Below are 56,729 nucleotides of genomic sequence, written 5' to 3'. Positions count from 1 at the left end.
ACCTACATCACTTGCATCAATTTACAACTTAAATGCTTTCTCCAAATTTGGTGCCATGCAATATGGCTGAATTCATGAATGTGGCTTTGACATTTTCAAATGCAGTCTGACAAGCCCCCAAAGGTTGGTAAATGGTGGGACAGCATCTGAGGAATTTTGACAAAATATTCTATAATAGCCTGCCATATCCAAGTATCTCAAGAGTTCTCTCTTATACTGAGGTGCTGGAAAATGTGCAATTGCTCTAACCTTAGCATGAACTGGCTGTACCTGGCAGTGTCCTACAACATGCCCTAAAAATTCACACTTGGCTAGATTCACAATTTTGCGTCAAGAGTATTTCAAAGAAAGCATGATGTCTTTTCAGATGGACTTCCCACTCCATGTTGTAATTAATGACTTCATCCATGTAAGCTTCAACACAGTCAAGGCCAGACATTGTTGACGAGTCTCTGGAACGTCGCTGTTGCGGTCTTCAGACCAAACGGCATCACCTTGTATTGATACAGTCCGTCTGGTGAAGTGAATGCCGATATTTGGTCTGCAAGTCAGCATGGTCTGCGAGTGGAATCTGCCAGAAGCCCGTCAGTAAGTCAAACTTACTTATATATCGAGCTTGACCAATGCAATCAATGCAGTTGTCCACTCTCGGCACTGTCTCTTCAGCACAAGAACACATGGTGAACTCATATAGACTGTCACTGGATTCAATAATGTCATTGTCCAGCATGTATTTCACCTCTTTACCTCCACACTTCACTGGACTCATCTGAAATGGGTGTTGTTTTACAGGCACAGCATCACCTACATCTATATCATGGCTAACAACATCAGTTCGACCAGGCACATCAGGAAATATGCGAGAGAACTCATGAATGAAATCTGACATCTGAACTTTCTGCTCAGGGATAAATGTGATAGTTTGTCATCAAGGGGAGCAAACACATCAGAATGTCTTAACTTTGGTGAAGCATTATCACTAACGTCATCAAACTTGACATTGCTAACACCATCATCAATGTTGTCAATATATTTACTATTGTCTTTAGTACAATCAGTGACTGGGGAGAGTGTGGTAATTCAGTTGACCCGTTTGGTTTCTAACTTGTCATTAAATATTCTTAATCATGTTTGCATGACATAACCTCTTTGATTACAATGGCCAGGTGTCAGGACGACATAGTCTGTGTTGCTAACAATTTGGTCAACAACATATGGACCTTGATATCTTGCTCTCTGTGGTTGAACAGGAATGGGAAGTAAAACTAACACTTTTTCACCACACGTGAAATTTCTGTCTTTTGACTTTCTGTCATAGATTTGTTTCATTTTTGCTTGTGAGACTTTCACGTTTTGTTTGGCCTTCTTCTTCACTTCAACATCCTCACCCTGCACACTAATAAATTGCTCTCTAGAAAAAATGTGATACCCACCTGATGAAATATCAGACTTATCCAAAAGAGCTACTACTCTTTGAAGATAAGTCATCAGTCTCTACCCCACACAAAGAATTATCCATGAAAGTATGATCTTGGAAGAAATGCTCTTTGACATTGAACGAGTCACTGCATGAGAACGAAAAATACCCAGAAATTCATCCTCCAACTTGTCTGTTCCAACTGAACTCTCTGGAGTCACAATCGGATCATGACCTACTTTGGCCCCCATAAGATCATTACTGATCAAGAAGTCAAGAGTCAAGAACACCAACTTTCACATCACCTGAAATCAGATCTGAAGTCAAATTCACAAAATGGAGAGGAGCAGAAGACTTGCCACCTATACCCTGAGGCCAAACATCTGAGTTAGCTGAAGACTCATCAGAAAAAGGCAAAATATCCTACAAAATCAGAGAGTGAAGAGCTCCAGTATTCCTCAAGATAATAACAGGCCACGGAGTAGAAATATCTCCCATAAGCGACACAGAACCCTTAGAAACAATGGGCAAAAACTCATTCCGAACTACAGAATTGGGGGACTTACTATCACATATAAAACTCTCCGCAGAACCACCTGGAAAGAAAGGCTTAGGTGCGATGGACAAAAAAAGTATTTGGGGAACCTGCACCCTGACCTGGCTTCTTACAATATGCACAAACAGGATCGGAACCACTAGTAGCATTAAGCTTAGACTGAAAGATGTTGCTGAACCTGTTCTAACACCACTGTAACCTGCATGCCCTAGAGTCTTACCCGGAGACCTAAAAGAACTATTGTGAGTCAAACAATAATCATCTGACAACAATACTGCCTCATGTAAGTCCTACACCTTTTGTCCATCCAAATAAATCTTCCATCAAAACTGCCTCAAACAAGAATTATTTAGATCCACACCATCTATCAAACAATGTTTCCTTTTTCCATAGCAAACTCTACAAAGGTCTCACTGTCCCTTTGTGAGCATTTCTGAACTTCTGACGGTAAGCCTCAGGAACTAACCCATAAGCCTTCAAAGTGTTCTCATGACAAGATCTTACTCAGAACTTTGAACAGTTTGCAGTAGCATAGTCCATGAATCACTAAGTTACTTGAGATTTTCAGCAACTTTTTCAAACTGTAGATGATATTTGTCTATGTCTTTCTCATTGAAAGAGGGTACCAGCCTTGCAATATCAAAAGACAAGGAAATTAAGCGTAGAGAAGGGTTTTCGAGCTTTTCAGTGAAATTTCTGTCAGCTTCCAATTTTCTGAATTCATAAGTTCTATTTCCTTTCTATCTGTCCCTTTCCATTTCCTTTTCTATTTCTTTCCCTCTCAAACTTTTTCATTTCCATTTCTTTTTCTGTTTCCATCATTTTCAGTTCTCTTCTTTTTGAACTTGTAACTGGATTTAAAGTTTCTTAAATTCTAATTGATCTGAACATTCCTCTTGAACCATTTCTAAAACGTTATGTTCGAAAACTCCGTAATCAATGTAGTGATTCAACACAAGTTTCAAAATCTGAAATTTCCTCATTGCAGGTTTGGCATCAAGATGTGAAGAAATTTGCAAAAATCTGATTTGTGCAGTTGACAGAGTGTCTTAGGGTCAGGGGACAATACAAACTTCTCAAGTTCAAACACTGTTTTGCTGGTTCCACAATTAACTTGTTGCAAAATTGCAAAAAAAACTGAAATAAATTTCAGAATTGGTCTCAAATGTCAAATGAATTCAATCCCGGACGAGCCCCCAATTTTGTTATAGTTAATAATTTACCCTGACAAAATTATAAGAAATTCCCTCAGAACCAGCAAACTGTAACACTGACAAGTCTAAATTATTCGATATTACGATATTTCGATATTGACCAAAGAGCGAGATACAATGACTCACAATACAGATTTCTAGTGTAACACTTTGCCACCACATCGGCATTAACTTTCTCGTTCGGACTCGTGTTTACCAACAGTCAAGAACACATACACAGGTGCAGGAGAACGCCTAAAGGGAGGGAACTCTAAGGCGCTACATTAAAATAGTATTACCGCGAGTAACTATCACACAAAACATTGTGAGTCAATAATAATAACTATCACTTAATAGTAGTATATACAATGGGGGTTTTAAAACACTTTCAAGAAAAGTCTCTACAAAGCCTTATTTACTAAATAAGGCTTTGGTTGGGCCCTTAGCTCTTGCTATTATTACCCCTACTACTTAACGTGTGTTGGAGGTAACACTGTGCCTATGTCACGTTTATATCAATGAAACAGTTTAACGTGAACCGCCTATGATCACTTTGGTGTTCATAATAAAGGCTTGCTGGGCTTTCTGTATCCCCTGTTCTATGTACTTTTTTTTCTCGTCCTCACTGATAGCAGACTTACGAGATTTGGACCGAATATCTTGTTTCAGATTGTTTCTTGAATCTTGAGTTCAGAGAGGATTGAACGAAACTCCTCTTCTGAGATCTTACTATCAGAGAGTGCCGTGGAAATACGCCCACTTACTGTGTTGAGCTTTGCTTCGGCCAGAACCCTGATCTCGTCGTGTTTCAATGCCTTACGATGCAGTCTGCGTGATACTAACTTAAGCGCCAACCCTAACACCCCTGCCACCCCAGCTGTTATTTCAATACCTAGCACTATAGGTGCAGCCACGATGGTAGCCAACAACCCAACACCTGCCGCCCCTAGTCCCATGCTGGTTGCCATAAGGGTAGTGTCAGCCCCGTCCACGATATTAAAAGCTCTATGGTACTTTTTACATAGTGCTTTCCGCGTGTCACGGTCTTGTTCTAGTTGGCGTTTCACATCACATAACTGCCTCAAGCGGAACCCATCTACGGTTTCCAGCGTCTTCGCTACTTCCTCTACGACTGGGTACAGACCCATCCTATAATATATATTATGAAAGATATTTTAATTGGGTTTCAGTTAAAAGTCTATTAATGAATTTGAAGTCTACAAGATCTAGACTTCTACTCAGGGTAATAGGTGAGAGGCTAATAGAATTTCCTGTTGTAATAAAAACCCCACTGAGGCTTATTAAGCGGTTTATAGGACCCGTGGGGGTATCCTGTTGTATAACAATACGACAATATTTGCGTAAGTGTTCGGTTTGCCAGTGTATTGACACCCCGGGTAAAATTTGGTGTCCTCTTGGGGTGTTTTCCTTGTCTAAATAAAAGAAGACTTCTATGATGAGTGTGAAAGGGGAGAATATTCTATCAAGATATATACTATAATCATTATTGCTAAATGTTAATTTATTTTTTGCTCTAGACTTTAACCTATTTTTTTCGATATTCATAATTATCATGTATAATTCCTTCTCCGGAATGAAATCCCCGGCCCAGATACCGTTGTTCCTAATCTTAGAGACCAACTCCTCTTTTAATGTGATATAAGGTGAGGTGGGTGTTAAGTTGATCAGCCATTTGGGCTCTTTAAAATCTGATAACGACACCCGTCTGTACACGTTGTCTTTGAAGTGCAGGATATATAAGGCGTCTTCCTCACCAGGCTGATCGAATCCCTCCGTATCTCCTAGGTCGTTAAGCGTAGTGTTGGGATGACTGGTCATTATTATACTATTACGATATAATTTCCAACTGGTTTTTTGATAATAATTCAGGGGTGAACTTCATACCCATGAAGTGTATGTTGTCAGGCAGGAAGATCTTGGTTAGTGATATCTTGTTTTCCACGATCACGTTGACCCCCTCCAGACTGGTGTCGGCTCCAACACCCACCCGCACGTAAACGTTGCAAACTTGATACTGGTGGCGTTTCACCCACCCGAGTTTGATCCCCCGATGGTTCCCCTAGGTAGACTTTGATGATCAGTGTTGAGTTTGCCGGTAGACTCTCTAGTATCTTGACCACGCCTTCGAATTCAGACACCAACTGCAATGTCACGTTTTGTATGGTCAGTTTACTCGATAGCATGTGGGCTGCCATAGTGTTGAGTGGGCTGACGACTACGCTACGTCTCTGAGTTGGGACATAAGCCACGAGCAGGGTTCCATTGTTCACGACTTTGTTTAGGTGGTTGTCTTTGTTATCAGTAAACACGTAAGGGGAGCCGAGCCTAATATTGAGAAACCAGTCGTTATCGGGTAACAACACCCACTTGTCATCTTCGGTGAAGACGAGCATATATGGGGCGACGGTAGTGCTCTCAACATCGTCTAAGTCGAACAGTTTACCCCCGAACGATGGGTATATTATCCAGTTATCACCGGTGTTGACAAGGGCGTACTTAGTGTTGACTGTTGCTCTTGTGGTATCTACTATATCACTTAGGGTTCCACCGGAGACTTCAACGCGTTTGTAAATGTTGTTTTTCAGTTGCAAGGCGTACGATTTACCATCTACTCCGGGAGAGTCGAAACCGCGCGTGTCTCCGAGGTCGGAGATCCCGATATTGACGCATTTTTTCACTCCGGGCCCTTGTGCGCTGGTCATTTTACATGAAGCGTTAAGCTGAGGTATCCTATATTTACAGGATTATGATTTATATCTAACACCGATATTATCAGCTCAGGTATGTTGCCCTGGGTTAATCTCTTATACTGCCGTGGTGAAAACGACTCGGTTCTACCGTCGTTGTATTTCTCAGTTTTCACTGGCACTGCTCTCAGTATAGTGGAAGGGTGACCTCCTTGAATGTTGTACGTTGTGCTCACCTGACCGAGATGAATGTACAGCTCTCGGTATGGTACTAGGTCGGGTAACTTCGTGCCTGTGACGGTTGTTGTTGGTTTTATCTCGTCAGGAGACATACCGAGTATCCTCGCTAATGGTCGGCCGAGTCTCAAGGAGGTTCTTCCGTTGTTGATTAACACCACTGTGCCGTTTGAGTCGTTCATCTTGAGTTCGGCTCCCAGGGGTTTGAAGACCTCGTCGTTTAGAGAGCACAAGCTATAGTAGCCGTCAGTTATCTGACTGCGAGTTCCACTGATGAACAGCTTATTGTTGCTGGCGTTGATGTTAGTCCATTGCGGTAGGTAGGTGATATCGCAGAGTGCGACTTCGCGTTGACCTGACGTGTTATCGATCGCGTGCGTCAGCTGAACGGCCTCACCGCTCGTTATTCCTGGAAGTGTTATGTACATATTATAATATATAAATTATATATTATAATATGGATTTAGCACATTTGAAAATCGTGGTGGCAGGTAGTACGGGGTTTAAAACAACCTTTATTAATATCTTTGAAAACTATATCGTGTCCGTTAATAACGCGCAGGCGGTGGTAAACTTGAATCAAAACCCAATGCAGTTTTGGCAGAACCAACTCAACTTTGCTGTGTGGTGTGCGACGACAGGGTCGGGTGTGACACCAGACTACGGTATAGACGAACTGAGTAAGGCGGTTATTTTGTTTCATATTTATTATCAAACGAGACGAATATTGAAGGAAATAAGTGCTCCTCTTCCCCAAGATAAAGCGTGGAGTATGACGAATAACCCCTATGATAAACGCGCTTATGAACGTGTTTGTGGGGAGTTTGAGATTCCAACGAATAAAGACTTTTGACTTCCTGGTGTGAACCATGGTCTTGGTATAGTTCTCGTGTACTTCTACAGGTCCGGAACATATCAGGCCGGTTCTAAAGATGGTTCATACAACCCAAACCGTCATACATTTACAATGAAAAGATCCATGTCAGCTGTATAAAGCAAACCAATCCTGATGCAGCCACAGCCTGGACTAAAATGATCTCAAAAACATCGAAAGAATTCACTCGTGCTGGTACAATACGCTTGAACGACTCGATTAGAACGTACGTGTGGGCGCTGTTGGGTGCGCAGTCGATGACGCGTTCCAACATCCTCGGTAAGGGAACTGCTTACGACGCTCAGAAACAGTTCGTTTCCAACGTTGAGGATGCTATCAATTCTCCAGTTGATCTCCCGCGGGCCATCGACCGTTACCAAAACGTGTTAGAATACGCCAGATCGAAAGTCAACTACGTGTTTGGCGTGGGGCTGTACATGGCTCCGAGTGATATGCAACTGAGAGTAAAAAAAGTGGTGGGTTATAACAACAAAATAGTCATAGCCACGGCGGATCAAAAGTTGGGTATCAACCCCGATATTAACACCCCCTATATCCCACACATCCCACCACGTGAAACGGGTATAGTGGCGCCACCCCCGGAGTCTAAAGTTCATGTGGAGGTACCCCCCACACACCCCCATATTCAGGCCACCAATCACATCGATAATAAAACGGCCCTGGTGGTTGGGGGGTAGCTTTGGGACTTATTTGGTTAAAAATTTCTTAGCCGCTACGTACACCAGACCCGCCACGGCGACGATAGCTGCCCACATGTTTTGACTGAGCCACATGGCAGTTTTAGCCAGAGCGCCCAACAACCACGAGACGATGCTACCCAGGATGCCGGGAAGGGCTTCGGCGGCTTTACCAGCCAGTTTAGCTAGGCCTTCCCCGAGTTTTTTTATCCAGTCTTTAACACCGCCGCCAGGTGTGGGAGTTCCCCCGCCGCCGGCAGGCCCCACAGGGGTACCCCCAGTCAGTGACACCACCAGGGTTGATATGATGAAACCCAATGCAGTCAGAATGCTGGCGATGGTGATCCCTTGCTCCCGGAACAATATCCGAATCCTGTTGGCTAAAGTTGTATCCTCGTTCAGTATTCTATCGATTGTTTCCCGAATGCGACTGATCTGGGATCGAAGCTGTTCACGATTCGAGGAAGCGGATTCCAATCGTGTACGTCTCTCGTCTTCTAAGTCGAGTAGTCGTGCCTTGATACGACGCTTCATATCATCGTTTTCAGTTTCGTTGAGTTTGGTTTTTTCCCTAGCGATGTGCTCGTCGATTTCGTTCAGTTTCCCCATGTTGTTCACGAGTTCTCCACGCACGCGTTTCAAGGCTTCGTTTAAGCCGTGCAGTTCCCTTACCGGAAAGTCAAACCCCGGTAACGGTTTGTCCCAGTAGGTGCTCAACAGTTTTTCTATGCTGTCTGAGGCTTCTGTAGCACGCTGTGGTGTCATTTCATCTCTAGTGGTGAGGTGGGATCTGGTAGCTTGCAGATCTTCAACAACGGCCTTAGGTTTTGCACCACCGTAATCATGCATGTTTAGATTTTCACGGATAAATTCGACACTATGGCGGCTGGCTAGAGTTGACAAGGCCAGTGGTTTTTTAGTGCGCTTGTCAAAGAGGTAAACCTCTGGTTTAGACTTAAGGCGTAGAACACCCTTTTTATCCATAAAAAAATTATTATGGTATCGACCCTGTGGTTCAACGTAGTTTTTATCTCTTCTTAAACTTTCGTAATAATCATCTACCGTTGTTTCCAAAAGTTCTTGGTCCAATGGTGAACTAGTAAATGAGGTCTCCTGCTCATCAGATGCCTGGGCACTATCGCCCCGCATATCATCCATAGGTATGTCTTCATCCATTATTTAGTATTAAAATATATTTTATTTATATATAACAATGTAAGGCAGAAAATTAGATCCTTTCAGAAGATTGAGAGAGCCATTAGGAGCCAGAGCCGTGCGCCAGTCGGTGACCATCACCAACAATCCCAGCAAGATAGACCAGAATCAAACTCTGCTGGTTAGATTTCCAAACCTTGGTGAGAATGACCTCATTGTACCAGGCACTGTTCGACTGGCGTTCAATATCACGTTGACCTCCGACAACGACAAACGCGAGCTAGTGCGTAACGTGGGTCGAGCTATCATCAAGAAAACGACCGTCAAGATCAGCGGTAACGAGGTGCTGAGCATCGACGACAGCGACGTGTTTCACTGCTACGGGGATCTCTGGAAAAGCGAGGGAGAACGAGTCAATGATGTGTACCAGGGCATCAGCAAATCAACCCGGTCGCGCATAGGGTATGCCTTCACGCCAGACCAGCTAGACAAGCTATCGGACGGTGAAAAGGCCATCGCTCGAGCATACGGGAATCGATTCTGCGTGCCGCTCGACTTCGAGTTACTCACGGGACACGCGCCGTTTTACCAGGCCGCGCTGGGTGATAGGCTCGAATACGACCTCACGTTTAACGACTATAGCAAAGTAGTGCGTACGCCGAACGGTGATGAGGCCAGTTATACCATAGACAACATCTCTCTGGAGTTCGACATGGTCACTAGCCCGGAGCTGGCCAGGCAGGTTCGAAGCCAGTACTCTGGGAAGATGGCTATCCTGTACGATCGCGTACTGAGGCATAGATCAGTCGTGCGAGATAAGAGCGACACTGTGTGGAATATCAACCTGAACGTGCCGGCGCGATCGATGAAAGGTATCCTGGTCGTCCCCGTGGAGGATTACGAACCATTCCGGAGGGACAGCGAGAAGTTTTTCAACCCCGAGATTGAAAAGGTGGAAGTGACCATCGAGGGCGTGCCCAACCAGTTGTTCAGTCATGGTATGAGACCACACCAGCAGTGGGATGAGATAAAAAAGCTACCAGTGGGGGATTATATAACAAAGGACCTGGACCTAGGCTCCGTGCAGATCGGTGAATACCTGACCACCAAGTACGCCCTATGGTTGGACATGCGATCCACGGATGATGATAAACTGCACGGTAGCGGGCGCCGTATAGATAACGGCAGCGAAGGGATAACCATCCAGATTACTAAGAAGGCTCAACCCGCTGGTAAGTTGAAATTATATCTGTACGTTATTATGGACGCGCAACTTAATATAGACAATGGGAGATTCGTGCAAGCCATCTACTAGTGGGGGAGACCCCCACACCCCCCCAGGGTACCCACAACTACCCACTGACCCACACTGCGCCATAGTGTGCGGGCAGACTGGCTGTGGGAAGACCGTTTTCGTCTTGGATATGTTGGAGGGTTACTACAAGGATGTGTTCGATAACATCGTTATCATGTGCCCTACTCTGAGCATGAATAAAACGTACGCGCGACCTTGGGTGATGACAGACCCGGACGTACACAAAATCGACCCTGGAACACGCCTGCAGGACTGGTTGAAAGCTCTTCACGAGAAATTTAAAGGAGAACCGACGCTGTTTATACTGGACGACTGCAGCGCTAATCGCGAGATAACAAAAAAGAGAGACATGCTATCGTACCTGGCCTTCTCCGGCCGGCATGCAAATCACAGCGTCTGGGTGCTAACGCAGAAGTTCAACTCGGTGTTGAAAGACCTCAGGGAGCAGACGCGATGGGTGGCCTTATTTCACTGCAAGGACAGGGATTCGTTCGAGGAGTGTTTGAGAGAGAACGATGTGATGAGCAAATTAGAACGGGAACGGGTGAAGAAACAGCTCGCTGAAACTAAACACGCTAAGCTCGTGCTCAAGACCGACCAACCAGTAGCATATAGAGTGTGCTAAAGCTAAGCAAAGCTAAGCAAAGCTAAGCAAAGCTAAGCTATAGCTATGATATTTGAAGTGTTTGTCGTGTGCAACTTAACCTTCATTTCTCTGTGTTTTTTCTGCATCGGGTATTATATAGTTAAAACTAAATCTTACTTGTTATATTATAAGATGGAGTGTGAGGAATTGCTAGAACAATTGTCTGTGTCCCCCACTGATGATAAGCGAGAGAAATTGGTGGCGTTGGCTGTTGGCGGCAAAGCCAAACATTACTTTGGGGAGTACACTCCGGATAAAATTCACAAAATGTCAGCCGAAGAAATCGATAAGCTGTACGCTAGATACGAGTCCCAGCTCGGAGCAGAAATGACAAAGACAATAGGATCGGCTATGACCCAGATATACACTGGTATTGTATCATACTTCCTTCCCATTCCACCAGAGCGCCGACTTTACCTGTGGGAGGACCTCGAGAAAGACCCTTTTATCGAACACGCCGTGAGTTCTATCAGCTGCGGGCTGTACCACAAATATGGTATGTTGTTGGCTCCAGTGACGGCGGCGATTATCACGGCAAAGCATTGTCAATTTGAGAGAAAAAATAATTGTAATAGTATAGATGGATGCCAGGGAGGAGGGTACCCCCAACAGTGAGGGAAGTGACCCCCTCACAGGAGACCAGGGAACCAGTGGGGGAAGTGACCAGACAGAAGAATCCTAAGAGAGTAGCTGCCGGTAAAAAACGGTGGTGTAACCAACATAAAATTATTACAGTGACCAACCCCCGACTGTTGTTGGCTGTAGGCGTAACTGCTGCCTTGGCTATCTCGTGGTTATATACACGTGAGGGAAACCCTCACCGTGAGGTGGTACCTGAGGTGGTACCTCCCACTGTCGACCCGCATATCATGTTATAATTTAAAATATTTTTATATATACATAATGTCTGAGGGGAAAACGTTCGTCAACGACGCATACCACGCCACAGTGGTCGCCAGTCTAGCAGTAGGGTACGCTCGGTTGACTAAAATGGTGCTTAAACAACCAACTATCAAGCTAGATTTCAACCTGCAGGATATGGGTATGCTCATAATGAGCCTTGGTATGGCGATGGCCACAAAAGACATCCTAGTAAAACAAGGGATAATACCTGATAATATAATGAAATAAATATAGGGATGGCCACGATAGCTATGATGGTCGGTGGGGTGTTAGTGAATGCCCTGGCATTTTCCGGGAGTAATTTCCTCTTCTCGAAGCTACGAGATGATCACGCGGCTGAAATACAGGAAGAAAGGAAGCGGCACGATCTCGCTACTGAGAAATTACAAAAGGCACAGGCCGAGTACGCTAAAAAACGCCTCCAGAGGATCGATTTTATTAACGAACAACTCCAGCGTGAAAACCATGCCGTTCAAACATTCAATGATGTCGATGAAGCAATGAAAGAATACTACCTACTAACTGGTAAACGATTGGAACCGCTCAATAAACCCACACTCGCTCAGTACTACACACCATCCAAGGGACAAATGAATCGTGAACTGGGCTTCATAGTGTTGGGTATAGCAGATACTGCGTTGGTTGCGAAGCAATTAAATTAAATACCTATATAAGTAAACATGAGACCCGCTCCATACCGATGTGAATACATACTTATGGGGAAGACCGAGGCCTGTGGTAGGAAATGCAGGAATCAGGGGTTCTGTTGTTTCCATATGGGAAGTCCTAACTACACGTGTTCTGTGTGTGGTATCGGGGTTAAAGGACACTACTGTCTATGTAAAGCTCACGGAGCGAACGTAGTCAGACATCAACTCATCTACGAGAATAAAAAGGACTACATAAAAGAACGTAGGCGACTGCTCAAGATAGACTCCAAATAAATGTTCTCCCTTTACTGTGACCCAATTAGACATTGGTTATGTTAGGTGTAAACACGATGACTACTGTGCGTGAGCTTAAGCGGGTCGCAAAACAGAGAGGTGTGATCGGGTATTCTAGAATGCGGAAGTCAGCATTGTTGAGATTACTAGGTTTAGAAGCCCCTCCTACGGTAAAACAATTAAAAGCTCAAGCAAAACAGCTTGGATACACGGGTTATTCAAACCTGGGGAGAGCCGGGTTAGTCGCATTGTTATCACATACCCCAGTGGTGGTGCCTACAGTAAAACAACTGAAAGCCGAGGCACACGATTTGGGTTTAGGTGGGTATTCCCGTATGAGGAAACCACAGCTTGTAGAATTATTACGACAGAATAGAGCTATTGACCTACAGTTCGTGCGCACTGAGCGCGCTGTAGGCAACTATTTGAGAGGTTGGCGCATGCACGTTGATAGAAACATAGACATTACAGATATCAAGCCTCTGATAGCTGATAAGGTCAACCAGGAACTAAATAACCTAGGAAGTATCAAGTTTCAGATCACAGTGAAAATGTCGCTCGATAAACAGGTTGGGGGCCCCACAGGGGCCACTGAGTATGTTCAGCCTTACTTCCGAGGTAAACAAGAGGTTGTCACACATACAGAGACCATTGACGCATCAATCGATACCAGTTTTCAGCAGATACGAGAATACCTAGAACGCTACACACACTTGGGGTCCGGGTGGGCTGTAGATAAAATCGATAATGTCTATCTAGACATAGCTAACTACGTGCCGTTCAGAGGCGGATCATACCTAGCCTTGCCACCCTACTATAGGAACAAACATGCCATAGTAAACGTTAAGAATAGAGGAAACGATTGCCTGAGGTTAGCTATCAGGTCAGCCTTATTTCCAGCTGACACTAATCCGAACAGGCCTTCTAATTATCCTCAGGATGATGGGCTCAACTGGGATGGTATAGATGAACCCACCCCCATATCCCAGATCACTAAAGTAGAAAAACAGAATAATCTGGCTATAAATGTCTTTGGGCACGAAGGTAACACAACAATAGTACACAGGGTCAGCCCGGTGAAGGATCGCCAAGTTATCAATATATTCATGATCCAGCGAGGTGACAAGTATCACTACACATGGATAAAACACTTTAGCAGGCTGTTGTATGACCAATCGGCACACAGAGAAAAGACCCACTTCTGTGAACGATGCCTACATGGCTTCACACGAGCTGATTTATTAGAATCCCACCGGGATGATTGTCAAGGTGTGGGGCAGACGGCCATACGAGTCGACATGCCTAAGGAAGGTGATAATATCCTAAAATTCGGTAACCACAAGAACCAAATGTCTGTACCTTATATCATATACGCCGACTTCGAAGCCTTAGTTGTGGGGGATACCCCCAGTGGTGCCGCCGGTAGCTTTACCCACAAAACACACGAGCATAAAGCCTGTGGGTTTGGATACATTGTTGTCCGTTGTGACGGGGAAACGAAAGCTCCGGTAGTGTATAGGGGCCCTGACGCGGCTGAAAGGTTTCTAAAATGTTTGCAGGAGGAAGAAAAAATTATTAGGAATGCATTGTATAGAATCGCTCCCATGCGTATGACCCGAGTCGACAGGCTAGCTCACGCTAGTAGCACTAACTGTCACGTGTGTGATTCACCACTTAACGGTGATTCGGTGAAAGATCACTGCCACATAACTGGTAAGTATAGAGGCGCCGCTCACAGCGCGTGCAACCTCAAGCTTAAAATCAACCCTAAGACAATAAACATCCCCGTTGTCTTTCACAACTTGAGAGGGTACGACTCACACTTGATCATGCAGGCCATCGCGAAAATCGATGGTAATATAACGTGCATCCCCAACAACATGGAGAGATACATCTCCTTCAGCTTAAACGGACTTAGGTTCATTGACTCGTTTCAGTTCCTCCTGTCGTCACTCGACAGTCTGGTCAAGGCCAACAATACCTTCCCTATCACCGATCGATACACAGACGCCGAGACTAGACCCCTGCTTATGAGGAAGGGTGTGTACCCCTATGAGTACATGGATAGTTGGGTCAAGTTCACCGAGACCAGACTACCCCCTATTGACTGCTTTTATAGTAAGCTGAATGAGGCGTCCGTCTCACGAGATGATTACTCGCACGCGACTAACGTATGGAATAAACTGGGTTGTAAGAACCTGGGTGATTATCACGACCTGTACTTGAGGACAGATGTACTGCTGTTAGCCGACGTGTTTGAGACGTTTAGGCGGACGTGTTTCAAGCAGTATAAACTCGACCCCGCATGGTATTACACCAGCCCAGGTCTGTCGTGGGACGCCTTGCTTAAAAAGACCGGAGTTAATTTGGAATTGCTCACAGATTACGACATGCACCTATTCATTGAGAACGGCTTGCGAGTTGGGATTTCCATGGCATCCAAACGATACGCGAAAGCAAATAATCAATACGTGAAAGGTTACGATCCTAACAAGCCAACCAATCACATTCTCTACCTCGACGCAAACAACCTGTACGGCTGGGCCATGAGCCAGTATCTACCTACAGGGGGATTCGAATGGGTACCCCACGTTGATGTTATGGGGGTTGCACCAGATTCGAACAAAGGGTATATCCTCGAGGTTGACTTAGAGTATACCAAGGAATTACACACATCACACAACAGCTACCCCCTGGCCCCCGAACGTATGAGGGTTAACCCAGACTGGATGTCTGAGTACCAACATAACTTGTTAGGTGGGCGTGTGACAGACGTTGAAAAACTCGTTCCTAACTTAATGAATAAGACCAAGTACATCGTTCACTATCGCAACCTACAGCTGTACCTGTCGTTGGGTATGATTCTGACCAAAATACACAGGGTGCTCATGTTCGACCAGAGCCCATGGATGGAGCCCTACATCAGAATGAACACAGACCTACGAAAAAAAGCCACCAGTGATTTTGAGAAAAATCTCTACAAGCTCATGAACAACTCGGTGTTTGGTAAGACTATGGTGAACCTGAGGAAACGCGTGACCGTGAAGCTGGTTCGGTCGAGTGAGGAAGACAAGCTCAGGAGATTGATAGCCAGTCCGGCATTCAACCGTAGTAAGATATTCACAGACAACCTGGTTGCCCTACACATGAAGAAAAGCCACATAAAATTCAACCGGCCTGTTTACGTGGGGATGAGCATCCTCGATTTATCCAAACACCTGATGTACGACTTTTACTACAACGAGCTCAAGAAACAGTACGGTGACAGGTGTGAAGTGCTGTACACTGACACGGATTCCCTGCTGATGGAGATTCGAACCGAGGACGTGTACGAGGACATGAAAAAACACCTCGATTTACACGACACCAGCGACTACCCTAAGACCCATGCCATACACAGTACGGTAAATAAAAAGGTCCTAGGTAAGATGAAGGACGAGTGTGCTGGCACGCCCATAGCCGAGTACATAGGTTTGAGACCTAAGATGTACTCCATACTGAAAGCCGACAATAGTGAGATCCGGAAGGCTAAGGGGGTTAAGAAGTATGTGGTGAAACAACACATCAAACACGCCAGATTCAAGGAAGCCCTGCTCAAGACCCGTACCTTTAGGCATAAAATGAACACACTTAGAAGTGATGGGCATAAGATATACGGACTGACTATAAACAAGACGTCCCTGTCGCCTATGGACACGAAACGTTGGATAGCTATTGATGGGATAAACACATACGCGTATGGACATGAAAAAATTTGAGGCTATTTACTACAGCCCGCGTGGGTACTGGAAAGGAGCTAGCGCAGTAGATAAGCTAGCTAAAATAGCGCGAGTACCCCCGGAGGAAGCCAAAGCGTGGCTTGAAAAACAAGCCCTGTGGCAGATCTATTTGCCGGCACCACGCTACGTGCCTAGAAGGAGGTTCGGTATTAACATACCTAATAGCGTTCACCAGGCAGACCTACTGTTCCTACCCCACGACAAGAGGTACAAGTATGCCTTAACCGTAGTGGACGTAGCCAGTCGTTACAAGGAAGCCGAACCCTTGACCACGAAAGATTCGGCCCAGGTAGCCAGAGGATTCGAACGCATATACAAACGCAGTCCGCTGACGTGGCCAACAGAGCTGCAAGTTGACCCCGGACGGGAGTTCATGGGTGCCGTGTCACAACTGCTAGCCAAACACGATACAAAGGTCAGGGGTGGCACGGCCGGAGCCCATCGCAGCCAAGCCATAGTTGAGAGATTTAATAGGACTTTGGCTGAGCGCTTGTTCGGCCATCAGTATGCTAGGGAGATGGCCACCCCTGGAAAACGATCGACTGAATGGGTCACGAGGTTACCCAAGGTGGTGTCGGCAATCAACCATGAAGTCACCCGTCTCACCGGTAAGAAACCGGCAGACGCTATCAAACTAAAATCAATAGTTGCAGAGTCGGCCGCTCCATTGCGTGGGAAGGAGAAACAGATACCAGATAGGGCCCTAGTGAGGTATCTATACCAGCCGGGGGAACACGAGGGTGATAGCCGTAAGCGGGCCACCGATCCTATATGGTCAGTCAAAACTTACAACATAGATAAAGTGGATATGAAAGCCGACGAACCTAACTTATACTACTTGAGGGATGGGCCGGGTAGGGGGTTTGTAAGAGAAGAATTATTGATCGTACCGTACGGCACAGTGTTACCTCCAACACACGTTAAGTAGTAGGGGTAATAGTAGCAAGAGCTAAGGACCCAACCAAAGCCTTATTTACTAAATAAGGCTTTGTAGAGACTTTTCTTGAAAGTGTTTTAAAACCCCCATTGTATATACTACTCTTAATCGATAACAATACAAATTACAGAAAACACACTCTCGTAACAGTGTAGTGACTGATCCAGTTTCTGTGTTTATAACCATGACATGCACAAATATGATGTATACATGCACGTAGGAAGCCATTTGTTTCGTCAGATAGCTTACAAAGTTTTCCATATAGATAGTATTGAGGGTAGGCCCAAGTTTCATTTTTTTCCACATCTAAGCCCCCGGTCTATTATCTATGGTAATAAAAACACACATTTGATTTATTTGAATCCGTAAATTAATAACAACGACTTTGCCATTGGTATAAATATCTGAAAATTTTCTCTGGTAAAAAAAATATTACAGTGTAGATCTATACCTATTTAGCAAAGTACACATCAAGTGCCTGTATGTATTTCTTATGTAAAAACGAAGTTCCGTTGGTATCGTCAAAACAGTTTCGGCCCATAAGCATGATAAGTGTTTTCAGGCTGCATTCAATACAGCGGTTACTTCTCACTTGCTGTAACCTGCGTTAGGTGGCATGAACGTACACGTTATTTGTGATTATTCACTTGATGGTCAGATAGTGAATTTATAACAGGTATAATTAGGGGTAACACCACTCAGATTACTCAAAAATGATTCCCATTTGGCATTTCTACTGTCTGGAGTGAATACTCAACATTATAAATTCAAGTTTGACGTGGCAAATGTATTACATGTTACGTAATATGCGCATGTCAGTGATGCAAGAGTTTTATCAGCTGAGTTGCAAAAGCAAACATCGATCAAACGATTAACCATAAACACACTGATTGATTAATTACTATTTTCTTCCAAAGTGGATTTGTCAAAACGCAGTGTTTATGTGGGTAGATTTACTAAGCTATACCGACTACACCGTGTTCGTAGAAGAGGAAAGAGGAAGAAAAATATTCTATCTATAGTGTCACACAATTCATAAATGTGTCCGGTCAACATTGGACTATGAGAAACGTAATACACATAGCACATGATGTATATAAAGGTGATATATTAAGAGGTTAATACCGTAAAATATCACAAAAGAGTAAGATGCATAAAATACAGCCAGGCCCAGTGAGGTCAATTCATTTTGCTCATATGTGGGTGTTCCTAAAGGAAAGCATGGAAAAAACCATTGTGGCTATGGATTTTATGTGGCACTCGTTAGAAATGTAAATGAATTTATCGACTGAAGATGAGGCATTCAAGAATCTATCATTTACTGCTAGTTTACTAAAGAGCTCATTTCTGATACAGGGAACGGTATTGAAATACTTTCCTATTCTTTACGTTGATTTGTAATCGCCATCTTGTGTACCAGTATTCTACACGGCCAGTCATATGTTGGAGAGGATCCTCGTTTGAAGGTACATTAGCAATGTCATCTGCGTATATTTGAAGGCTAAACATGTTATTATCACTTCAAATACCACAGTCCAAGTTGTTAACTTCCGTCATTAACATAGATGGAAAATAAAGACGGAGACAAAACACAGCCCTGTCGTACACCTGATGATACTGGAATGACACGGACATTTGACCACGCGTTGACATGCATTGCTTGTACAACCCTTAAGAATTTGCCTCGTATATCGAGCTGTTGAAGTGTCGTAAAGTGCAAGTGTGAAAACAAAGTCCTCCCTTCAAAGAAGTAACCGCCAATACGTTGATTGATTGATTAATTGCTCATTTTTGGCTAACTAAATTACTTGGATACTTAGATATCATACAGTTAGTTGCCAGGTGTACTAGTTTGGGTGACCAAATGTGAAAAACCTGAAACGATGTTTCACTTTTTCACATATTAGACTGTTGAAAGACAAATTACATTGAGCAATATTATTTACCAATTGCAACGGCATTTCGTTCTTTTTCATGTGGATATTGATGGATACATTCCTGAACAAGGTAATAGCCTGACATTGTTGCTATAACTTTAGTCTGTTTTAAATTTAATATTTGCATTTCGTTTTAATTTGTTTGTTTATTTATTGTATTCAGGAAAATATGAATTACAGACAACATTCACTCCGTCGCGCATAGGGTGTAAGAAATATGATTCACGTTGGTAGTCTATACAATGTTTAGATATTAAATTCATGTTATAAATTCACTGTAAGTATGCTTTTCTATGAACTTTCAAAATGCATGCAAATATGGTGATAAAGTAATTAGGATTATAAGACAAAATATAAAGACGTACATTGACTTCTTTATTTTTCAGTCCTAACCGTTTTTTCACCACTGGCAGATGATTAAGCTTCAACTGTTTTCATAATAATGAGGTAAAAATGACGTCACCTTACTCTATACTTAAAGTATCAATTGCGCATCACGTACCAGTCACGAAATCTGGAATGTCATCCGATACTCACGGGAGAAAAACAATAACAAAGGGAACAACCAATCCACAGAAATTGCTCTGCACTGGTGCCCCTTTAAATTCAATGTCTGTTTTATTGACGCATATGTGTCTGTCTGTCTGCTAATGACACAACTTTAATCATTGACCACATGCAATTTGAACTTAACACCTATCAGGCTATACACCATAAACAAAATACAATGATTTATGCCTCATGCACCTGGGTTTTGTCTCTATCACATTATGTAATGACACAGACAAACAGGGGAGATACACGCATACTTGTACACATGGCACGACGTGTTATTATGTCTGGATTCATTTTTCTCGGATGACTGGATCGGACGGAAACCGGTGCAAACTCAGATTGTCAGTTTCAAGTTCTGCTTTGTACATGGAAGAACGATAGTTTCCTGCCACGCAGTAGTTCACCATCTCGTCATTTGTTTACTGGACCGAACGCAAATGCAGACAGTATGTATTCACAATAGCCAACATCTCTACACTATTTATGATGAACATCTTCTATTGTATATGGTGCGACGTTTACGTGTGGATTCTTACACTGTTATCACTCTAGCATGACAACGGTATATGACTCCATAGCATAAAAGAAGTTGTTTAATTAAAAAAAACTCACTTTCTTATAATTCACCATATTTCTAAAATGCCAATAAAACAGAGCCTTCAATGTATCTGACAAATGAACCAGCCCATGAAAAGTCTTCGTTACATCTGAGTGCACACTCACTCGCTCTGACCGGGTTCGGTTTTCTGGATTACTTCCATAAGCCCAAGTACAAAATATTGCACTTTTGATTCGCGATTGTATGCTTGTAATGTTGTTTATTTGCTTTTTCACATTCAGCAATGTATATTACATGTCATGAATAAGTGACAATTGTGTTTTAATTATGTTTGTTTTTGTGGGTGAATGTGACCTTTAAACATGGATGCTTGGGTCTGGATGACCAGCGCTTTGTCTCTGAATATATACAGTTGCACGTGCCCTGATAGCAGCCGGTTTGAGATTTCTTGATGGTCAACGTAGAGAAGCATTTGGAAAGTGAAGACTCAGAATAGTGTGTGAGTGAACAAGCAAACGATGTGTGATACATGGAGACGCCCCTCTCAGTGTAATAAAGAAGCTGTTATCCCTCCTTTCTGATGGTTGATACTGCTGAATCCCAGGCTACAAAAGATAGTGAAAAATTCCACCACTGAAACACAGAGGATTAGTTTGACAATCACATGGCGACACAGTGGATGAAACATGTAGCAGCACTGATACTGTATGGGTCCCCCGACTTTTCCTTTAATCCAATTCAGCCTCTGTCAGAAGGAGAGTCCACGATATCGAGTGTGTTACATCTGTGAGTGACTATTCAAAAGTGATACTTATAAGCTGTGTGGTAAAGTTGAGCACATCTGACAAACCCGTCAAAACCACATTCCAAGACAAGTCAATTAATCAGACAATAAGCAAAAAGGTCCACAACTAAACCTTTTGAATGTCGGTCCGAGTTGATATTTTATCATATAAAACATAGAGCTTATATATCTTATACCACCTGGCGCTTGCATACCATATATCATACACAACTTGTGTATCATGCTTATATACCACGTATCACATACAGCTAATATACCATATATCATAAACAACTTGTTTATCATGCTTATATACCACGTATCACATACAGCTAATATACCATATATCATACACAACTTGTGTATCATGCTTATATACCACGTATCACATACCACTAATATACCATATATCATACACAACTTGTGTATCATGCTTATATACCACATATCACATACAGCTAATATACCATATACCATACACAACTTGTTTATCGTGCTTATACACCACACATCACATACAGCTAATATACCATATATCATAAAGAACTTGTGTATCATATTCCATAAAGAGCTTATATACCACATATGAATGAAAATCATGAATGGAATGACTGATGAAAGTAGTACAGTAATGTCAAAGTTCACGTATAAGCCAATCAAATCACTCGAAGGTGTTATGACACATATGTGTCATAACACTTTGTTATGAAACACCTGTACGAAGTACCATATGGGTAATAAATACCACATACCACATACAGCTAATATACCATATATCATACACAACTTGTGTATCATATTCCATAAAGAGCTTACATACCACATATCACATACAAGTAATATACCATATATCATACACAACTTGTGTATCATGCTGATATACCACATATCACATACAGCTAATATACCATATATCATACAGAACTTGTGTATCATAATCCATAAAGTCAGGCACCTGATCGTGGAAGTCGCGGTGGCTGAGCGGGCTGGGTGGCTGACTTTGTGTGCGATTAGGTGCCTGACTCTGAGGTTGCGGGTTCAAATCCCGGATGGTAGTAGTATGGGCTGGTAGTATGAGCAAAGGTCAAGGTCGAATGTCGTCACTCTCACAGACGTCATCTGTGTTGTCCTATGACGTGACTATATTTGTAAAATGTGTGTCAGAGACCTCCGTCGTTTTGTTGTTGGCAGTAAATGCTGCTAAACCGATGCCGCTGTTTTTATTCTTATTTTATTAAAAATTCTTTTCTTTTTAGCTATAATAACGGTACCGCTGTTTTTCAGGGCATTATCATTTGCAGAAGCCCAAGGTCTTTTCAACTGCCCGACGAAGGAGGGCAGTTAATGAAAGAAATCAGGCTTCTGCAAATGATAATGCCCTGGAAAATAGCGTTACCCTTATAACGGTGGCCCGCTCAATTACTGACGTGTGGTCGTTTTAATGATAATTCTATCCATTTTAGCTATAAGACGCAACAATCGTTACGTTTCGAAAATATCAACTGCGTATTCATCAGAAATGCTTTATAGATAATGTCCTCCTCTGAATTCACATACCTTCCGTTCACACGTGTCTATTTACAATGTATACGTTGCTTTGTTCACTGAGTTTATAAGACTTTTTGAGCGTGTTTAACAACAGGTGCTTAGCTGCACCTCCCTTAAACATTGTTCCATCTGTTACAACGTATACGTGTGTAGGTCACTGACTGTATAAGACTGAGCTGTACCTCTCCTGAAGTGGTCTGGGAGTTAGATAAGATCAGTTATAATAAACTGACGAGCAAACTTTATCTTGTCACTTGAGCATTCGCAGACCACCAACTCTTGGGCTAAGAACAATGTTCTCTCTGAAAGTGCTTGTTATCATGTGTTCGATGTTCGGGACCGCCGTCGGAGAATGTCCATCTGGCTATTTACGGCATGAAGAATCATGTTATGCACTTATTTACATCAAGGCCAGCTGGGCAGAGGCTGCCGTGTATTGCCAAGCTGTAGGCGCTCACCTGGCGTATGTGGAAACTGCTTCAGAACAGAACTTCTTGGAGGGCCTACTAGGCAGATCATCCTCCAGTCTCAGCACTGGGTACGTGTGGCTGGGGGCCATCGAATATCTCGTGAGAGGGGAGTGGCAGTGGGGATTCAAGGGAGGCAAGGTTGTTCAAACGTGGTGGAATCCTGGGTCACCAGAGTACATCAGCAAAAATGGCGAACGACAGGCATGTCTGACCTTGACCCGAAGTCTCGGCTTCAAGTGGAACGACGAATTCTGTGATGTGCGTCACAATTTCATCTGTGAGACAGATGCGGCTGAACCTGGAAGTCTTGTCGGATAACTGTCCGCCACAGGTGATGCTCTATGTCGTGCCATTTATGGACTTATTGACTCGAGATTATATTAGATTAAAATGATTTAGCGATGTCTAGTTGATGACTTTTGGTATGTGTTTAATAAATCAAGAGATTCACATATAGCATATTGATCTCCTGACACTTTGTGATGGTAGGCTGGTAAACCGGGTGGGTGGCTTGGGTGGGTCTACTGCGTGGTACCCTCTGTGATACCCTGTGATACCCTGTGACATGTGAGAGATCCTAAGGATTAAAGAAGTTGATACACAGTTGGCATTAATTGTTAAACTAATCCATGACCCCATGGGCTGCCGAAAGATAACATAATCAGGAACAGCAGACAGCCACACAGATACCCCCAGAGTTACACGTTGTCAGGTCCAGGGGACGCTGTGACTGTCGTATCTGTGTGATGTATATCAGTGACCTGGTATCACAGTGGACAGTGGACGCCAACAATCTCCATCTTAGATAACATATTACACGTGACACGATCAACATGGCGTTGCTGGTTTGGGGAGCAACGCTTCTGCTTCTGTCGTCCTCTCTCGCTGTGTTCGAGCCTGGATGCAGCTTCATGAACAACCAATGTGTGTACAACGTCAAACTGGGACACGAGGGTCAGTGTGATACCCAGAGAACAGCGACCAGTACCGGAGGGGGAGCGGACACCTGCTGCAATGCTGTACAGGTGGGACAACATGTCCACCATACATTGTTCATTTGTGGAACACTAAGTGTACGACATCAAGTTTTAAACGGTTTGTTAAAAGTATTTCGGGTAACCATTTGTCAGCTTACAGTGGCATATGAGAGAGAGCTACATTTCACAGTCGGCACCATTCATAATCGTTGTCCGCTACGGTAGCGTCCAAAGGGAGGTTACTCTCCTTCTTGTACTTGCTCTGCTGTGCACGCCCATGCATAGCAGGAACTAGGGGTATTCCTTACAACCAACGTTATCAAGGTCAGATCAAAGTTCCCGCTATCGCTAAACATCTCAAACCCCAAAACGACCTTTCACTGTGCCAGTCAGGGTGTCTTTTACGACTTCGGGAAAACGACAGTCACAATGTGTTTTCTAATCAGGAGACATCTAATTGATTAACACAGGGAATTCCGGCAGACGGTGACATCCTGTTCGATAAATTCCGTCACTGGTGTCAGCATCGTTTGTCAGTCTCGCCTAACACTCGACTCTTTCCGAAAACCTGCAAGAAAACACGTCTCCGATAGGATAAAAGTCATGTGCCAAAAATACAAGAAATCAGTCGGAATGCGTGTGTGAATTCAAGTACCTGAGACAAAGAATGTGTCAGAATACTTCGTTATTTTACTTGCGTCTTGTATCTAACATATACCCGAGATACATGTATTCGTGTTCTGTCATACTGTATGAAAGTTTTCATGAAACTCGTAATCAGTATGATCTTTTAGGGTATTATAGGTTGGAACCAACCCAACAAGATGACAATTCTTTTAGCTATGGCCGATTGCGCGAACGAAAACTAGCTTTAAGATTGGTCAGAAATATACGAATGGTCTCTCGCTTCAATTGAACAGAAGAGACTGCAAAACTTCAAGGTAATACAATCTCGAGCATCAAAATGCTCGTATATTCAGTTTTCACATTTTGAACGTTGAAATACGTTTAAAGGGAAATAGTTTCAAACTATCATATGGAATTGAAGCCGTCTGTTTGAACGTAGTGTCTATAACACGAGGAAGCTGTATGTGGATGGGTTAATGTTGACTTTTGACTACACAGTTCATTTAATCAATTTCACGCAAGGTCGTCCTGACATGACCCGTAATGGCCTTTGTTTTGCGACAGGAGGGGCGAAGATGGGACGTCAAATTAGGGGGTTGATGCAGCAGGGGAGAACCTTGAATGGAAGAACATTCCAAAATCATCTCAGTCATTGTTGTACGCTCTAGTGGATATCGTCTAAAGAAATTATACCCACGAGAGAGAAACGCCACATAATTGAGTCTTTGAATGTCATTTAGAATTGGTACACACGTCTATACAAAATCAAATCAGTCCAAATAGCGTTGGGGGAGCCTCGTGATTAAAAAGTTGCTTCGTCCCGCCGAAGATCCGGGTTTGATTCCGCCAATTCTTTGTGCATATCATCAAAAGAAGTAGTCGTCGCGTGGAAATGGCGTCATGGGAGAAGACATCACAGTTACAGGGGTGCAAGGACCAGGTTGGGGCCAGTATCCTCTATCACCAGGTCTGTCAACTACTTCTTATAGATGTCCCTCCATTCAGACACACTGACAGTGATCTACAGAATGCACATCACTACTCGAGAACCTGGAGGAGGGCATCATATGTCTGTTGTGGTGTCTGGGTCTTCGCAAAATAGAATGTTAACATTGCGTCATACGATGCAGACTACACCTATGGAGTTGTTCAACCTATAGACGTTGGATCAGGAACCAAAGCGTGGGGCGTGGTGGGTGAGCTGTCTAAGGCGCGTAGGTTAGTGATCCAGCAAGAAGTAGAGGGCCGTGGTGGGTGAGCTGTCTAAGGCGCGCAGGTTAGTGGTCCAGCAAGAAGTAGAGGGGCGTGGTGGGTGAGCTGTCTAAGGCGCGTAGGTTAGTGATCCAGCAAGAAGTAGAGAGCCGTGGTGGGTGAGCTGTCTAAGGCGCGTAAGTTAGTGGTCCAGCAAGAAATAGAAGGCCGTGGTGGGTGAGCTGTCTAAGGCGCGTAAGTTAGTGGTCCAGCAAGAAGTAGAAGGCCGTGGTGGGTGAGCTGTCTAAGGCGCGTAGGTTAGTGATCCAGCAAGAAGTAGAGGGCCGTGGTGGGTGAGCTGTCTAAGGCGCGCAGGTTAGTGGTCCAGCAAGAAGTAGAGGGCCGTGGTGGGTGAGCTGTCTAAGGCGCGTAGGTTAGTGATCCAGCAAGAAGTAGAGGGCCGTGGTGGGTGAGCTGTCTAAGGCGCGCAGGTTAGTGGTCCAGCAAGAAGTAGAGGGCCGTGGTGGGTGAGCTGTCTAAGGCGCGTAGGTTAGTGATCCAGCAAGAAGTAGAGGGCCGTGGTGGGTGAGCTGTCTAAGGCGCGTAGGTTAGTGATCCAGCAAGAAGTAGTGGGCCGTGGTGGGTGAGCTGTCTAAGGCGCGCAGGTTAGTGATCCAGCAAGAAGTAGTGGGCCGTGGTGGGTGAGCTGTCTAAGGCGCGTAGGTTAGTGATCCAGCAAGAAGTAGAGGGCCGTGGTGGGTGAGCTGTCTAAGGCGCGTAAGTTAGTGGTCCAGCAAGAAGTAGAAGGCCGTGGTGGGTGAGCTGTCTAAGGCGCGCAGGTTAGTGATCCAGCAAGAAGTAGTGGGCCGTGGTGGGTGAGCTGTCTAAGGCGCGCAGGTTAGTGATCCAGCAAGAAGTAGTGGGCCGTGGTGGGTGAGCTGTCTAAGGCGCGTAGGTTAGTGATCCAGCAAGAAGTAGAGGGCCGTGGTGGGTGAGCTGTCTAAGGCGCGCAGGTTAGTGATCCAGCAAGAAGTAGAGGGCCGTGGTGGGTGAGCTGTCTAAGGCGCGTAGGTTAGTGATCCAGCAAGAAGTAGAGGGCCGTGGTGGGTGAGCTGTCTAAGGCGCGTAGGTTAGTGATCCAGCAAGAAGCAGAGGGCCGTGGTGGGTGAGCTGTCTAAGGCGCGTAGGTTAGTGATCCAGCAAGAAGTAGAGGGCCGTGGTGGGTGAGCTGTCTAAGGCGCGTAGGTTAGTGATCCAGCAAGAAGTAGAGGGCCGTGGTGGGCGAACTGTCTCAGGCCAGACTAGTGATCCACCGACCATCCAGTAACTTTGGACAAAGTACTGTGACTATATTTCCTATTCCATCCACCTGTGAATGGGTACCTCATAAGGATGGGAAAGCCACGATAACTGGGTGCTGTTACAAGTGCACAGATGACACAACAATTTATATATTTTAGAATGATTTAGAATGAAATACTTATATATAAGTATATATACAGATCAATAATGTAACGTTTCAGACTGACATCCCATGACCGGGAGGCTAACAAAGCGCCTTTGAACAGCCGAGCTGGATATTGGTGCAATACCAAATACCAAAGTACAATAAACAAGACTCAGCCCCTGACCGTTACGGGGACGGGCTGATCTGAGATGAGCTTAGTTATGGCAACTGATGTTCATCACGGTGGATGTAATGTTAACCCATCAACCCCTGGAATGGTGATACAGACTAGTCGCACCCAAAGACGACGGATGGCTGTTCATGGAACATAAACTTCCACAATATCTCTTGCAGGAACCTTGTGCCTCCAGCTGACAGATGGGTCCATGTTAGCATGACAAAGTTTTCCGAGGCGTATGTTTTAGTTATAAAGGCACATTGGGGACGTCTGATTGACTCTGAGAGACTTTCATTCCAGGGCACCATGAACAATCTCCAGGGCGTGGTGGACGACCTCGTCAAGCAGATGCATGGAGTTCAACAGAAACTGGGAATGAACCAATCAGCGTCAGTCTTACTGAACAAAACAACCAATGAGAGAGACCAATTACTGCAAGAACTGACTACCAAGGCGGCTGAACTGAACACCTCACAGGCCAACCTGGCACACCTTGTGCAGCAATCGGCTAGTGCCATTCAGAAATATAAGGAGGAAATCGCCAACCTGACGCGAGACCTCAACAACTGTAGAGGCGTTCTTGGTCTGCAAACAAGCCATGTCAGCCAGCCCACAGGTCACTATTCCCTATTATAGTACTTAATGCATGAAAACATGGCTGTAAAACTTTAGGCCAGACTAGATAATACACATTATACAGAGCATGGTCACCTATAATCTAGCGCAGTATATGCGTATGTTGACGACCAATGTGGTAAGCAGGTTTCCCCATAGTCATACCGGTCCTAATGAACCATATCGACTCCAGAAGATATATACAGGGCTTTAAAATGTATATGTTAAAACAGCAATAAGTTATAAACTTAATTAAAGATACACGCGTATTATATACTGTGTTTCAGCTTCAGCTGACTACACGATGTCACTGTGCACATTCGAGAATGGCACTTGTGGATACATTGATCTCAATTCTGCGAACCTGTGGAAGATTGGACATGGTCGAGAGTACCGTTATATCGGCCCTCAAGAAGACCACACAACTGGCGCACCAAAGGGTAAGGTTATCCGCCACATATACGCCTGTTTGCCAAGTGGTTTAGCTCCATTCCTGACCGGCGGAATAGGTACACGCCGGATTAATGTATGAAACTTTGCAAAGTGCTGGGAATATCGTCATAAATCAGATTGTAATTAGGTTGCACCCGATTTTTGGTGCCAGTTTTCCGAAACTTCCAAGATGGCGTCCGAAGTAGAGTAGAGCAAAGTAGAGTAGAGCACCGTAGAAAGACTAGAGTGGAGCAGAGTAGAGTAGAGTACCGTAGAAAGACTAGAGTGGAACAGGGCAGAGTAGAGTACCTTAGAAAGACTAGAGTGGAGCAGAGCAGAGTAGAGTACCGTAGAGAGTGGAGCAGAGCACAGTGTAAGTAAACTTAGTCTCAGTTTATTTCGTTACACTCCACCACTGAGTCTAACAAAACCAAGTAGAAGGTCGCGTCAGATAACCTTTGAGCGACCAATGACCTTCCAATCAAACGCGAGACGGTTAAATAGATTGAACCAATCAGATAACGGCTACTATTTGGGGATGGGAGGAACTTTCAAAATATTCAGTCACTGACACCGATCTCTCCACAAACAAAACTCCAAATATAACACAAGTATTTGACCTGCAGTATATACGCTTTGGGGTTTATGTTGACATGGGTACCATTAGTTAATATTTCCACAAGATGACATCCATGAATATTGCCAAAAACACCATTTTCAGCAACTGTTTACTCACCGTTGTCATGGTTGTACGTACGCCGTGTGCATCACCCGGAAGCGAGCGTACGCTTAATAGCATTCGGAATCGTTCGGGTACGAAACTTTTCGGGATAAAAGTTCAAAAGGTATGTGCGAATGTCCACTTTTGCGATATGGTAAGCTGTGTTCTGGGTTGTCGTAAGAGGTTCCATGCATACCATCGTCTACCGGTTCCTCATGAAGTTAGTCACTGGATAATCTTGTCCAGATTAGTGACAGAACGACGCCATATAGCTGAAACATCATCATCAAGAGACGTAAAACTACAGTCCAACTCATTTGTGTCAAGGCACCTCTATTTGTCGTCCTCTACACAATCAAACTCATTGGTGTCAAGGCACCTCTATTTGTCGTCCTCTACACAATCAAACACATTGGTGTCAAGGCACCTCTATTTGTCGTCATTTACACAATCCAACTCATTAGTGACAAGGCACCTCTATTTGTCGTCCTCTACACAATCCAACTCATTTGTGTCAAGGCACTTATATTTGTCGTCATCTACACAATGGACAAAACAACCAGGTTTGGCAAGGATCCCATATTTCAGTTATATTTATCTTTCGAGTTCAAAAGGAAATAAAGAGATTAAGCCAAGCATCACCAGCTTCATAGTTAACCATAATCCTCATTTACAGTCGTAGGTTTGTGCATTCAGTACCGACTGTAAATAGGAAATAGTTGTGATCCACTCCCGACATGGCGAAGCTGACTTAAATGCAAAACAACTAATATAAGAGGGACGGGAGTGTCAAAAATCTATGTTAACAACATGATGTACATTCGTCTTACCATCGTGGACAGAAGATGATTGTTTTGTCACCTTGCAGGAACATACATGTACATTGATCCGAAATCAGGAGATTACGGGTACACTTGGAGAAACAGAACCTTCTACCTCGCCTCCCCAGACTTCCGACCCGGCCCCGCCTACTGTGTCAGATTCTGGTACAACATAGAAGGTTCAGATGCCAGATCTCTCTTGGTGTACGCCAAGGTTGGTACAACATAGACGGTACAGAAGCCAGATCTCTCTTGGTGTACGCCAAGGTTGGTACAACATAGACGGTTCAGATGCCAGATCTCTCTTGGTGTACGCCAAGGTTGGTACAACATAGACGGTACAGAAGCCAGGGTACAACATAGACGGTACAGAAGCCAGATCTCTCCTGTACGCCAAAGTTGTACAGGATGTATGTGACAGATTCCGGAACTTGTGCAAAGTCTAAACAGATATTGGAACCATATGATAACAAACTTCTTTTCCCGGATAAGTCTCCCAGTAATAAACGTTGTCACCTGGTGATTCAAAAGTTGAAACTAAATCCATAACCAGGAATAAGTGCATAATAGAAAGTGTGAGACGACGAATAAACTAAACGATGTGATGTGTTTAGCAATTGTATTCTAACATTAACTAGCATCACAAATTTAACCAAATCAACACGAAAGTATCATTACAGCAGTTCAACATTGCGTGGCAGTAAGATCAGAGAGTATAGCAGTATGTTAAATGTATGATCAGTAACAGCCATCTTGAAAACTGGCCGCCATCTTAGACTGTTAAGTAAAAGCAACAGTTTCGGGCCTTTAACATCTAAAACTTAAGACAACACGAACCTTGAATACAGACAAGAATTACGACGAAAAATAGCTCAGTTTTAATTGCATCTTACCGTATTCCGATAAAACCACCCATGTAATGTATCATTTCTCAATAACAATGCCTCTACAATTTAAAGTAAAGTAGAGATAAACATCGGGGTGAAAGAAACAAAACATCTGTCTAAACGGACAGTCAAAAGAAATAGATAAATGTTTTGTGTAACCAGTGGCGGCCATCTTGGAGTTTTGATTGCCCAAAGTTGTTGTTTGAACATGGAGCCCATGGTGAGCTACCATGCCCGTTTTGGTGATTGTATCACAAAGTGGACGACTCTACCTATTGTGGTCTGTTATCCGCTCTACTATACTATTGACCTCGTAAATACAATGGGGCAAGGCAGAGCATTATGATGATCATACACAGTGCTGGTCTTACGGTAACTTGCGATGAATGTCAGATGACGGCAACAGCCCTTACATACACAAGACTAAGATGCAAGACAACTAACTCTTCACTGGAGTTATCTTTGTGGGTTGAAGCCTCTAGGGTTCAACAGTCTAAACAAAGCCAAGTCTAAATACAGCCAATCACTTTCCCAGACTGAATCTACAGGCACGATAAATAACAGTTAAAACAATGTAGTACAACACTTCCAGAGCAACGTGAAGAGTCAAGTGCTAGTTCTTCTAATTCTATTTTGAAACACCAGTGACAACAATATTGTCATGCGACTCTAACTTTCAGTGTGCTTTAAAATTCTGAGAGTATTTTTTCCTGCTTGCTGCAGGTTGGCTCAGGTCTTGGTTACCCAATTTGGCGGAGCTATGGAAACCAGGGACAATCATGGCATCTTGCTGAAATCAACGTAGACCCCGAATTTACAAGACAGTCTTTCAAGGTGATTTCTGTTGTTCTGGGTGTCTGTATTGTCAATGTTGGAGTATTGTGAACGTAGGACTATTGTCAATGTTGGAGTATTGTCAGTGTTGGAGTATCGTGAATGTTGGTGTACGGTCAATGTTGAGTGAGTGAGTGAGTTAATACTTAACGTCACATCGGCAATATCTCAGCCATATCGTGACGAGAACATTCAACAATGAAAAAGACCATATAATAAACATAAAAACCCGTCACCGAAGGACAGTAAAACAACTAGAATATCACAATTTCAATTAAAACTAGCATGGAAAGTTAAAACTAATAGCACTATTTAGACAATACACTATAAAAACAGACTATAGATCGCCAACAACAGAAGGTAGATCACCACACTAGGAACCATGGGGACTTACAGTACCTTTGCTACCTGCATGGTCCCTAGTTGGATTTACACCATCCCTTCAGCTGCTGGCGATTGTATGAAAAGTTAGCCGAAATTAAAAGAACATGAATGCTACGATTAAAATCCTGGTAGACTTAAATTTACTGTGAATGTTTGTGGACTTACGTACCCTCTCAAGAGGACAATAATTTTACAATACTTCAACCCCCTTTGAGGGTACAGCCACCAACGATTCAAGTTACTAATTCAAACTACCAATCATTAAAATGCATCTATTTACACAACATAATTTTCAAAATTCCACCCAAAAATCAATTTCTTTTACAAAACCAATGATTAAATGACAACTAACAGTGCTAAAAAGGTCCTTGATAGTTTTGACTTTGAAAAATTTATCCCTTGTGATGGAGAATTCAACACAGTCAAGCAGAATATGCTTGACCGTGACTCTCTCATCACAAGGGATACAAAACGGAGGATCCTCACCTTTTAAAAGGTATGCATGAGTGTATCTTGTATGGCCAATACGACATCGTCGCAAAATGACTTCTTCAAATCTGGACTGACAACCCAAGTATGTATAACCAATGTAGGGTTTTATTTCATGTAGTTTATTTATACCTACTTGGGTGTCCCACTTCTTCTGCATCAGATCACGAGTGTAAGCTCTAATGCTAGCTTTGTAGTCAGAATAAAGAATACGAAGTGGTGTCACAGATTTGTTAAGTGCTGCCTTAGCAGCAAGATCGGCCATTGCGTTACCGGAAATGCCAACGTGGCTGGGTAACCAACAGAAGACGATGTCGTATTGGCCAGTAGCAAGATCATTATATAATTCAATAATTTCTATTAAAAGTGGATGTTTACAAGAAAGATTTTTAATAGCCTGAAGGCAAGAAAGAGAATCGGAATAGATTATATATTGTTTATGTTTATGGCGTCTTTGAATATATTTAAGAGCTGTTAATATGGCGTTAGCCTCAGCGGTAAAAATAGAACTGTTGTCTGGTAATCTAGAAGATATTGTTCTGGATCCAATGACAGTGGCACAAGCTACTGCGCCACCGTCCTTGGACCCATCTGTAAATAAGGATTTATAACTGCTATATTTATGTTTCAATTCATTATATTCTTGTTTATACTGTAATTCATTAGTTTCTGATTTTTTAAATGTGGTCAGTGTTAGGTCCACTTGGGGCCTAACCAACTGCCAAGGAGGAGAAGAGAGAAGACGGGAAGGAGCTATATTTTCCAGCGCAATGCCGGCAGCAGAAAGAAATGGTTTAATTCTTAAACCAAGAGGTGGTACAAGCGAAGATTTCATATTGTATAAGTCCTCACACAGAGGACTGAAAACACAGTTATATGCAGGGTTTGACTCACTGGAATATAATTTTGTTACATACTGTAAAGCTAATTTGATACGTCGCTGCTCAAGAGATGGCTCATCGGCCTCAACGTACAGGCTGTCAACAGGTGAAGTTCGAAAGGAGCCAAGACAAAGTCTTAGACCTTGATGGTGAACAGAATCTAAAAGTTTCAGGTTGCTTTTACAGGCTCCACCATATACAATGGAGCCATAATCAAGTTTTGACCGGATCAGTGATCGATAAAGTTGCAGGAGGGTAGCTTGGTCCCCTCCCCATTTAGAATTTGAAACGACTTTCAACAAGTCAAGTGCCTTCAGGCATTTAGTTTTGAGGGATTTGATATGTGGTAGAAACGTTAAATGTGAGTCAAAAATTAATCCCAAGAACTTGGCCTCCTTTACAACTTTGATGGGAGTGCCATCTAGAGATAGTTCTGGGTCCTTATGTGGCTTATATGTTCTGCAAAAATGTATACAATTAGTTTTGGACTTCGAAAATTTGAAGCCGTTTTCAAGACACCATTTATTTATTTTGTTTAAACACAACTGCAGTTGCCGTTCAATAGTATGCATATTTTTACCACGACAAGAAATGTTAAAATCATCCACAAATAATGATCCATGAATTGAATCGTTTAAAACTTTTGACAAACTATTTATCTTGATACTAAAAAGTGTGACTGACAAAATACTGCCTTGTGGAACACCCTGATCCTGATTATAATGATCAGACAGAATAGAACCTACGCGAACTTGAAATTGTCTGTCATTTAAAAAGTTGGCTATGAATTGAGGCAAACGACCTCGCAAACCGAAATCATGTAGATCTCTCAAAATGCCATATTTCCAGGTTGTGTCATATGCTTTTTCTAGATCAAAAAAGATAGACACAGCATGTTGTTTATGAATTAGTGCGTTTTTCACAAATGATTCCAGTCGCACTAAGTGATCGACAGTACTTCCATTTTTACGGAAACCACACTGTATATCTGTGATTAGGTTATTGGTTTCCAAGTACCAAACAAGTCGATTATTTATCATGCGTTCCATGGTCTTGCAAACACAGCTAGTTAATGAAATCGGACGATAATTGGATGGATCCGTGTGATCACGTCCAGGTTTAGGTATTGGTACTACTATGGCATCACGCCATGAAGAAGGAAATTTACCTGAAGTCCAAATATCATCAAAAATAGATAAGAGCGTCTCTAAACAGGTTTCTGGTAAGTGCTTCAGGAGTTGATAATGTATGTTATCAGCTCCTGTAGCAGTGTCATGAGCTTGATCAAGAGCAGTATGGACTTCATGAATAGAAAACGTTTCATTATAATCTTCCCCATTATCAGAATTGAAATTAATAGTTTTCTTTTCTTGTTGTTTTTGATACTGCTGAAATTTAGGTACATAATTAGAAGAGGAAGAATGTTTAGCAAGAGTTTCGCCCAGTTTATTCGCAATATCTTATTTATCAGTAAGTAATTGATCTCCATGTTTAAGATGATGGACAGTAGATTTAGTACCTTTGCCTTTGATTTTCTGGACCATGTTCCATACCTTGGACATGGGTGTCCGAGAATTTATTTTAGATACATAATTTTGCCAAGATTGGCGTTTGTCTTGTCTAAAAGTACGCCGTGCTTTAGCATTTGAAATTTTAAATTTATTTAAATTATGCACCATGGGGATGGCGACGGAAATAATGTTCTGCTTTTTTCCTTGCCTTCCTAGCTTGTTTGCACTCATCGTTGAACCATGGTTTTCTTATGTGTGGAACTACAGAGGACTTTGGTATACACTCCTCAGCTATGGAATTCAGTTCATCAGAAAAGCATTTAATAGCATCAGGAACGTCAATAAAACGTTCAGGTTTAAGTTTTTCAGCACACAGTGTTTCATATAAAGCCCATTTAGCCTTTTTAAAATTTCGTCTTGATGATGGAGGAACATCGGATGGAGTTACAGCTTTTAACATAGTAGGAAAATGGTCACTTCCACAGAGGTCATCGTGGACTGACCATTCGAATTCATTTAGTAGTTCGGAAGTTGTCAATGACAAGTCAAGAGCAGAATAGGTCCCTGTCCCAGGGTTTAAATATGTGTTGGAACCATCATTATAAATACAAAAGTCCTCCAACAATTTCCCTTTAGTGGTTGTAGTTACACTACCCCAGAGTGGGTTGTGCCCATTTAAATCTCCCATAATAATACAGGGCTTCGGGAGCTGATCATATAGAGCTTGAAGATCAGTTTTGGCAAACGTCGTCGACGGAGAAGTATAAAGAGAGCATAGCGTAAACGCTAAATGTAAAGTAATTCTCACAGCAACAGCCTGCATATTAGTATTAAGTGAAACAGGGCTTTGAATAACGTTTTGTTTGACTAGAATGGATGATCCGCCAGTGGCCCGATCACCCGGAGGTGCAAAACAGTGATATGCATTAAACTGACGAAGGTTAAATGTATCTGTTTGTTTTAAATATGTCTCTTGGAGACATATCGCTGAAGGTATAAAATCTTGGACTAATAGCTGTAATTCATGTAAATTAGTCCTTAATCCTCTGCAGTTCCACTGTACAATATTATTGGAATAAACTATCTTTTGGGGGGATTTATGGGGGATCTACCCCGCACTCTTTTAGAGGGCGACAAGCTATGTGCCCTAGAATGGACGTTTTCAGAAACCTATATTTATTGAACAATTGAATTTTGTTCTGTGACCCTTTAGGAGCTCTGCCAATTTGTTGTTTTGAAGCATCAGGCTTTGGCTTCGATTTATTTTTCACAGTTTGTTGACTATCAGATGTGGATTGGGACTTTGAGTGTGACTGAGATGATGATTTGTGATCAGAAGACGACTTTGAGGTACTAGGAAGTGATTCCTCAGTCTGTGATGATATAGCTGGGTACAAAAGCTGTGGAGAATCGCAATTTACCCAAGTCAACGTAGTTTGGCAGCCTGTGGTTGATGTAGTGTTAGATTTAGATCCCGTTGATGTTTTTGCTACTGTAGCATAAGTTTGTGGAAGATCAGATCTCTTTACCAGTTTTTTGGCCTCCGAAAAAGAGATATTTTGAGTAAATTTTATTTTATTGATCTCCATTTGCTCTTTCCAAATAGGACACTGTTTAGAAAAGGACGAATGGTCGCCTGAGCAATTGGTGCATAATCGCTGCATAATCGCTGTCACAATCTTCTGTTGTGTGTGTCTTCTCACCACAGTGAGCACACACAACAGACAATGTGCACGTATTTACACCGTGTCCATATTTCTGGCATTTAAAACACCTGAGCGGGTTGGGGATGTAGGTATCAACTTGTATGTTGCAGTAGCCTGCCTTCACTGATTTGGGAGCATTTGGACATGAGAAAGTAAACAGATACGTATTTGTTTTGACGGTTTCGTTGTTTCTGCGAGTTGAAAAGCGCTTGACATATAGTACACCTTGATCTTTCATTTCAGATCCTATATCAAGTTCCGACATGTCATCAAACAATCGATCTCTATCTCTCACGATACCGTTACTTGTATTCAAGGTTTTGTGTGCAGAAACCGTGACGGGAATGCCCACGAAAGATTTAATATTCATCAGATTTGTTGCTTGCTGCTTTTTCCCGCACTCGACTAGCAGGGCACCCGAACGTAAGCGTCTTATGTTCTTCACGTCCCCAGCAATGCCTTGAATACCTTTGGATACAGCAAAGGGGTTCAATTTCAACGGTGTCTTGTCAGGAGTCTCAATCACAATGAAACGTGGCCAATACTCAATCGATGTAGACGGTCTATGGTCAGTATCAACAGGGTCAATATCAAGTGGACGTTTTGGTTTTTTTGTTGGAGTTTCATAAGCCATGGTTAGTGTAATACGGTTCATCATCCGAGCTCCCCACCCACCACGGAGTATCACAAGGACAATGCTAAAGCAAGCGGGCCTCCAGCTTACAGCACCAAGGATACCCGGATGATATACTCCAGCAGAAGAATTAGAAATAATTAATCTACCAGATTGGCCCATGAGCCACCGCCTTCTGGGCATAAGACTCTAGGCAAACGTTCAGAACTTCAAAAATGCATTTTAAATTTCGAAAAGCTCAATGAACAAATAAGCCAAGACCGAAAGTAAAAATCCAAATAAAATTTGTGCAATGATACATATCCTCCATGCACAGGGCTTGGCATGACCAGCCGATTGGTCGAACCGGGCCCATTCGACCACCCGTCTAGGTGAAGTCAGGGCCAAAGTGGTGTGTTTGGCAATGGAACACAGTTAAAAGCCCCAGTGCCCTCAACCACCAGGATCCCGTCCTCCACCGACACGGGACGCAACCCACGGCAAACGGGTTGGTGGACCAAATATCCCCCCGGGTCCACTATGGGGGTGTCGGCGAGCTCTTAACATTACCCAGCACCCACCACGAGGAGGTGGCTCGCCACGGGTGCCAGTCAATGTTGAAGCACTGTCAATGTTGATGTATTATGAATGTTGGCGTATTGCGATTGTTGGTGTGTAGAGAATGTTGGAGTATTGTGAATATAGTACTATTGTCAATGTTGGAGTATTGTCAGTGTAGGAGTATTGTGAATGTTGGTGTATTGTCAATGTTGAAGCACTGTTAATGTTGATGTATTGTGAATGTTGGCGTATTGCGATTGTTGGTGTGTAGAGAATGTTGGAGTATTGTGAATGTAGTACTATTGTCAATGTTGGAGTATTGTCAGTGTATCGTGAATGTTGGTGTACGGTCAATGTTGAAGCCCTGTCAATACTGATGTATTGTGAATGTTGGCGTATTGCGATTGTTGGTGTGTAGAGAATGTTGGAGTATTGTGAATGTTGGCGTATTGCGATTGTTGGTGTGTAGAGAATGTTGGAGTATTGTGAATGGTGGTGTATTGTTAATGTAAGACGATTGTCAATGTTGGTGCATTGTGAATGCTGAAGGATTGTCAATGTTGGTGTATTCTGAATGTTGTTGTACTGTCAAAGTTCAAGTACTGTCAGTGTTGGAGTATTGTGAATGTTGGTGAATTGTGAATGTTGGTGTATTGTGAATGTTGGTGTATTGAGAATGTTGGAGTATTGAGAATGTTGGGGTGCTGTTAACGTTAGGGTATTGTGAATGTTGGTGAATTGTGAATGTTGGTGAATTGTGAATGTTGGTGTATTGTGAATGTTGGTGAATTGTGAATGTTGGTGAATTGTGAATGTTGGTGTATTGAGAATGGTGGAATTTTGAGAATGTTGGTGTACGGTCAATGTTGAAGCACTGTCAATGTTGATGCATTGTGAATGTTGGCGTATTGCGATTGTTGGTGTGTAGAGAATGTTGGAGTAATGTGAATGTTGGCGTATTGCGATTGTTGGTGTGTAGAGAATGTTGGAGTATTGTGAATGTTGGACTATTGTCAATGTTGGTGCATTGTGAATGCTGAAGGATTGTCAATGTTGGTGTATTTTGAATGTTGGTGTACTGTCAAAGTTGAAGTACTGTCAATGTTGGTGAATTGTGAATGTTGGTGAATTGTGAATGTTGGTGTATTGTGAATGTTGGTGTATTGTGAATGTTGGTGAATTGTGAATGTTGGTGTACTGTCAAAGTTGAAGTACTGTCAGTGTTGGTGAATTGTGAATGTTGGTGAATTGTGAATGTTGGTGAATTGTGAATGTTGGTGTATTGTGAATGTTGGTGAATTGTGAATGTTGGTGTATTGTGGATGTTGGTGTATTGAGAATGGTGGAGTTTTGAGAATGTTGGGGTGTTGTCAATGTTGGGGTATTCTGAATGTTGGTGTACTGTGAAAGTTGAAGTACTGTCAGTGTTGGAGTATTGTGAATGGTGGGGTGCTGGAGTCTTGCGAATGATGTGTATTGTGAATGTCGGAGTATTGTGAATGTTGGAGTATTGTGAATGTTGGTGTACTGTGAATGTTAGTGTACTGTCAGTGTTGAAGCACTGTCAGTGTTGGTGTATAGTGAATGTTGGTATATTGTGAATGTAGACATATTGTGAGTGTTGGGGTATTGTGAATGTGGGAGTGTTGTAAATGTGGATGTATAGTGAATGTTGGCGTGTTGTGAATGTTGGAGTGTAGAGAATGTTGGAGTATTGTGATTGTTGGCGTATTGCGATTGTTGGTGAGTAGAGAATGTTGGAGTATTGTGAATGTTGGAGTATTGTCAATGTTAGAGTATTGTGAATGTTGGTGCATTGTGAATGTTGGTGTATTGTGAATATTGTTGTATTATGAATGGAGATGGTTGATGGACATGAGAATGGTGTACTGTGGATGTTGTGTGTATAGGGGTAGTGCATTTAGCACAAGGAAGCGACGGTTCTGTTTGTAATCGCGGTTATGTCCATGCACAGCACCGCGGTACTGACGTTTCCTTTCTGAGGAACAAAGAATTCCGATTTTAAAGGACAAGCTGATGACGTTCCATGTTTAAGGAACAAGGTGCTGATGTTTACTTATTGATTAAAACATTCACCTTGCAAGCAAAAAACGGAACTGGCGCAATGACCCGTGTATCGTCCTTACTCAAAAATAGGGTACTGACGTTTTCTTGCCTAGAAACACGATACTGATTAAGTTTGAACATACTGACGATCCAACATTAAACAAAGTACTGGCGTTCCCATAAAACGCAACAGGGTGCGGACGTTATCTAGAACCGCAACATTGAACCGACGTAATAGTAACAAGGCTCCTTGCGTCTTTGGTACTGCGAAAAGGTGCTAATGTTAACCTGAACAGCAATATGGGGCGGATGTTAATTTACATCGCAACAACAAGACCTGCATTCACCATTCCCAGTCACTGACACATTCACCATTCCCAGTCACTGACACATTCACCATTCCCAGTCACTGACACATTCACCATTCCCAGTCACTGACACATTCACCATTCCCAGTCACTGACATGCTGTGCATTCACCATCCAGTCACTGAAACACTCTACATTCATCGTCCCCAGGCACTGACACCCTTTACATTCACTGTCCGCAGTCACTGACACGCTCTGCATTCACTCATGCACAGGCACATGGCGTTACCTTGAACAGTAACATGGACCTGAGATCACCTTGAACAGCAACACGGTGCTGATGTTATGTTGCACAGCAACAGAATAGCGCCCTGTGTTTCATGTTTTACGCAGGTTTGTTTTCTGTCATGTTCCAGGTGGTGTTAGCAGCAGTCACAGATGCCTACAAGATTCGCACAGGGAACCCTCCATACTATCAGGAAGTAAACACAGGCGACAGCATAGCCATTGACGACGTATACGTCTACAACACGACATGCACACGTAAGTTATAAACGTTCTAGCCCCATCACTCAAACACGCTGAATTCACTGTCCTGTCGACATTCACAGTTACATATCACTGTCCCCATCTTCTGACGCTCCCTGCATTCACACCGTCACCGGTCGCCGATACTCTCTACATTCACCGTCCCTAGTCACTGACATGCTCTACATTCACCATCCCCAGTCACTGACATGCTCTACATTCACCATCCCTTCTCAGACATGCTCTACATTCACCGTCCCCAGTCACTGACATGCTCTACATTCACCATCCCCGGTCACTGACATACTCTACATTCACCATCCCCAGTCACTGACATACTCTACATTCACTATCCACAGTCACTGACATGCTCTACATTCACCATCCACAGTCACTGACATGCTCTACATTCACCGTCCCCGGTCACTGACATACTCTACATTCACCATCCACAGTCACTGACATGCTCAACATTCACCATCCCCAGTCACTGACATGCTCTACATTCACCGTCCCCGGTCACTGACATGCTCTACATTCACCATCCACAGTTACTGACATGCTCTACATTCACCGTCCCCGGTCACTGACATGCTCTACATTGACCGCCCCCAGTCACTGACACGCTCTGCATTCACCATCCACAGTTACTGACATGCTCTACATTGGCCATCCCCAGTCACTGACATGCTCTACATTGGCCATCCCCAGTAGTAGTTATACAAAGATGGTTCTATTACATCTCCCTTCTCAGGCTTATTTATTGGAACGATGCTTCCCAGTACCTAGTAAAACAGCGAGTGTTGAGCCAAGACATCCTTCGATGGGCCACCGAGCTCGCCAGCCCTAGACCCGTTGGTTTAAAGATAGCAGTAATACTAGGTGACAACTTGATTGAGTGAGTCTGCCATGAATTCCTTGAGTGGATTACGACATTGTGTTCTCGGGTCTCGAAGCTATAAAACGACAAATGTATTCATGAGGCGTTGTAACCGTTCAGTGCCCACGAGACCTAAACTATCATACAGGTTGGCAAATTTCCTTTAAGTGATGACGCGATGCAGAGTGGAGTAAATATCAAGTCCATGAATGGTCACCCTGATGCATCTGAACAAGCATTTCTTGACCGATCTCCACATGTCGATAATGAGAGACAGAGACGAATCTTTAATAAGGGGGTAATACCGTGTCGTGAGTGACGATCGTCAAGTCATCTGTGACGATCTCTACATGTCTATAATGAGAGACAGAGACGAATCTTTAATAAGGGCGTAATACCGTGTCGTGAGGGACGATCGTGAAGTCATCTGTGACGAATCCATCTTTCAAGTTCGGTTTGCTGTCCTTGATATGCTTTTGGTTGATGCAGTACGTTTTCATAGACCATATGGGGCCCTTCCTTCACCGGACTGGTACAGACCCTTTACCACGACCCAGTCTGGTAGTTTTTTTTTCTCTCTTTGCTGTGATGTAATGGTACAGTTGATTCGGCCATCAGGGATCGTTTTTCACGGTTGACCATCTCTCGGGCATGCTGATGGCTAAACAAACGCTCGGCTAATGTCCTGTTAAATGTTTCGAAGATGACTTGGCTTTGGTGAGGCCGGACCACGCCTCGTATCACCTTGACATCATGCTTCAATAACAGCTGCGTCCCATGAACCCCCATCCAGGAATGACTTGTTATTTGTTTGGCCAGGTCAAGTGACTGCATTAATAGATCAGTTTATACAATTAGGTATGGCAATGTCAAATCTTCTTCCCGGGATGTATCGGGGAGCCGGCAGGTACACTTGCCACACCTTTCCAGTAATTCCCGATGGCTATAGTAAACCTTCTCCATGATGTATACACGTCATCATTCAGTGGTCTGCATAGGTCTTGACACATCAAGTGGTGTTTCCATTATTGGGGGATGGGGCAGTGGAATGACTGTCGCGGAAGCTCCCATCTCAGCTATAGTTACAGATGTGGATGCCACCATTTGAAATCCATTGTTTGGTGTCCAAGGGCGACGGCGAGGTCTTTTTTAGAGTGATGCTGTAGATTTTGTTTGTCGCTTCTCAACACGTTCATGGGGTGGTTGAACGTATGTTTATTGAAGACAGTCTTTTTGAAAAGTGTGTGTTTGATGTGGTGTTTCACCATGTTCTTCTTGACCCTTTTCCTTTTCGGATGTTTGGCATCGTTGACTTTCTTGACATCGGTCTCAAGCCTATGTACCCGGCGATCGGCGTGTCGGCGTATTTCTCTTACCAAGGACTTGTTTGTTGGTGGTGTTGTGCATCACGTGGTATGGTGGGTAGTCGCTGGTGTCGTACAGGTGCATGTTTTTCTTCATATCCTCATACACGTCCTTAGTGCGAATTTCCACCAGCAGGGTATCCACGTCCATGTACAGCACCTCGCACTGGTCACTGTACTGCTTCTTGAGCTCGTTGTTATGAAATCGTAGAACAAGTCGACAAATAAGGGTTTGTTCATCTCCACGTAAACGGGTTGCTTGAGTCTGATGTGAATTTTCCTGTCGTGAAGTGCTGTCAAGCTGGCATTGAATATCTCACTCCGGTTGAATGCCGGGCTGGTGATGCGTTTCCTCAGTTTTTCTATCTCACTGGATCTGACCAGCTTCTACCTATTTTACCGTCTTGCAGAACACCGCATTGTTCATAAGCTTGTATAAGTTTTCTTGAAATTGCTGGTGGCCTTTGTTCGCAGCTCGGTGTTCAAATAAATGTAAAGTCCCATCTGTTGCGTTAATGTATCGTCTGCTAGGCTGGTATTAGTCTGCGCATGGAAGTGGGGCTGCTAGGAAAAGCTCGTGGGTGAAAAACAGAGCACATGTAAGCACTGGGACCGAGCCGGCATGGGTTATGCAAAAGAAACAGCTATGAGAGGTACAGACAGTAAATATGTGCTTGGTGTGAAATTACTGAAGCTAAGAACACAAAACAGGGAATAATGCTAGTTTTGTCACTTCCTGAAAAATACCTATTGCAGATTTGGAGATGGATTTGATACACTGATGCCTTTCTTTGACTCTCAGCTTGGAAAGGGCACCCAATGCATTTTCACGAGTTTCATGCTCAGTGATAAGTGAGTGAGTGAGTGAATGAGTGAATGAGTTCTACACCGCACTCAGGAATATTCCAGCAATATGGTGGCAGTCTGTAAATAATCGAGTCTGAACCAGTGATCCAGTGATCAACTCTGCATCAATCTGTGCATTTGGGAACTGATGACATGTGTCAACCAAGTCAGCGAATCTGACCGCCCGATCCCGTTAGTCGCCTCTTACGACAAGCATAGTCGCCTCTTATGGCATGTATGGGTTGCTGAAGGCCTGTTCTACCCTGAACCTTTATAGGCCCCCATCGATAAGTACAGTTACAGGTTTCTGTAGTGCATGAAGCATTTTTTTATCTTGTTCAGTTTTTCCATAGACTCTGATTTACTGGTTCCCAACAAGTCTTGCTGATAGTCCGACATCCAGCCTCGGTCCACCGTCAATCACTCGGGAGCCAGCAGGTTATGGGAGGCATGCAATGCTCCAGGAATGTTTAAGTCCACTTCGAATATGTATCCTATGTCTCTGAAACATTCCTCGAATGAATTCCTGCCCTTGCTTTGAAACAGGCTGACCCATAGCGTCTGCTCCCTGAGGTCTTTCAGGACCAAGTTGAATTTTTGCATGAGGACCCAAAGGCTGTGTTTCATGTGACATCCCCAAAATACTAAATACGATAACATGCCTCTGTTTTTGATGATTTCCTTGCTGGCACTGCAATCGTCCAGGATAGACAGAGTTCATTCTCCCTTGAACTTCATGTGAAAAGCTCGCAACCAGTCATGTAAACACACTCCAGGGTCGATATTATACACCTCTGTGTCGTTCTGCACCCACGCTCTCTCCATGCACCCTTGACTGACGCGTATCGTGGGTAAAAAAATCACTATGTCCCGACAAGAACTTTCCAACATGTCCAAGATGAACACGGTTTGCCTGCATCCTGTCTGACTGCACATGATGGGAAAGTGTGGATCGCGAGCAGCTCAGTATCCTAACGCGTTTGCACGATTTGCACCGTTTGCACGAATCGTCCATTGTCTATATTCAGCTGAGCATCCATGATACATCCATGAGCATCCATCACATACAAATAAAGGGTGAATGTACCGGCAGTTGGAACCCTCTTCGGTATCTAGATGGTGATCGATGAGACGCCCGCTGCCTTGCAACCGATCATCATCTGTGGATTGTGCATGTCCAACCACAGTGTGTACATGGTCGTCAGGTACTCTCCTAGAGTCCGGTGGTCACTTGATTTTTGAATCTCGTCCTACTGATGGTAAGCGTGCATGCCCTGGCTGAACAGCCGTTTGGGCAAGCCCTCGACCATGACCTCAAATTGGCTAATCTAAGGGTTCCATACTGTCACCGCGGCAAATGTCTGTACAAATAACTTCTACGGTTCCAACACAGGAAACCTTTATTCTGTTCATAATTCTGTGTATACTGTGTCCCTGTTGTGGCCGGTTGAAAAACCGTATGGCAACGCTGAATTCTGCCTGACACTGTCACTTGCGCCAGCCTCCCAAAAACTGCATAGCACCGCATGCCCCTGCCCCAAGTTATCTTCCCTTTTACAGTCATGTGACTTACCACAGATCACATGATCCCAATGTAGCTATAAATAGGCCATTTGACCGCAACAAATACTTTTCATGGACCCTTTGAAACAGTGAAACTTCTTCCACCAAAAGAATCAAAATGCCCTTCATCGATCGAGCGGGCACCTTCAGATTGATATTTCACAATGTGCCGCTTTTGTTTGTGATGATCTTCCAATGCCACAACATACGATCGTACAAGGTGGGTACAGTGCCCAAATACTGGTTGTGAATCTGCTGGGCCAATACCTGGTCCGTGAACTTGTCGAATTCCAACAAATGTTATCAGTCGTGTAGCTGCCACTCTCACAATCACCTGTTTATAATCGTTAAACGTGAGTGCGTATTCCAGCCGATCACCCAGCAGGACTTGGTAAAACAGCATGTGACCCTCCACCAACTCAAAGTGGAGCGAAATGCAAAATAGTTCCCGAACAAAGCATAAGGCTTTATGTTTATCTGCCATGGCAACGATTTTGGTTGAAAGCATACCCCATGCACAACAGACAATGGACTGGACAAATACGCTGGTATTTTTTGTTTTCCCATTCGCTTGCTGTTCTCCAGAAAATTTCACTCCCACTGATTATGATGGCCGTTTTCTTGATGATGGCATGACGAATGCGCCAACACTGTTTGGGTTTCATCGATCGAGCTTGGATTGTTTGTGATAGTCACTGGCGCACGTTTTTCACCCTCAGTGGTTCTCTCAGTCTCCAGAGACGATTTAGTTTTTGTTCGTAGACCAGCGACAGAGTGGATATGTTGAACATAGGTTTTTAAATCTCCACTTGAACAACCTGGTTACGACAATATTCCGATGGATGGTTTGTGTGGCAATGGAGCCCCATTCCTCGATGACAAAGCCATCTCACAAGGAAACGTGGCCGATGACGTACCACGGACGAGCGTCAATGATTATTATGATGTCCTAAGGAAAAGGAAAATAGAGCTCCTCTTTATGGTGATTATTCCACGTTCAAACTCAATCATAAAGGGATACTGCGAGTGAAAGAGGCTCCAGAGGTCAATCTCATGCACTCTCACACGGGAAAACCTCCTGCTTTGTCCACGCTTGCCAGTCACTTTGTTGTCTACCTGCCAGTATGAACCTTGCCCAGGTTCGAATTTACCTTTCGGCTGGACGAGGCCTTGCAAACCATTTGCGGATAGCTTGTGGACAACACAGTCAAGTTGGACACGATCGACGAGCACATAGCTCGCAGAAATACAAACCTCAACGAAGCAGATAAGCCGTATGCGTGAAACGATCGTGCGAGGCCTCCGCGAGGACACCATGTTGTCCGGAGGGATTAAAAAGTTGTTGCAGGAACCACAGGGATTTGTATCGCTTAGAAACAGCGCTCGAAAGACATAAATGTGTATAGACCCTACCCTAGTACTATATAAACGGAAAGGGGTGTAACGAAGAAACCACCCCCTGTTCGAATGAACTGTGCAGATCCGCGCAAACAGATTCGGGCCATCCGATTGGTGGGAAATATAATATACAGTGGCAGTGACCAATCGGATGGCCCGAATCTGTTTGCGCGGATCTGCTCAGTTCATTGAATGTCAAGGTCACTTATAGCCGACAAGTGAGTAGGTTTGCCAGCGATTGCCAGTGAAACTGCTTGCTTACTGTCGAGAAAATTACATGTAGATGTTGCAATAAGTTTTCCGGCCCACGGAATGCCGCAGCCGATCGAATCCAGCCTAGCACTGGTGCTGGCAACGTGTGTGGAATTAATAAACTAATTTAAAAGGTGAGTTTTCGCCGTATTTGGTGATCCATGATTTTGGCGTGAAATTGCGGAGGTAGCTGTTTTCGATGATTCGTGGCGTATAACTTTTGAAATAATGGTCCGATTGTGACCATTTATGGGTCGTTTTGTAGGGAAATCATCTGGCGTTCGATCCGTTGGCCTCGACGTTGCCTTAAAAATATTTTACGCCGTGACATGTAACTTTGATCGAACAGGGGGTGGTTTCTTCGTTACATCTCTTTCCTTTTATATAGTACTAAGGTAGGGTCTATACAAATATATGTCTTTCGAGCGCTGTTTCTAAACGATACAAGTCCCTGTGCAGGAACAAGGCATCACCATCGCCACCGTTCTGATGGCTTTTTGGGTTCATCATATCAAAAGGTGGTGGTGATATCAGAGCCTGGATAAAACACACATTTGAAATCGCTCGGCCAAGCCTTGGTGAGACTTGCCGGGAAAGTCACTAAAGTGCTGCCCGACATCATGGGCAACATCATGTAGAAAACAGTCACGTAGCTTGGCCAAAACGTGTGGAAGGTTAAAGACTTTTTAGCCAAATGAGGCACAACCTGCGATTACCCAACCACAAACATCGGTTTACGGTTGACATGTACTTAGTTTTGATGTGGTGATAGGTGTGGTGGCAATGTTCGAAGACACTTGGCTCAGGAGTTGGTGGTGTTTTCGCTATACCCGCTTCACTGGTAAGCATGGGTGGTGCATCATGACTCAAGTTACAAATACTTTTTGGAAGCAGGCACTATATAAATTCATTATTATTATGTTCTACAGATTAAGATAGAAATGCAGCAGAGTGGGTTCGGGTGATCCTAGCACATCAGCTCAGGGCCTTCGCTCCCTCTACACACAGCCCAGACAGTAAATGGGACAAGAATGAAGATTTTATGGATATCAACTTCTTTATATGAGAACACAACGTTTCGGAGTTAATGCTTACTCCTTCATCAGGTGATTGAGAATGGGGTACAGGGCTATATTTATATGTACAGGTAAAACAATAACAAAGTAACAAGTGGAATGACTTAACGAAAGCTGGAAGCCAGTATAAACAAGCGCTGATTGGAACCCGACAGTTATGATAACAAGGACAGAAGCCAATGGTAATACATTGCAGATGATGGGATATGTTTACATAACACAGGTAGGGGGTAAGGACGATGTACATGATAGGGGAAAAGGATGGAAGCCAATGGTGGGTGATGTTTACATAACACTTGATTGGTAATTAAGGATGATGTACATGACTGCATGAGAGTTGATGGACATGTTTACATGGGGGTAGATGATGTACAAACACAAGTAGATAAGGATGTACACGGGTAGATTGGCTATACATGAATTACATAGATAGAATGTACACAGATAGATGAGATCAATTTATCAATAAGTCCCAGGCACTTGGTAGGTACACTCCTTGGTCACGGTTGATTGCTGGTTTCTGTCTCCGGATCTCGATGGCTTCTTGCAGTTTCCTTTGGCGCCAGTTGTTGTTGTTGGTAGATAGTATCCTAGTGTCCTCCCATCGGATTGAATGTCCCGGGTTCTTGAGAATGTGTTCAGAGATGGCCGATTTCTGGTCGAGTTTGCTAACAGAGGTCTGGTGTTCCTTCATTCTGGTGTTGATTGGTCTCAGCGTTTCTCCAATGTATAGGTCGCCACAGTTGCAAGGGATCTGGTAGATGCATCCTCTCGGGTTAGGGTGTTCACAGCTGTGTCCTTTACCGTTGGCTTTTAGGTAGGTCTTTATGGTCTTGCCACTGGAGAAGGTGACATCGATGCTGGGTCCATCATCTGTGGCGTGGAGGGATACATCAAGGAAGGGCAGATGTTGGTTGGTCTCAGTCTCCATGGTGAACTTGATTCTTGGATGTTGGTCGTTGAGGTGGTTGAGGAGCTCGCTGGGGTCGTTGTCATTGGCAATGGTGGTGAAGGTGTCGTCGACTTTGCGGTACCAACAGAGGGGCTGGAACGGAGCTGTGGAGAGGGCTGCTTCCTCGAAGGAGGTCATGAAGATTTCTGTAATGAGAGGAGAAAGAGGTGAGCCCATGGGGAGACCGTGGATCTGCTTGTATATCTTACCATTAAATGTGAAGTAGGAGGTGTCAAAGCAGCTGCGGGCTAGGTTGATGATGCTGTCTATGGTGAGGTGGGTGTCCAAGTCATCTATCCTGTTGGGTTACTTGCTGCGAAGGATGTCCAGGGCTTCTTCTAGTGGGATGTTGGTAAAGAGGTCCACGACGTCGTAGCTGACCATGGTGCCTGTGAGGTTGGATTCTTTCAGCTGGTTGACAAAGGATGAAGAGTCGCTGATGTAGGACTTGCCATCTTTGCCAAATGGAGCGAGGAGACGTGAGAGGAACTGGGCGGTGTTGTAGAAAACTGAACCTCTGGAGCAGACTAGGATCCGGGCTTTGGGCGGGTTCTTGTGGATCTTGATGGTAGCTCATCCGTATGGGGCTTGGGAGTTGATAGGGTTCAGCTGGTTGAAGATGATGTCGTTGATTTCTCTCTTCTCATGAAGGTCCTTCAGGGTTTTCTTGTGTTGTCTTTCCAGTTTGGCCGTCGGATCTTTCTTGATGTTGAGGTAGGTGGTGGTGTCTGAGAGGCTGTTGTTGACGAGCTCGAGGAATTCCGGGGTGTCCATGATGACTGCTGCTTTGCCCTTGTCAGCTTCGGTGATGGTGATGGTGTCATCCTTCTTGAGTTCGGTGATGGCCTGTCTCTCTTGGTGCGTGAGGTTGGAGAGGGGCTTGGGAGCTTGCTTGATGGTGTCTATAATCTGGTGTCGGAGATAGTCTACGTTGCCATTCGGAGCCAGTTGTTGAAGTCCACTTTCAATGCTGGTGATGAAGGCATCTGTGTTGATCTTGGCGGTGACTGGGACATACTTCAGGCCTTTGGCAAGGAGGGACGTCTGAGATGGTGTGAGATGTTTACTGCTGAGGTTGATGACTGTCTTGGGGTTGGTGGTGTTGTTAGCTTCAGGAATGTTGGAGGTTCGAGGGCGTTGTAACTGGGTGAACTTGGTGATGTGGGTAGTTTTCACTTTCTCATGGAGGTGCTGCTTGGTCTTCTCTGCTACGGACTGGGTCTTGTGGTAGAGGTCACGCTCGAGGGTGTCTTGTAGGTGGCTTCTGCTAGTTTCAATGTCTTTTTGGAGGTGGGACTTGTGGCGGCGTAGGTGCTGTATCTGGTGCTTGACTATTCTGGTGCTGGCATTGTGGAGTATCTTGTTGATGGCAGGTGAGCGAGGGACAGGAGATGAGAGCTGAAATCCTCTGGGAACGAGGTTGTTGTCTCGGCATCGTAACAGGAAAGTTGGATGATTACTGGTTTTCACAATTTTGCTAATAGAACGGTTGATGGATGTAACTGCATCATACCAGATCGAACGGGTTATATGTTAGTCGCTCGTCAGGGAAGCGAATTCTGTTTGAAATTAAAAACACTCGATGAAACCCCTGGCTTGCGGGTCAATGTGATATGATGTTCTACTCTTGTCATCGAGGCTTTTCTTAGAGATGACCACTGGGAACCTGTGGTAATTCTGGGTTAATCATATTCTGGTATGATCGCCAACGTATTTTCATTTATGTACTACGAGATACAGTCGTCTCCACAAGCCTCGAGAGGTTGTAGATTTGATTAAATCTTCACTCAAGACCATTAATTTACCTCCATATTTTCACTTTATCAGCTTAAATTATACTCATTGACGTTTGACAGTGGACCAATTGAAGCTAATTTCTAACTCATAGGAACAAATGGGATTGTATCAAGCCACGGACGACGTGGCTAAAACACTTGAAACCATGGATGGTTGCATCAGGTCAAGGACACGAAAGACCAATTAGAACAAGAATGCGATCTGCGAGTGGGAATACACAAGAAGTACCATAGGCCCTCGTGGCTGCGAGCATGGGATTAAGCTTGTCGGCTTGTTGTCCACCATATCCTCGGGATAGGCATAGCCACTGAGGTGTCGGGACATGCGGGGGAAGATCTTAAATTAATCTCACGCTGATTGCAATGTAAAGCCTTAATACACGACCAGACCAGGGAGCTAATCGACGTCAAGCTGAACATGGCCGACGACCAAGTGTCGTCTCCGCTCATGGACGGTAAAGTCTTTGAGGAAGAGTTCCATCTGACTCGGAAGCCCGCCAACCAAGAACAAAGATCTTCTAAAAGACTCACCTTAAACTGTTTCATAGATGTCAACCTAACCTGACCAAGCTGGTTCAGTTTAAAGGAAAATGTTTTGCATGGCATTCGTATTCCAAAACTCTGTGTCTGAATTTCCGCTCGTTTCCTTCCCACCAGCAGACCAGCTTTGGTAGAAGAGGACTGAGTAATAAATCTATATATGGCTGATTGGCTGACCACGCTGTATTGTAAAAAAAAGAATTGCCTCTTCCATAAATGTTTTCAGCGTATATCAACCCATTCATCGTGATAAGCGTTGTTGAAACTACCTTCGGACATCATGCTTGACACCTTTATTCGAGAAAAAAAAGGCAACAAACATTTCGAAGCGATAAAGCTATTTCGCTGATAGGCCTGTACACTGGATTCTAAAATAATTGGATGGTGGCTCCTACAATTGTTGTCAGTGTATGTCTAGGAACATCGTGTTTGTATTTTATTCGAGATGAAAAGCAATTACACGTCTTCGACTTTTGAGCGCCAAGAGCGTCTGGAACCAGCCATCCTACTTCCGGTTAAAAACTGTCTCCAGACGTCAACGGCACTCCGTTCGAATATGTGTATGGATGGATCTATAGACCGAGCCGAGCTTAGGAGGAGGATGCAATCTCAGGATAGATCCATTAAACCGGAATCAAGTTCCTGGTAGTGCGATCGGTTGTGTCTTTCGGTTTCGTGATGTAGAGATGCGCGGCTGTGCATTAAGAGTTTTTCGTATCCCGCCGTTGGCTCAGTGTATTCCTTGCACACTTTGAGAGAGAGGATTGGTGTTTGTGTGTAAGGAATGAGGGTCATATCAGTTGGGTCTCTGATAATGGCCTTTCTGAGCAGGTGAGGGAGGCTTCGTTCCAATAAATAAGCCTGAGAAGGAGTATGTAACGCCTGGCTTCTTTCCCTATCAAGATATCCCAAGGTGCCCAGCGGGAGCCATAACACGCAAGGGAAGTAACTCCTCCTCCTGTTATACCTTCCACACGACTCCTACACCCTGGTACAAGGGTGCCGATGCCTGCCGACAAGAGGGCGCCACCTCGCACCTGGTGACGATCACATCTAAAGAAGAGCAGGAGTTCCTTGTTGGCACTATCAAGCAAAGTGCTGGTAAGTTCACTCATAATGTAACGTACTCGTGTACACCGACCGATACAGAGTGTTATGCAGTAAGAGGTGGTTGTGACAGAAAGAGAATAGTACTGACGGAGGGAAAATGGTTGTGACAGAAAGAGAATGTTTCTGACATAGCGAAAATGGTAGTCAGAGAGAAAATGGTAGTGACAGAGAAAATGGTAGTGATAGAGAGAAATTGGTAGTGACAGAGAAAGGTGGTGATAGAGGGAACGGTAGTGACAGAGAGAATGGTAGTGACAGAGAAAAAATGGTAGTGACAGAGAAAGGTGGTGATAGAGAGAATGGTAATGACGGAATGAATGGTAGTGACAGAAAATGATAGTGATAGAGAGAAAGTGTTAGTGAAATGTGGTGGTGTGAGAATAACACAGCATGACACACGTTTCTGATGTGGAAGTTACCTACCATGACCCAATTTAATATATTCTACCTGATGTCTGTCATGGCATCACGTTATATTTCTAAGCTGGTATAGTGGTTCTCCGTCATTCCCTGTTCTCAGTGTTCAGTGCCGCGGGAGGCTATGGCTGGTACACAGGCGGAAATGACGAAAGGAGTGAGGGCCACTTTGATTGGACAGACACGGGCCTTCCATACCAGAGTGTGTACAGCGACTGGCACCAGGGACAGCCCAACAACGTTGCCAACGACCAGAACTGCTTGCTTCTTCAGTACGCAAATGTTAACTATGAATGGGGAGACGTCGACTGCGACGAGGCACACCCGTACATCTGCGAAGTGGAACTGCCTGTGGTGTAACAAGGCCACAGTTTATTTACTCAGTATTTACCTTTATACCATGTGACAGCTACCCACATTCAAGAAACATTGCATCTCCAATATAACACTAATAAATTGAGGTATATCGACCCACTTGTTAGAGCCTTCCTTCCTGCGTTTTTTTCTCACGTTTTGGTCACTTCATCTTGTTTCACCATGTAAACTAATGTAATGTGGGTATTACAAATGAAGTGAAAAGCAAATTTAAATTGTTTCCTAAGGAAGCAGTAAGTGAGGGCCTAGTGCACGTGTTTTTTCTAACGTGTCTTTCTGATATCCAATTTGCACTAACCTCGTAGAACTCTGAGAACTGAGGGTAACTCTGCGACCGTGCGAGCAACGTAAACACACCCTGAAATATGTGACGTTGTTGACGTTATTGTTAGTGGAATTCCGGGTTGCTATGGGAATTCGATAGGCATGCGTGTTTCAAATATGTCTCCTTCTAGTGATAAGTATTCACATTTGACCTTACAAAGTGAAGTGTTCACATTTGACCTTACCAAGTGAAGTGTTCACATTTGACCTTACCAAGTGAAGTGTTCACATTTGACCTTACCAAGTGATGTGGTTAGAATCGCTGATAATCATAATATGAAAATCGGCATTTTCTGGGAAATGAAATTGTAGTGGAGCAATAAAAACACTGTGAACTTTCAAAATGTTATCTCTTAAAACTTTCCTTCATTTAGTAAAGCAACAATTATGTTCTATTCTAATAATCTTCATAAAAGTTGTACACACTTTGCAAGTCAAAACATTGATTACAGAACAATCTCATTTCCAGTTTACTGACTTTAGTCCTTTTGCACAACTTAGTGCAATAGCCAGTCCAGAATTTTTAGACTAATTCAATTAATTGGATACATCAGTCTTAATCAGCATGATTTGATACCTCTAAGTACTTGTATACTGCAACAGTACGCTCCTTCTAACCGTTGCAAACACGCCATTAAGCGTGCTCTGTTGTCCAGCGAAGCCAGGGGCAGTCCGCATTTTTTAGTTAAAGTATGCTGCCTAAACCTCGACATAAACTATAGGAATATGATGCTATTAAAGTTTAAAACTAAAATTCATCTGTCGTATACAGGACGTATAATGACGTCACCAAACACCTGCGTGACCTCATTTCACAGGAGGCAATGACCTCGGAGAACACTTTGTTGGTGACTCATCTGACTCGCACCCCCCATCGGAAATGGGTTCGGGATTACTCACACTGACTGGGGGGTTCAATGGCCGCGGACCCGTGGGATGACACATCTGGTGTGACTCATAAGGACTGGGGGGTTCCATGGCCGCGGACCCGTGGGATGACACATCTGGTGTGACTCATAAGGGCTGAGGGGTCAATGGCGTTTTTCAGTCAGGTCGATAAATCTCTGTATACCATTTTTTCCGATAATTTTCTTGCATCTGTGTATGGTCAGGGTTTTCAGGGTAAAATCACACACTACTGCCTGAAAATTGTAAACCTGAAACTTTCATGTCATACTCCAGTCACCTAACAAGAGGATAACTGAACGAACCGCTTTGCTTTGAATGAAACCCATGAGGTGATGCATTGAATTTCTCAAAACATCCGTTATTATTGTATCAACATTGATTTAATTCTATATATCTCCCAATTTCCACAATCGTACATCGAAAGTACAGTTCCCCTACTTTTTTCAAGAGTATATTTATAATTTCCTGGACACATTTGTCTCGCAAAATCAGGATGGGTTGTTGATCGAATGTGTTATTGAACAGAAGCAGATAATACAGGTGCTTCATTGTGTAATACAAGTTTGGGTCAAGGCAATCACTCAGAGATTACAATGATGACTTCCTTCCGTAAAAAGATCTGTAATGCATGGATCTGTGCTGGCTGTTGACATTATGTGATTGAGGATAATCACATTCACCACATGGAGGTCTAGAACCGCATCCTTTTCCAGGTCGGAAGGAATGCCTTGATGAAATTCAACGTAGGGATAAACATGGGTTTGAATGGCCATACACAAGGGTTGCCATCGTTTGTAGAGCCAGATAATACATTCATAAGGTTTAACGTTCATCCATTCTAGAAGCTGCTTCACTAAATAGGTTTCCCACACGAGGTCAGGCCTGACACAATCATGGTACATGGCTAAAATAGTCTAAATTCATCACCCACATGTTGCTCCTGCGGCTGCTGCTGCTGCTTGAGATCTTCTCCGGAATGTTTTGTTAGAATATGACGGGACAAGTCATGAGCCTAAACATATTGTTTGGAGCATACGGGACAGGGATGCATGTTCACACGTCCTACTACAAATGACACATTTTAGCCTTTTGTCTCTGATTCAGTGCAGTTTTCCCTCTGGACGACACTTTCTCACTTCAACTTAGCTTTAACCTGTTGAACGACTTGTTGGGTGGGAGACGTGACAGCAAAGGTGTCTGTAGAAGTGGGTAGGTCCATCTTGACTCCATGCTTCTGCGCATGACAGCGACTGGGTAGGACGTGTGCCACGGAGGTCTCTCCATGGGAATATGTTTGACTCAATATCGAGCCAAAATCGGCTGCTTTTGTCAGCCAAACAAGGCAAGGAAACGTTGTACAGGTTTTACTGTACAAAAACATTACGTTTCTGTGTGTTTAAGACTTTTATTGCTCTTGAGTACTCTGTTAGTCACTTGTGGCAATGTGGAGTATATTCCTGGCCCCGGCCCCCGGCCCACCACACGTCAACAAACCACGCTATCAGTCGACCCCATGGCTGTAGTCGGACTTCAACAGACAGACGAAGAATCATCCAAGGTACTGAATATCCTAAAGGAATTAAAATCCGATGTTAAAACCCGTTCACTAGATTTTCAAACTTTGAATAACAAACTAGACAATATGGCGACCGAAGTGCACGAGAAGTTCGAGAGACTGAAACAGAAAATCAACACCTCAAAACAGAACTCTCACTTATGAGAGATCGTCTAGATGACTTCGAGTGCCTATGTAGACGGAATAATCTAATAATTCACAGAATTCCAGGTGCAGTCAACGAGACTTGGGAAAAGTCTGAACAAAAAGTGCGTGATTTTCTGTCTGACACTCTCGATATTGAAAGCGTTAAGGACATCTTCATAGACAGGGCACGCCGACTAAACATGAGAAAGAAAGATTCGTCAATCATTGTTAA

At 43.7% G+C, this 56,729-nt stretch overlaps 2 protein-coding genes across 2 annotated transcripts; both read left to right on the top strand.

Moving 5' to 3' along the window:
* Positions 1–23,038: 23,038 nt before the first annotated feature.
* LOC137273065 (perlucin-like) lies at positions 23,039–23,533 on the top strand. Its single transcript, XM_067805513.1, has one exon. It carries the CDS (start codon positions 23,039–23,041, stop codon positions 23,531–23,533), a length of 495 nt encoding a protein of 164 aa, XP_067661614.1.
* Positions 23,534–24,013: 480 nt separating this feature from the next.
* On the top strand, positions 24,014–54,640 carry LOC137273064 (uncharacterized). Its single transcript, XM_067805512.1, has 8 exons — positions 24,014–24,240; positions 27,936–28,251; positions 28,538–28,690; positions 30,272–30,438; positions 31,835–31,945; positions 40,882–41,008; positions 52,564–52,761; positions 53,291–54,640. Exons 1-8 carry the CDS (start codon positions 24,049–24,051, stop codon positions 53,545–53,547), a joined length of 1,521 nt encoding a protein of 506 aa, XP_067661613.1. The 5' UTR covers positions 24,014–24,048; the 3' UTR covers positions 53,548–54,640.
* The last annotated feature ends 2,089 nt before the right edge of the window (positions 54,641–56,729 follow it).

Source organism: Haliotis asinina, chromosome 2 (assembly GCF_037392515.1).
Source record: "Haliotis asinina isolate JCU_RB_2024 chromosome 2, JCU_Hal_asi_v2, whole genome shotgun sequence".
Taxonomy (NCBI): domain Eukaryota; kingdom Metazoa; phylum Mollusca; class Gastropoda; order Lepetellida; family Haliotidae; genus Haliotis; species Haliotis asinina.
This window is presented reverse-complemented; position numbering and strand designations above follow the sequence as displayed.

Excerpts from the sequence above, each read along its gene's own strand:
- LOC137273064 (XM_067805512.1), top strand. The coding sequence starts at position 24,049 with ATGGCGTTGCTGGTTTGGGGAGCAACGCTTCTGCTTCTGTCGTCCTCT. Across the intron at positions 28,691-30,271 it reads CACAACTGGCGCACCAAAGG|GAACATACATGTACATTGAT; the intron begins GTAAGGTTATCC and ends GTCACCTTGCAG. Across the intron at positions 31,946-40,881 it reads TTACAAGACAGTCTTTCAAG|GTGGTGTTAGCAGCAGTCAC; the intron begins GTGATTTCTGTT and ends GTCATGTTCCAG.
- LOC137273065 (XM_067805513.1), top strand. The coding sequence starts at position 23,039 with ATGTTCTCTCTGAAAGTGCTTGTTATCATGTGTTCGATGTTCGGGACC.